The sequence below is a fragment of the Ursus maritimus genome, unplaced genomic scaffold, assembly GCF_017311325.1.
Source record: "Ursus maritimus isolate PB19 unplaced genomic scaffold, ASM1731132v1 scaffold_5, whole genome shotgun sequence".
NCBI classification, from domain to species: Eukaryota; Metazoa; Chordata; class Mammalia; order Carnivora; family Ursidae; genus Ursus; species Ursus maritimus.
In genome coordinates, this window is record NW_024426663.1 from 79,178,446 (window position 1) to 79,250,534 (window position 72,089).

General features: G+C 36.2%; 2 protein-coding genes across 2 annotated transcripts; both read left to right on the forward strand.

Annotated features, from left to right (window-relative positions):
- Window positions 1–28,046: 28,046 nt before the first annotated feature.
- Window positions 28,047–28,817, forward strand: LOC103680641 (vomeronasal type-1 receptor 4-like). The gene has a single exon (XM_008710141.2). The coding sequence runs from the start codon at window positions 28,047–28,049 to the stop codon at window positions 28,815–28,817; it is 771 nt and encodes a 256-aa protein (XP_008708363.2).
- Window positions 28,818–54,594: 25,777 nt separating this feature from the next.
- On the forward strand, window positions 54,595–55,374 carry LOC103680644 (vomeronasal type-1 receptor 4-like). The gene has a single exon (XM_008710142.2). It carries the CDS (start codon window positions 54,595–54,597, stop codon window positions 55,372–55,374), a length of 780 nt encoding a protein of 259 aa, XP_008708364.2.
- The last annotated feature ends 16,715 nt before the right edge of the window (window positions 55,375–72,089 follow it).

The window sequence follows — 72,089 nt, forward strand, 5'->3', positions numbered from 1 at the left end:
CAGGATGATTCAAGAGATCAGTGATACCATGAAGCAAAATAATATCCGAATTATTGGGGTCAGAGGAAGAAGAGAGAGGAGCATTTAGTGTATTTGAACAAATTATAGCAGAAAAATTCCCTAATATGGGGAAGGAAACAGACATTCAGGTCTTTAGGCACAGATTAGCCCCCTCAAAATCCATAATCATAGTTCAACACCCTGACATACAACACTGAAGCTTGCAAATTTCAGAGATAAAGAGAAAATCCTGAAAGCGGCTCAGAAGAATAGGTCTTTAAACAAAAGTGTAGAAACATAAGGCCATCAGCAAACCTGGCCAAACAGACCTGGCAAATCAAAGGACTGGCCCAATATATTCAAAGTGATAAATGAGAAAAAACATGCAGCCAAGAATACTTTATCTAGCAAGGCTGTTATTGAGAATAGAAGGAGAGATAAAGAGCTTCCAGGGAACCGGAAACTAATGGAATCTGTGATCATTAAAGGAGCCCTGTGAAAATATTAAAGGGGCTCTTTTGAGCAAAGAGAGAGCCCCAAAGGTAACAATGACCAGAAGGAAACAGACAATCTACAGAAACAGCGACCTTAAAGATAATATAAGGGCATGAAATTCATATCTTTCAATAATTATTCTGACTGTAAATGGGCTAAGTGCTCCAATCAAGAGACACAGGGTATCAGATTGGATAAAAAAACAAGACCCACTCATATGCTGTCTACAAGACATATTTTATTTATTTTTTTACTTTTTAAAAAAAAATAATATTTATTTTGTTATAGTAGTCACCATACAGTATATCCCCAGTTACAAGAGACATATTTCAGACCTGAAGATGCCTGTACATTGAAAGTCAGGTTTTTGAAAACAATTTATCATGTGAATGAACATTAACAGAAACCTGGGGTAGAAATCCTTTTATCAGACAAATTAGATTTGAAGCAAAGACTGCATAAAGAGATGAAGAAGGACACTATATTATAATTAAACGGTCTATCAGAAAACAAACAAACAACATGCCCTTAACTTGGATGCAGGCAATTACATAAATCAATTAATAAGAAAAGTGAAGAAACACATTGATAGTAGTACAAAAATAGTCAGGGACTTGAACACCCAACTCACAACAAAAGACAGATTATTTAAGCAGAATGCAGCAAGACAACAAGGGCTCAAATGACATACTGGATCAGCTGGACTTCACAGATATATTCAGAGCATTTCATCCTAAAGCAACAGAGTACACATTCTTCTCAAGTGTACATGGAACCTTCTCAGAATACATCACCTACTGGGTCACAAATCAGGTCTCACCTGGTACCAAAAGATTGAGATTGTGTCTGCATATTTTCTGATCACAGTGCTTTAGAACTTGAACTCAATTGCAACAGAAAATTTGAAAGGAACACAAATACATGCAGATTAAAGGGATCCTACTAAAGAACAAATGCATCAACCAGCAAATTACAGAAGAAAAAAATCATGGAAGCAAATGAAAATGGAAAAACAACTGTTCAATAACCTTTGGGATGCAGCAAAGGTAGTCATAAGAGAGAAGTATATTGCCAAATAGACCTTTCTCAAGACACAAGAAATGTGTCTAATCTACAACCTAAAATACACCTAAAGGAGCTGCAAAAAGAACAGCAAATAAAGGTTAAATCCAGCAGAAGATGATAAATAAAGATTAGAGCAGATCAATGAAACAAAAACCAAAAGAACAGTAGGCCAATCAATGAAACTAGGAGCTGGTTCCTTGAAGAATTAATATCAATAAACCCCTAGCCAGACTTATCCAAAAAAAAGAGAAAGGACCAAAATAAATAAATTCATAAGTGAAAGGGGAGAGATCACAACTGAAGAAATACAAAGAATTAGAAGAATATATTATGAGCAACTATATCCCAGCGAATCAGGCAATCTGAAATAAACGGATGTATTCTTAGAAACATATAATCTACCAAAATTGAAATAGGAAGAAATAGAAAACCTGCACTGACCCAAAACCAGCAACAAATTGGAGTAGTAATCAAAAATCTCCCAATAAACAAGAGTTCAGGAACAGATGGACTCTCAGCAGGATTCTACCAAACATTTAAGAATTAATATCTATTCTTCTGAAACTGTATCAAAAAATAGACATGGAAGGCAAAACTTGAAAGTCATTCTATGAAGCCAACATTATCTTAATTGCAAGACCAGACAAAGACCCCACCAAAAAGGATAATTACAGACCAATATCTCTGATAAACATGGGTGCAAAGATTCTCACCAAGACACCAGGCAATAGGATCCAACAACACCAGCCAATAGGATGCAACAGTATATTAAAAGGGATATTCACCACAACCAAGTGGGATTTATTCCTGTCCTGGAAGGTGGTTCAACATTCAAAAATCTATAAATGTGATACACCACATTAATAAAAGAAAGGAAAGAACCATATGATCCTCTTAATAGACACAGTAAAAGCATTTGAGAAAGTACAGCATCCTTTCTGGATTAAAACCCTTCACAGTGTAGTGATTGAGGGAATATACCTCAATATCATAAAAGCCATATCTTAGAACAAAAGTCATTCTCAATGGGGGATAAACTGAGATCTTTCCCTCTAAGGTCAGAAACATGACTGGGATGTTCACCTCAGCACTCTTGCCCAACATAGTACTAGAAGTCCTAGCCTCAACAATCAGGCAACAAAGGAAATAAAAAGCATCCAAATCAGCAAAGAAGAAATCAAAATTTTCCTCTTCACAGATTACATGATATTTTATGTGGAAACCCAAGAGATCCACCCCAAATTTTCTACAACTCTTAGGAATGTAACAAAGTGACAGGATATAAAATCAATGCACTGAAATCAGTTGTAGTTCTATACACTAGCAATGAGACAGAAGAACATGAAATCAGGGTATGGATCCCATTTACAAATGTACCAAAATCCATAGATAGCTCGGAATAAACCTAAGCAAAGAGGTAAAGGATCTGTAGTTTGAAAACTACAGAACACCTTTGAAAGACATTGAGGAAAACACAGAGAAATGGAAAAACATTCATGCCATGGATTGGAAGAATAAATATTGTGAAAATGTGTATGCTACCCAAAACAATGTACACATTCAATACAATTCCTATGAATGTACCATCAACATTATATACAAATCTTTAACAAATAATCCTAAAATATGTATGGAACCAGAAAGACTCTGAATAGCCAGAGGAATGTTGAAAAAGAAAACGAAAGGTGATGGCATCACAGTGCCTGACTCTGAGCTGTATTCCAAAGCTGCAATCATCAAGGTAGTATGGTTTTGGCACAAAAAGAGACACACAGAAAAATGGAATAAAGAAGCAAAAATAGACCCTCATCTCTATGGTCATAGAATCTTTGGCAAAGCAGGAAAGAACATCCAATGGAAAAAAGACAGTCTTTTCAATAAATGATGCTAGGAAAATTGGACAGGTACATGCAGAAGAATGAAATTGAATCATTTTCTTACACCATATACAAAGATAAACTGAATATAGATGAAGTAACTGAATGTGAGACAGGAATCCATCAAAATCCTAGAGGAGAACCCAGATAGCAATGTCTTTTATCTTCACAGCATCAAGTTCCTGCCTGACATGTCTTCAAAGGAAGTTAAACAAAAGCCAAAATGAACTACTGGGATTTCATTGAGATAAAATGCTTTTGCCAGCAAGGGAAATAGTCAACAAAACCAAAAGAAACCTATAGAATGGGAAAAGATATTTGCAAATGTATCATGATATAAAGGGTTAGTATCGAAAATCTATAAAGTACTAGTCAGAATGGCTAGAATGAACAATTAGGAAACAACTGATAAGTGTGAGGATGGGGAGAAGGGGGGACCCTCTTACACTGTTGGTGGGAATGCAAGCCGGTCCAACGTCTCTGGAAAACAGTATGGAGGTTCCTCCAAAAGTTAAAAATAAAGCTACCCTCCAACCCCTCAATTGCCATACTAGGTATTGACCCAAAGGATACAAACACAGTGATCCAAAGGGCCACCTGCACCCCAATGTTTATAGCAGCAATGTCCACAATAGCCAAAATATGGAAAGAGCCCAGAAGTGTATTCACAGATGAATAAAGACGATGTGGTATATACATACAATGAAATATTACTCAGCCCTCAAAACACTGAAATCTTACCATTTGCAATGATGTGGTTGGAACTAGAGGTATGTTGTGAAATGAAATAAGTCAATCGGAGAAAGACAATTATCTTATGATTTCAGTCTTATGTAGAATTTAAGAAACAAATCAGATCATCATAAGGGAAGGGAGGGGTAAATTAAAGAAGTCGAAAACAGGATGACAAACATAACAGACTCTTAACTGTAAGAAAGAATCCGACTTGTTGGAGAAGTGGCTGCAGGAATGGGGATGTTGGGTGATGGGCATTAAGGGGCATACATAATGTAAGCACTAGGTGGTATATGGAATTGATGAATCAGTAAACTCTACCTCTGAAACAAACAAATGAACAAACAAAAAACAAAAAAATAGAATGGAAATGATAAGAAAGATTCCAATTAAAGTTTTATTACTAAAAATATGTCCAAGAAATTTTAATACTCAATTAATGTATTTTTCTGCAGATAATAAAATATTGACAAGGAGGATTGACTTCTAGCATCACTGAATAAGGAGCTCAGTTTCCCCAGTTCCCACTGAAAGTAGTGTAAATTATTTCCTCCAAGAAACGCAAAGAGATTTGTCTCTGGAAATGGCCCTAAGGCAGAGCATCTGGAGAAATATCTATTCAAGACAATGTATGAACATTCGGGAAAAAATTGAGAGTCTGTGGTATTTTAAGCAAGATCATATCCTTCTGCCCCTTCCAACTTTGTGAGGTGGAGACTTTGTCCAGACTGCACAGCCAAGAATGCAGGGCTTACTTTCTCTCTAGATCCCAGCTGGGGAGAGGAGTGGTAGCCTTTTTCTGTTGTTTTTTTTTAATAGACTTTTTAAAAAAAAGATTTTACTTATTTACTTGACAGAGGGAGACTGTATACAGAAGCAGGGGAAGCAGCAGAGGGAGAGGGAGAAGCAGGCTCTCCCCTGAGCTCTCAGTCCAATGTGGGACTCGATCCCAAGATCCTGGGATCATGATCTGAGCCAAAGGTAGGTGCCACTCGGGTGCCCTGAGGAGGGTATACTTTCTATGTGGAGGAGAACATGATGTGGTGGGTCCAAACTAGGCTGGTTCAACATACGAAAATTAGTTGATGTAATACATCAACCCAAAGGAACGAAGGACAAAAACCACGTTGTCATTGCAACTGGTTTAGAAAAAGCATTTGACAAGATGCATCCCCTTTCCATGATAAATAAAACAAAACTCAATAAAGTACCTTTAGTAGGAAACCATCTGAATATGATAAAGGCCAGAGGTAATAGAGTTGTTAGCTAATGCTGTGGCAGTATTGCAACGTATAAATATATCAAGACAACATGTGGCATATCTTCAACTTACATAATATTATGTATCAATTATAACTCAATCAAGATACATTATAAGTAAATAAGTAAAATAAAGAAAATCCCACTTTTATCATCATACAGAAGGGGAAAAAAACAGAAAAACTTTTCTGTAAGATCAGCAAGAAGACAAGAATACCTGCTCCTGAGGTGCCTGGTTGGCTCAGTTGGAAGAAATGTGACTCTTGTTCTCAGGATCATGGGTTCCAGCCCCGTTTTGGGTGTAGAGATTACTTTAATAAATAAACAACAACAAAAAAGAATACTAGGGCACCTCAGTGGCACAGTTGGTTAAGCTCCTCACATCAACTCTGGTCATAATCTCATGGTCCTGGGATTGAGTCCTGTTTTGGGAGCCTCAGTCAGTGGGGAGTCTGTTTCTCACTCCACCTCTGCCCTTCTCCCAACTCATGCTCTCTCTCTTTCTTTGAAATAAATAAATAAAATCTTTTTGAAAAGACAAGAATTCTTACTCTTGTTCATTTTATTACATACAGAATTGGAAGTTCAAGCCAGAGCAATTACCCAAGAAAAAGAAATAAAAGGCCTCCAAATTGGAAGGGAAGATGTAACATTATCTGTGTTTGTAGATGACATGTTTTTGTAGGTAGAAAATCCTATATATTCCATGAAAAAAAAATGTCTAAGAACTAACAAGTGACTTCAAGCAAATCACAGTGCAGAAAATCAACACATAAAAATCAGTTAGCATTTCTACACATGAACAATTTAACATTTGAAAGAGAAATGAAGAAAACTCTCTCATTTTCCAGAACATCAGAAAGAATAAAATAGTTTGGAATAAACCAAGAAGGTGGAGGAATCACACACTGAAAACTACTAAACATTGCTGATAGACGTCAAAGGAGACACAAATCAATATAAACACATCTCATATTTATAGATTAGAAGACTTAATATTGTTAAAATGTCCGTATTACCCAAAGTCATTTACAGAATCAATGGAATCCCTATCCCAATCCCAATGGCATTTTTTGGAAACAGAGATTCATCCTAAAAATTCATAGGGAATATGAGGCACCCTGAGTGGTCAAAATAATCCTGAAAAAGAAGAATAAAATTGTAGACGTCATACTTCATGATGTCAAGGCATACTACGGGAATCAAAACAATGGGGTACTAGAATAATGACACATGTCGACCAATGGAAAAGAATAATGAGCCTTGAAGTAAACCCTCATGTATTTGGTCGAAAGATCTTGGTAAGGGTGCCAGGACCACACAGTAAGGAAAGGAGTCTTTTCAAAAAATGTTGCTTGGAAAACTGGGTATCTATATGCCAGAGTATGCATTGGACCTTTACCTTACCCTTACAACACGTATAAATATTAACTAAAAATGGACAAAGACCTAAAGCTAAGACCTAAAGGTGTAAAATACTAGAATAAAATATAGGAGAAAACCATTACATTGGATTTGGTAATCATTTCTTTGATATGGATTCAAAAGCACAGGCAATAAAAGCAAAAGAGACAATATATTGGAAATATTTCAAACTTATAAACTTCTGTATATCAAAGAAAACAGAGTAAAAAGGCATGCTATGGTATGTGATTAAAAAATTAGAAATCATATATGTGATGAGAGATTAATATCCGGAATGTATAAAGAAATTCTATAATTCAGCAACAACAATAAAAAACCAAATAACCTAACACAAATGACCAATAGCATGTGAAAATTGCTCAGCATCACTATTCACTAAGGGAATGGAAATCAAAATAACAGTGATTATTCCAACTAGGATAATCACTATTTATTCATTCACTTTTCGTTTGTGTTTGTTCAGCCTGGATTTATTAGCCTTCTATGTTTTCAGAGATTACATTTTTTACAGAGATTGGACGTTATTTTGGATTCATGGTGATAAAAACTACTAGCATTGAAAAATCTATTGATTACTTGCTAATTAATAATGAGAATTTACAGTTTCACTAAATGTCTTCTTTTTTTTTCTTTTTCCTTTCAAGTTTTTATTTAAATTCAATGTAGTTAACATATACTGTTGTCTTAGTCTCAGGGATAGAATCTAGTGATTCATAACTTACATATAACACCTTGTGCTCATTACAACAAGTGCCCTCCTTAATGCACATCACCCATTTAATGCACCCCCCTGCCCGCCTCCCCTCCACTCCACAACCCTTAGTTTGTTCCCTATGGTTAAGAGTCTCTTATGGTTTGCCTCTCTCCCTGCTTTTCTTTCTTTCTTTCTTTCTTTCTTTCTTTCTTTCTTTCTTTCTTTCTTTCTTTCTTTCTTTCTTTCTTTTCTTTTCTTTCTTTTTTTTCTTTCTTTCTTTCTTTCTTTCTTTCTTTCTTTTCTTTCTTTTTTTTCTTTCTTTCTTTCTTTCTTTCTTTCTTTCTTTCTTTTCTTTCTTTTTTTTCTTTCTTTCTTTCTTTCTGATTTTATTTATTTATTTGATGGAGAGAGAGACTGCCAGCAAGAGAGGGAACAGAGGCAGGGGTAGTGGGAGAGGAAGAAGCAGGCTCCCAGCAGAGGAACCTGAGCTGGGGCTCGATCCCAGGACTCTGGGATCATGCCCTTAGCCGAACACAGACGCTGAACGACTGAGCAACTCAGGTGCCCCAAGTCACCCAGGCACCTCGGTCTCTCTGTTTTTATCTGATTTTATTTTTTCTTCCCTTACCCCAAGTCCATCTGTTTTGTTTCTTAAATTCCACATATGAGTTTCTTAAATTCCACAAATCATATGCTACCTGTCTTTCTCTGACTTATTTTGCATAGCATACTACATTTTAGTTCTATCTATCTTGTTGCAAATGGCAAGATTTCATTCTTTTGGAACACTGAGTAATATTTCATTGTGTATCTATACCACATCTTTATCCATTCATCAGTCGATGGCCAATTGAAGGCTGCATAATACTCCATTGATTGTATATACCAAATTTTGTTTAGCCATTCATCCATTCATGGACATTTGGGTTGCTTCCACCTTTTGGCTATTGTAAATATTGCTGTTCTGAACATGGATGTGCAAATATCTCTTTGAGACCCTGCTTTTAATTATTTGAGATATAAACCCAGACTGAGATTGCTGGATCCTATGGTAATTCTATTTTAAAATCTTTTAGGAGCCCACATGCTGTTATAACCTTATACATTCCCAGTAACATTGCATGAAGGATCCACTGTCTATTATTTAAGGATAATCACTATTTACGCATAATAACATGTGTTGGAGACAATGTGGAGATATTGGATCTCTTTTTCTAGATATGTCTCTTGAGGCAAGGAAAACAAAAGCAAAAATAAAATACTGGAACCTCATCAAAATGCAATGCTTCTACACAGCAAAGGAAACAATCAGCAAAGCTAAAAGTGAACCTATGGAATGGGAGAAGATATTCCTCAATGACATATCTGATAAAGCGTCAGTATTCAAAATATATAAAGAACTTATACAATTCAACAACAAAAACCAAATAATCCAATTAAAAATGCGTTCAAGGCATGACTATGACTTCTTTCCAAAATAGAGATGGCCTAAAGACACTTGAAATGATGCTCAACATCACTCATCATCAGGGAAATACACATCAAAACTACAATAAGATATCACCTCACACCTGTCAGAATGGCTAAAATCAACAGCATAAGAAACCACAGGTGTTGGCAAGGATGTGGAGAAATGGGAACACTCTTTCACCGTTTTTGGGAATGGAAAGTGGTGCAGCTACTCTGGAAAACAGTATGGAAGTTTTTTAAAAAGTTAAAAATAGAACTACCCTCATACCCAAAGACTACAACAATACTCATTCAAAAGGATACATACACTCTAATCTTTAAACCAGCATTGTCTACAGTAACCAAGGTATGGAAACAGCCCAAGTGTCCATCGAATGGTGAATGGATAAAGAAGGTTAAAAATTTATACAATGGAATATTACTCAGGCTTAAAAAAGAATGAAATCTTGCCATTTGCTATGACATGTGTGGACCTACCAGTTTTATGCTAAGCAAAACAAGTCAGTTGGAAAAAGACAAATACCATATGATTTTGCTCATAGATAGATTTTAAGAAACAAAACAAATGAGCAAGGGGAAGAAAAGAGACAGGCAAACCGAGAAACTGATAAGACTCTGTATAGTGTATAGTGAGCAAACATATGGTTACCAGGGGGAATGTGGGGGGTGGGAGTATGGGTAAAATATGTGATGGGTATTAAGGACTGCAGGTGTGATGAGTACTGGGTGTTGTATGGAAGTTCTGAATCACTATATTGTACACCTGAAACTAATGTCACACTGTGTGTTAACTATCTGGAATTTGAATAAGAACTTCAAAAAAGATGATGCTTGACTCAGTGTAGTAATATTTTGTGGAGAACTGTTCATCTATATTCATAAGAAATACTGGTGTACGTTTTTCTTGGGATGTTTTAGTCTGCTTTTGATAGTTTTGCAGGAATTTGAAAAAAGATCAGTGTTAATCTTATTAAGTGTTTGGTAGAATTTCTCCATTACATCAACAATTAAGCCATCTGGATCTAGGCTTTACTTTGTTTTGTTTAGAGGTGTTTCTTGTGTTTTGATTAATGTTTCAGTCTCTTTACTTACTCTGAGTCTACTTAGGGTCCCTATTTCTTTTTGAGTAAGCTTTGGTAGTTTGTGTGTTTCTAGGAATTGATCTATTTCATGTAGATTTTCTACTTTATTGGTATGCAATTTTTATAGTATCCTTTTATCATTTTGATGTCAGTATGTTTGTCATTAATGTCCCCACTTTCAGTTATTATTTTAATACTTTGAGTCTTCTATCTTTGTGGCATAGTTGGTGTAGTTAAAAATTTCTCTCTTTTGGTGATATTTTGGAAGGATCAACTTTTGCATTTATGATTATTATTATTATATCCATTGAAGTATAGTTGATATAAGGTTACATTAACCGGTGTATGAATCATGATTCAACAAGTCTATGTTATGCTGTGCACACCATACTGTAGTTACCATCTGTCACTGTAATTGACTGTATTCCTTAGTCTGTATCCTTTAACCCTGGACTTATTCCTTCTGTAACTGGAAGTCTCTACATCCCCACTCCCTTTCACCCATGTTGCCCATCCTTGCACTCCCTTGTTCTCTAGCAACCACCATTTCATTTTCTGTATTTGTAGATCAGTTTCTGCTTTTGTTTGTTTGTTCATTTGTTTTTGTATTTTAGGTTTCACATATAAATGAAATCATATGGTATTTGTTTTTCTCTTCTGATTTCTTTCACTTGGCATAATATCTTCTAGGTCCATCGTCATTGTTGCAAATAGCAAAAATCTCATTGTTTTTTATGATTGAGTAATAGTTCATTGTGTGTGTGTGCGTGTGTGTGTGCATAACACTTTTACCCATTTATCTATCAATGGATGCTTGAGTTGCTTCCATATCTTCGCTACTATAAATAATGTAGCAATAAACATCAAATAAATCAGTGTTTTTGTGCTAACACAACTACATAACCATTAGACAAAGACGTTCCTTGACTCCATCTTTTTAATATAAACAAAAATTGATTCAATGTAGACCATAGATCTAATACCTAGCTTGGAATCACAGACCACGAGCAAGTCATTTAACCTTTCTGAGGCTTTTATAAAAATACCAGCCTTATGGAACTATTCTGTCAATGGGCTCACAGGAGCACCCAGCACCTAGCACGGTGTATCTTATATATGTGAGTTCAAACTGAAGTCCAAAGCAGCTGGTACTCTTAAAGCCCAAATCACTGTGGGTGGATGACTCTTGTTATTTTATCAGCTTGGGATATTAACTCAAAAAGGATATTTGGGTCAAGGATAATATCAATAAATCAACACAAGAAAGGTAGCAATACCAAGACGAAAGCGTATTTTTTGACAAGTCTATGTTACTAGATATTGTAGACTATTTGACAACTACTGAGTTTTAACTGGTCACCCTACAGATTTTTTAGTATCTCTATCACCTTCAAAAGAGAATTATTCATAGGGCTTTTTGATGAGGATTTCCATCAGTGAAAACTTCCCAGGGTTTGGACCAATCAGGGACATGTGTATAAATAAATGCATTAAGAAGGGAGATGCCAGCTTGTACCATAAATCCCACCCCAGCATAGACTTCTAAGAACTTCTAAGGCCCTTCCCTTACCAAAGTCCTTCCTTAGATATTTAAATCGTTGTCAGATCTGGCCCACACAGAGCAGTGGTATTCCAAGTGTGGTCCATGAACTAATGCTCTTCTGCATATTGTTACTAGTTCATGATAACATACAATCAGAAATTGAAAGTGCTTAGTCACTTCTTTAACACTTTGATAGATTTTTTAAATCTATTGAGTATAAGAATAAACATTGGGGTTTTATTTTTTGGAAGGTTGTTTATCACTGACTCAATCTCTTCATAATTAATTGGCCTGTTTAAAAAATCAATTTCTTCCTGTTTCAGTCTTTTTAGTTTATGGGTTTCCAGGAAGGCCTCCATCTCTTCCAGATTGCTTAATTTATTGGCATAAAGCTGTTGATAAAAGTTTCTAATAATCCTTCCAATTTCATTGTGGTTGGTTGTGACCTCTCCTTTTTCATTCATAATTTTATAAATTTGGGTCCTTTCTCTATTCTTTTGGATAAGTCTTGCCAGAGGTCTGTCAATGTTATTAATTCTCTCAAAGAACCAGCTTCTAGCTCTGTTGATCTGCTCTACTGTACTCCTAGTTTCTAATTCGTTGATTTCTGCTCTAATTTTGTTCAACTGCTTCCTCGTGCGTGGATTAGGCCTGTCCCTGTGTTGCTGTTCCAGCTTCTTGAGGTGAGAATATAAAAACTGAATTTTAGATTTTTCTATTCTTTTGAGTGAAGCTTGGATGGCTATGTATTTTCCCCTTAGGACTGCCTTTGCAGCGTCCCATAGGTTTTGGACCATTGTGTTTTCAATCTCGTTGGTCTCCATAAATTGTTTAATTTGATTTTTGATTTCCTGGTTTATTGAATCATTCCTGAGCAGGATGGTTCTTAGTCTCCAAGTGTTTGAGTTTCTTCCAAATTTTTCCTTGTGGTTGAGTTCCACTTTCAAAGCATTGTGGTCTGAGAATATGCAGGGAATAATTTCAGTCTTTTGGTATCGGTTGAGACCTGTTTTGTGTCCCAGAACATGGTCTATTCAACAAGATCCTGGCAAATAGAATCCAACTGTACATTAAAAGGATTATCCATCATGACCAAGTGGGATTCATCCCTGGGATGCAGGGGTGGTACAACACTCACAAATCTGTCAGTGTCTTAGATTTTATTCAGAAACAAAAATTCAGAAATCATATGATTCTCTCAATAGATGCAGAAAAAGCATTTGACAAAATACAGCATCCTTTTCTGATTAAAACCCTTCAGAGTGTAGGAATAGAGGGTTCATTTCTCAAGCTCATAAAAGCCATCTATGAAAAGCCTACAGCAAATATTATTCTCAACGGGGAAAACTTGGAAGCCTTTCCCTTAAGATCAGGGACGCGACAGGGATGCCCACTCTCGCCACTATTATTCAACATAGTACTAGAAGTCCTTGCAACAGCAATCAGACAACAAAAAGGGATAAAAGGTATCCAAATCGGCAAAGAAGAAATCAAACTGTCTCTCTTCACAGAGGACATGATACTCTATATGGAAAACCCAAAAGAATCCACTCCCAAACTATTAGAAGTTATAGAGCAATTCAGTAATGTGGTGGGATAGAAAATCAGTGCTCAGAAATCAGTTGCATTTCTCTACATGAATAATGAGAAAGAAGAAAGAGAAATTAGGGAATCCATCCCATTTACAATAGCACCAAAAACCATACGTTACCTTGGTTAACCAGAGACGTAAAGGACCTATATTCTAGAAACTATAAATCACTCTTGAAAGACATTGAGGAAGACACAAAAAGATGGAAAAATATTCCATGCTCATGGATTGGAAGAATTAACATAGTTAAAATGTCCATGCTACCCAGAGCAATCTACACTTTAAATGCTATACCGATCAAAATACCAATGACATTTTTCAAGGAACTGGAACAAATAGTCCTTAAATTTGTGTGGAACCGGAAAAGGCCCCGAATCACCAAGGAACTGTTGAAAAGGAAAAACAAAGCTGGGGGCATCACAATGCTGGATTTCGAGCTGTACTACAAAGCTGTGATCACAAAGACAGCATGGTACTGGCACAAAAACAGACACATAGACCAATGGAAGAGAATAGAGACCCAGAAATGGACCCTCGGCTCTTTGGGCAACTAATCTTTGATAAAGAAGGAAAAAAATCCAATGGAAAAAAGACAAGTCTCTTCAATAAATGGTGCTGGAAAAATTGGATAGCTACATGCAAAAGAATGAAACTTGACCACTCTCTCACACCATACACAAAAATAAACTCCAAATGGATGAGAGTCCTCAATGTGAGACAGGAATCCATGAAAATCCTGGAGGAAAACATAGGCAACAATCTCTATGACATCGGCCAAAGCAACCTTTTTCATGACACATCTCCAAAGGCAAGAGAAACAAAAGATAAAATGAACATGTGGGACTTAATCAAAATAAAAAGCCTCTTAACAGCCAAGGAAACAATAAAAAAAAGAGGCAGCCCATGGAATGGGAGAATATATTTGCAAATGATGCTACAGATAAAAGACTGGTATCCAAGATCTACAAAGAACTTCTCAAACTCAATACGTGAGAAACAAATAAACAAATCATAAAATGGGCAGAAGATATGAACAGATACTTTTCCAATGAGGACATACAAATGGCTAACAGACACATGAAAAAATGTTCAAAATCATTAGCCATCAGGGAAATTCAAATCAAAACCACACTAAGATACCAACTTATGCCATTTAGAATTGCAAAAATCAACAAGACAGGAAACAGCAATTGCTGGAGAGGATGTGGAGAAAGGGGATCCCTCCTACATTGTTGGTGGGAATGCAAGTTGGTACAGCCACTCTGGAAAACAGTGTGGAGGTCCCTTAAAAAGTTAAAAATTGAGCTACCCTATGACCCAGCCGTAGCAATACTGGGTATTTACCCCAAAGGTTCAGACGTAGTGAAGAGAAGGGCCATATGCACCCCAATGTTCATAGCAGCATTATCCACAATAGCTAAATCATGGAAGGAACCGAGATGCCCTTCAACAGATGACTGGATTAAGAAGTTGTGGTCCTTGGGGCGCCTGGGTGGCACAGCGGTTGAGCGTCTGCCTTCGGCTCAGGGCGTGATCCTGGTGTTATGGGATCAAGCCCCACATCAGGCTCCTCCGCTATGAGCCTGCTTCTTCCTCTCCCACTCCCCCTGCTTGTGTTCCCTCTCTCACTGGCTGTCTCTATCTCTGTCGAATAAATAAATAAAAAAAAATCTTAAAAAAAATAAAAAGAAGTTGTGGTCCATATATACAATGGAATATTACTCAGCTATCAGAAAGAATGAGTTCTCAACATTTGCTGCAACATGAACGGCACTGGAGGAGATAATGCTAAGAGAAATAAGTCAAGCAGAGAAAGACAATTATCATATGATTTCTATCATCTGTGGAACATAAGAACTAGGAAGATCGGTAGGGGAAGAAAGGGATAAAGAAATGGGGGTAATCAGAAGGGGGAGTGAAGCATGGGAGACTATGGACTATGAGAAACAAACTGAGGGCTTCAGAGGGGAGGGGGTGGGGGAATGGGATACACTGGTGATGGGTAGTAAGAAGGCCATGTATTGCATGGTGCACTGGGTGTTATACGCAACTAATGAATCATCGAACCTTGCATTAGAAACCAGGGATGTACTGTATGGGACTAATGTAATGTAATAAAAAAACATTAAAAAAAAGAATAAAATTGGGGTTTATATTTCAAAAAGTATTAGCCATAGATCTAAATATTCTAGCTAAAAACAGAAAACTTCTAAGGATTTTATTCATTTGTTTGAGACATGGGGAGGAGCAGATGGTGTTGGAGAGGGACAGAATCTTCAGCAGACTCTGTCCTGAGCACAGAACCTGACATGGGCTTAATCTCATGACCCTGAGATCATGACTATAGCTGAAACCAAGAGTTGGATACCTCATGGAGTCTTCTCGGGATTCTCTTATTTTCATCAAGCTACAAATCATTTTGGTTCCCTTTTTACCTCTGCAGAAGTCTATCCATAGTATAGAAGTCAATGAATATAATAGTTTCAAGTGATACTATCTTGAAGTGTTCTTCATTCTCAAATTGGGACTCTTTTATTGGGAACACGTTGTTCCTTGTGTTACTCATCAACACCTTATTCCAGCCCCATGCAAAGAAGCCTATAGATTTCATATCCACCCATTTCACTTTAGCTAATAACAATTCATTTCAGTGGGATTCCAAAAGTATTAAAAGCCTTTGGATTAAGAAATTTTCTAGACGACATTGTTTTAAGGCAGTGGTTTACATGTACAGAGTCACCTGGGGATTTTCCATCAGCACCACGTCTTTTCTCACTATTTTTCAGGCCATAATTTTCCCTTCCAACAACAACGATAGGCATGGCTCAAACCCAAAGCTTTCACATACATTTTTTCATCTCTCTTTTATTTCTAGATCACTAAGATCAGATCTACATCCATATCATCACAAGTGCTGTGGCCCCCTTCAACACCAATGAAGTTGCAGAAGTCTTATTTTCTGACATGCTGTAGCAGGAGATAACCTGATAAATTTCAGGAGGCTGCTTTTGTAGGGGGCATGGGTTTATAGGATTTTCTGTGTGTGTTCCTCATGATCTGGACCAGTGTGTAGATGGTAATATTCCAGAAAACCAGCTTCTACCCATGACCCTTTCCTGAAAATAAGGCCACCCACAGGACTCTGGCATTTGTGAGCTGCTTTGTTTGTTTTTGTTTCTGTTTTTACTCAGCCCATAGCTGCCTTACCATTTACAGAAGTTATAGATGTAATGACAAGGGCTGGAGAATATCACTACTTTTCTCTATTCTTGTTAGCCAGCAATCTGTCCTCTTGTATTGATGAAAAATAACAAATGATCCTTCCTAAACTGTGCCTTTGCAAAGATGACAAAGTCCTCTCTATAAACTATTTCCCCCAGGAGTTTGAACACACTCACACATTTCTCTGTCACAAAGGGCATGTGATTAGAATTTCCCACACCACAATTTTAAGGAGGTAAAATTCTGAAAAAGCATTAATAAATATTACTTTGGCCATTTCATCAACCATCCAGCTTCATGAACATACAAAATAAATGACCAGATACATGGACTAAAACATGTTTGAGGGGTGCCTGGGTGGTTCAGTGGATTGAGTGTCTGTCTCTTGAGTTAGACTAGGGTCATGAGATTGAGCCACACATCGAGCTCTGAGCTAAGTGTGGAGTTTGCTTGAGATTCTCTCTCTCCCTCTGCCCCTGTCCCTACTCACATCCTCTCTTTCTCTCTCTCTCTCAACTAAATAAATAAATCTTTAGAAAAACGTGTTAGACTGTTGTATATGAATGGAGCCATCTTCAACTTTTCCTAAAATAATTGTCAAACATTTATGCTTATGATTATTTGGATGCCTTTAATTTTTTAGAGATCTACTCTAATGTGAATGATCTATCAGATAAATTACAGCAACTACACTTGTTGTTTATGCTAGGCTGTCTTCATCAGTCAAAAATATTTTATGTCTACACTGTTATATACTTTAAACCCAAACAGTACTTGAGTTTACTCTATGCTTTTGAGTATATCTGATTTAATTATGGAGAGTAATGTAAGTGTAAATATAACTACATTCCCTTCACACAGTGAATACTGATCAAAATTCCCCAAAACACAAAGATATTATACATTCCAAATACTTAATGAAACCCACTTGGTTCCACATTGGATTTATTTGCATCACTAGAAGTATTTCTTCAGTTTCCACTCTATTTTTATATACATATTTTTTGTATCAATAGCAGAAATTTTTATCTGTGTAGTTTAGGACTTCTATTAAAATATTTCACAATTCCCATGTATCACAGTAGGCATCTTAGAAAACCTAAACATTTTTCTTGAAGACAGATAATATCTCAATAAAATAATTATAAATATAAACTAATGATCTATTATACCTTGGCTAATTGAATTTAAATAAAAAATAATTTTAAATAAACTATTGCAAAGAGTAAATAAATATATTTTAAGATTTTATTTATTTATTTGAGAGAGAGAGAGAGGAACAGCATGAGTTGGGGGGGCAGTAGGAGAGGGAGAAGCAGACTCCCTGCTGAGCAGGTAGACTGATTCGGGCTTGATCCTAGGACCCTGAGATCCTGAGCTGAGCCAAATGCAGATGCTTAACCAACTGAGCCATCTGGGTGCCCCAATAATTATAAATATTTTTGAACTAAGTAGTGTGCTCAAACAAATATAATTTGAATCTGAGGAGAAAAAAATGAGAAGCTTAATGATGAAAGTGCAGCTTCTCTCAGTACATGTGAGAGTCATAAATCACAGACCTCTGTGCTTCAAAGCTCCTTGGGAAAGAGAAAACTCATAGATCGACCCAGAGAACAAAGATTTAAACTAAAAAGAGTTGGAAGTAAAACAATTCAACTACATTCTTCTTATAGTAGCAACAACTAATGCATGAGGAAACTCAAACTTTGAAAGTAAAAAAGGACAAAAATTACAATAAGCTATTTGAGACGAAGTTAAATTAACCATATGTGAAATATGAGTCAGAAACTTGCACCTGTAATGGAGAGGCTACTATAATAATGAATGAAATTGCTAGTGGTATTTTGATAGGGGTTGCATTAAATGTGTAGGGTGCCTTGGATAGCACAGACATTTTAATAATGTTTGTTCTTCCAATCTATGAATGTGGGATGTTTTCCCAGTTCTTTATTTCTTCTTCAATTTCTTTCATAAGTATTCTGCAGTTCTCAAAGTACAGATCTTTTATCACTTTGGTTAGGCTTATTCCTAGGTATCTTATGGTTTTGGTGCAATTGTAAGTGGGATCGAGTCCTTGATTTGTTTTTCTGCTGCTTCATTATTGTTTTATAGAAATGCAACAGATTTCTGTACATTGATTTTATATCCTGTGACTTTGCTGAATTCATGTATTAGTTCTAGCAATTTTTTTGGTGGACTTTTTCAGGTCTTCTACATGGAGTACCATGTTGCCTGTGAATAGTAAAAGTTTGACTTCTTCCTTGTCGATTTGGATGCATTTTAGTTGTTTTTGTTGTCTGATTGCTGTGGGTAGGACTTCCTGTACTATATCAAATTACTGTGGTGAGAGTGGACATCTCTGTCTTGTTCCTGATCAGGAGAGGAATGGCTGCCAGTTTTTTCACATTGAGGAGGATATTAGCTGTTGTATTTAGTATATGGACTTCATGATGTTGAGGTATGTTCACCTATCCATACTTTTTGGAGGGTTTTATCAAGAATGGTTATGGATAGAGTTGGAGTGTATTATGCTAAGTAAAATAAGACAGAGAAAGACATACCATATAATTTCACTCATATGTGGAATTTAAGAAACAAAAGAGGTGGGGAGTCTGGGTGGCTCAGTCGTTAAGCATCTGCCTTTAGCTCAGGGCGTGATCCTGGAGTCCTGGGATCGAGTCCCGCATCAGGTTCCTCTGCTGGGAGCCTGCTTCTTCCTCTCCCACTCCCCCTGCTTGTGCTCCCTCTCTTGCTGCCTCTCTCTCTGTCAAATAAATAAATAAAATCTAAAAAAAAAAAGAAACAAAAGAGGTGAAAATATGGGGGTGGAGAAAGAAGAGTAAAAAGAGAGAGGAAAACCCCATAAGTGACTTTTAATGATAGAGAACAACCTGAGGATTGATGGAGAGAGGTGGTTTGGGAGATGGGCTAGAAAGGTGATAGGTATTAAGGAGGGCATTAGTAGTGATGAGCACTGGGTGATGTATGTAAGTGGTGAGTTACTGAACTCTAAGCCTGAAACCAATATTGTACTGTATGGTAACTAACTAGATTTTAAATAAAAATTTGGAAAAAAAATAATGAAATAAAGTTAAATTAACTGAGAAGAAATATCTGTGCTCACGTTTTGTACAATGAAAAGAGGAACTCTATAAAAGCTCAGTGCTCTTAGAATCTGGAGAACTTAACTGATCATTAACTTTATAGAGACTGCTGTACAAATAAAGATGTTATATATGAACCTAGTGGGAAGTATAAATCAAACACCTATAAGGTATGCAGTAAACATAGAGAGAAACACACCAAGTATAACATGAAAGAACATCATCAAACCATAAAAGAAGAGACCAAGAAAAGAAGGGAACAGAGAAGAACTGCAAAACAAACAGAAAGCAATGAACAAAACGTCCATAAGTTTAGGCCTATCAATACTTAAGTGTAAATGTACTAAATCCTCCAATCAAAAGATATGGGGTGTCTAAGAGTATGAAAAAATAAGACCCAGCTATATGCTTCCTGTAAAAACTCACTTCAGACCTAATGACACAAACAGACTGAAAGTGAAAGGCTGGAAACATATTTTCATATGCCATGAAAATGGAAATGAAACAAACAAACAAACAAACAAACCCAACCAGGGTAGTAACACTTATATCATACCAAATAAACTTGAAAACAAAGATTGTAGAAAGAGACAAAGACAGGCACTCCATAACGATAAAAGCATCAATACAACACGAGGCGACAACAATTGTAACTATCCATGCACATAGGAGCAAATAAATACATAAAGCAAAAATTAAAAGACTTAAAGGGAGAAAACAGAAGTAATAAGTCATAGTAGAGGACCTTAACACCCAGTTATGTCAACGGATGGATCAATGAGGCAGCAAATCAGCAAGGAAATAGTAGCTTTGAATGACACATCAGATGAGATGGACATAAGTGCTATATCTACAGAACATTAGATCCAAAAACAACAGAATACACATTCATTTCAACTGCAAGGAACATTGTCCTGAACAGATCACGTTAGGCCACAAAATAAATCTCAATTAATTTAAAAAGATTAAATTCATATTGAGCATCTTTCCTGACCACAGCTGTATGAAACTAGAAATCAGTTACAAGAAATAATTGGAAAAAGCACAGACATGGGGAGACTAAACAACACGCTACTAAACAAGAAGTGGGTCAACCAGAAACAAAAAGAAAATTTGAAAATAAAAGAAGACAAATGTAAATAAAAACTCAGTGATTCAAATCTTTGCCATAGCAGTTCTAAAACAGATGTTTACAAAAATATTACCCTCTGGATGGATGTAGTTTGAGTAGAGCAATAAAACACATTTGTTTTCTAGCAGCTGAGAACAATGAGCACTCTAAGTGTACTTAGTCCTCTGGCTTTGTAGAACTCTCTAGAATCACTTATCACTTGAGGAAGAGATGTTTGTGACCGCAGGTGCTGACTTTAATTAAATACATTTCTATGCTCATCAAGAGAATTTGTTGTAATTTGTGATTCCTCTGGACAAATCAAGAAGTTCACTGTGCAAAACCGGTTTCCAGTCCTTGGGGATGCAACAACCTGCCTCTCCTACAGCCCTGGATCCAGGCCCCTGCACCCAGCTGCAGCCATCAGAGGTGTCCCCTGCACTGCTGAGGAGCTCAGATGAAGTCAGTCCTCTCCCTGTCTGCAGCTCTTGCATGAAGGGAGGAACCTGGCCATTTTTGCCAATTTGCTTCTTCAATTCCTTTTTTGTTTCAGATCTTCTTATGCTAAGTCCTTTGTCTTTCACAGTAAATCTCCTCTCTCCCTGTTCCTACTCCCAGGCTTACATTTTTTCCCTTATCATTTCTTTTCTATTCCATTTCTCTCATCTCTCCTTCCTGTTCCACTTTTTATTCTTCTGTCTTCTCCTCTCATTGCTCTGCATCTATAAATCTCATTGCTCTGATTGAAATTATCGAGTTTTTCTTTCACTTTGCAATCTTCAAACTCACCTCTTATATTTAAATGTGTTTTATTTTTAATGTATCTTACTTTTTATGTTTGTTTATGCCTTTACTAATCTTCCACCTTCTGTGACTGTTCTCATCCTTTCTCATTTTTCTGACTTTATTTATTGTCTTTAAAACTCTGTTTTTAATTTCCTCTTGAATTTTCCCCTACTTTTCCTTTTATCCTCCAGGTTTGTTACTCCCTTTCTTTTCCGTGTCTGTATTTTATTAAATGCATATATTTTATTCCTTTCTGTTGCTTCTTTCCATTCTTTAACATAGTTTCTGTAAAGTTTTCATTCTTCTATAATGCCCTTTCACATTACTGTTACTGTCATTCTTATGTGCTCTGCCTTACTCTTGCTCATGTTCTTATTTAGTAAACTTAAAAACTTTTCGTGAGTTTATTTTCACTCTCATTTATTCTTGTATAGTTTTCTTTTTATGTAAGTCTTCTACGTCTGTCTCTGCAAATCTAATTTGAAAATCATTTAAAATATTTTTATGGACCAATAAAGTGACACACAATTAAGAAACTTTTAAAAACATTAAGAAAGGTGCGGTAAAAATTTCAATTCATTCCAGAGTCTATGTATCTATATAGAATACTCTCTATAAAATATGTCATTCTCACATTCAGATTTATAAACTAATTTGAAATATAAAAGCTGCTTGCTCTAAAGTGTATTTCTAGATGTTTGCTTCCAGGATTTTTACTTATCCAAGGTTCTATAAATTTACATTTTGTTTATACTTTCTTCTCTTCTTACTATTTCAGTGTACTCCCTCCCAGCCTTTCTTTCTGGATTAGTGCCTTAGTCTTTATCTTTCTTTCATGCCCTCTTCTCTTTTCTCCTCCATTTTTTTTTCTATTTTCACAACTGTTTTTGTTAATTTGTAGTTTTAATTTTTAATTCACTTTTCCATTTGTTGCCATATATGGTAATAAATTTCTTTCTTGTTTGTTTGTTAATTTTGTTATTAGTTCTTTATTTTGGTTGCTTTGACACCCTGTTCCTCACACTTGTAAGTGCTTTCTGATATTTAAATTATACCAATTGATATCTTTTTTGAGCTTTATGATTCTTGTTGATTATGTTGGGAAGGACATCCTTTTCCTCCACTCTTTTATTTTGGGTCTGGGGCCTGCAATTTAAACCTCCAAAGAAAAAAGATTAACGGGAAGAAAATGTCCCAAATTTGTTCATGGGCCAATGGGAGCTTACAAAAGAAAACCTTGAAAATTACTAAAATTAGGACCTTTTATGCATAATCTCAAAAGGAAATGGAGTGAGGCTGAGGATGATTTATGACATGAACAAGTTGGTTTCCAGAGGAAATAATGGGAGATACAAAAATTTGTGATGATCATTGTCTATGCAGGTGTAAGTGGTATTTTTCATCTTTTTCATGGCAATTAAAAAAACCCCAGAGAAGTGATTTTTTTAACTGTTTTATTCCCAGAAGTACCTGCTTTCAGTGGGGTAAAAGAAGCTCCTAGAAGACTTTTTTCTGCAAGAGTTGAATCTCAAATGTCTTTACTTAAAATAATCTTTATCATAACTTTGAGAGTTTAAGTAGGTCTCCACAATCCTATCTGAATGTTTTCAATACAGTCTTTTACTCGGGTCATTAACGCTTCTGGAAAATTATTATTTTTTCTTGATTTCCTAATGTTCCCCATCTCATGTTTTCTAATTCATTCTGACAGACATGTATCTTAATAGTTTTTCTATTTCTTGTTAAACGTTACCTTTCTCATAATCCTTCTTTGCTTCTCTGCCTTTTTTATTTGCTTGATTTTCTTTAGCTGTTTGCCTCCCTCCACTTGTGTTCTGTTGTTTGGTTTTTTTCTTTCTTTCCCCTCATTCTGTTTAGCTGATTTCCCTGCTGGGATGACACTACCTCCACCACCCTGTTCTTTTTAGTGTCACTTGTTGCTTCATATTTATTGTCCCTCTCTTTCCTTTTTCAATTCGGTTAACTGTCATCTCCTGATTTTAATTCTCTTTCTTCTGTGTTTCCTTTCACCTCTTCCCCCTATTTCCTCATTTCTCTTAACCATTCCTTTCCCATAGTGCCTTGTTTTTCTTCATATTTGTTGGCTTTTCATCATTCTCTGATCAGAGAAACAAAATATAGAAATGATTTGTCAAGTTCAATGCAACAAAAGGGTTTAGATTTTATTGAAAAGTGCATTTTCATTTCATTTCATAAATTTTGAATTTCATATCATAAATTTTAAATATTCATAAGAATTGACCTTCTATGATAGTGGATATTCTGATTTTTAAAAGTCAATGTAGTGCTACTTATTTCTGTCTTTCTTAACTTCTGTCAATTGATTTACATAAAATGTCCAAGAAATTTTTGCAGAAATTGGAGAGGCTGTCATAGTATTATTTACTGTACATCCTTCATTTTCTAGAATTACATTGTCTAGTCAAGGAAATAACTTTTAAAATCATGAGTTGCTGTGCGTATTATATTATTTTTCTCTAGAGTTTTAACCTTATTTTCAGTGTAGACCATTATCATCAGTAAATGACAATAATCAGAATTTTTTTGTCTTTTGGAATGTTTATCCTTTTTAAATTCTTTACCACATATGTTAAGAGATGAAATGCAATAAAAAGGGGGACCAGATAATTGATACACTTCTGATGTTTCTGACCAAAACCTAATTATTTGGGGTTTCATAATGTATTAGTTTGTTCTGTTTATATTAGGCAGCTACCTAGCACAAAGTTAATAATTTCCTTCATATTTATAATACACCTTAGAATTTTACTTTTATCCCTAGTAGATATTAAATTTATATAAATGTACTTTTCCCATTTACTGTTATACTCATGAACCTTTTCTCATTAAGATGTTAATATGGACAATTATGTTAACAGATTCCCTGAAGTTAAGACATCTGAGCATTTCCTGGTAAATCTAAACTCTTCACAATACATTATTCTTGTTTACATCTTGGTGCATACAGTTTACAATTTTTTAGATGTATATTTATATATTTTATTGAGGTGAAAGGAATATAACACAAAATTAATCATCTTAAAGTGTGCTTTTCAGGGGCATTTAGAATATTTGCAATGTTGTACAGCCACCACTTTGTTAAGTTTCAAAACATTTCATCACCTGAACGAAAGCACAGACGCCCTATTCCCACCCGGTCGCTCTTCTATCCCTCATCCTTCCAATCTCTAGCAACCACATGTCTGTTTTCTGTCTATGGACTTATGAGTTTTGGATATTTCATATAAATACAATCATAGTCTAAGTGTCTTTTTCATTGTGAGTGGTTTTAGTTCTAGGCTAGGCTTTCTAATACAAGTGTGGTCATGTCAGTAGTTAACTAGGGGACGACTGGTGTCCCATATGGGATTTGATGTTGCTTGGAATGGAATGGCTTCACATATAGTTTTGGAATTTGGCTGAAGATTTCTTCTCTGTGGTTGCTCAGCCCATAAAAGGCTAGGATGCTTCACATGGTGTTGTGGTGGGTTTGCAGTGAGGAAGAACAGCAAGCTCCACCTAAGGGCACTTATCAAGATTTTGCTTGTGTCGTGTTTACTCTATGCTGACTGGCCAAAACAAGCCAAGTGACAACCCACATTAAAGGGACAGAGAAAAGCCACCTAATGGATGCAACCTTAATGTCAGGAGAGAATATATGGGCATTTTTGCAGTCTACCACTTTCCGGAATTAAGAGGAAATGAGATGTAAGAAATTGGAGACAGGGAGTAGAGACGATTCCTCAGAGGAGAATTGCTCAAAAGAGAAGAAGAGAGGTTATTCAGGAAGTGTTCAAGATACACAGTACATTTGTATGTTGATGGGGGAAATTTGATAGTGCCTGAGAGAGAAAAGAATAACAGAAGAGAGGGCATTGAGCAGGAAAAATATTTCCAGATTTATTGCAGAAAGCCATGGACGGACTGTGACAAAAAGCATAGACAACCCATTCTTAGAGCCAGAGGACAAAGCTAAGGTTTTGAGTAGGGATACAGAAAGTGGGATTGATGTACTGGTGGAATTTGGGGGAATATCTTTTGATTGTTTTATTAAATGAAATATGGAGATCATTGATGGATGAATGAATGAAAAAAATATGATGTATATATATACACAGACAGAATGGAAAATATATACACACATATATACAATGGAATATTATATATAATATATATGCACAATGTATATATATAATAGCATATTATTCATATATAATGGAATATGTATATATATACACACAATTAAATATTACTGAGTCATAAAAAACAAGGGAATCTTGCCATTTGTAAGAACATGGATGGCAGTTGTTTGTATTATTCTACGTTGAATAAATCAGACAGAGTAAAACAAATCTGTATGAGCTCACTTACAGGTGGAATTTTTAAAAAATCCCCAAAACGTGCACTGAATTGATAGATACAGAAATCGGACTGGTATTTGACAGAAGTGGAGATCGAAGGGTGGGTGAAATGGGTGAAGGGAGTACAAATGTGTAACCTTCCAGTTATAAAAATATAAGTCATAGGGATGTTATGGGCAACATGGACACCATAGTGATTGGTGCTGTATTGTATCTTTTAAAGTTGCTTGGAGTTTTGAATTAAAAAGTTGTCATTACAAGAAAAAACATCGTAATTATGTATGGTGATAGATGTTAAATTGACAAATGATGTTGATCATTTTGCAATATATACAAATATCAAATTACTATGCTGTATACTTGAAACTAACAGAATGGTTCATTTCATTATATCTCAATAGAAAATTTGCTCTGCGCCATCATTTGAATGAGGGTTGGGGAAGATTTGTTGGTAGTTTGAGAATGTACAAGTTATGAAATAGACATCGAGAGGAGTGAGAAAGTGAATACTCAAAGAATACTCTAGAAAATTTAGTGTGATTGCTGGCTGTAACGAAAGCTCACTGGAGCTAAGTGTGAAGAATGTAACATAAGTTCACTTAACATTATTATGTGTTTTTCTGTAGCCTTTTTTATCTGAGTAGAATGATGTGAACTAGGCAGACTGTGTGTGTGTGTGTGTGTGTGTGTGTGTGTGTGTGTACTATAGAAGCAGGAATAAAGTGAAGGCATCACATGATTTGCAGGAAATGATTACAATCCTGGATCAAGGAAGTTTAGGTGAAGAAGAGAGATTAGTAGTTCTTGTGGAGAGTAAAGAGATCAATGTTTTGCAGACCCAGGAGTTTTCAAAGTAATTTTGGAGTCAGGATTACATAAGGTAAGCTGGAAATACAGGGGGATTAGATGCTTGGAAGTGACACATAATGAATTTACAATTTTGGCAATGACAAACTCTAGTATGTGAGTGGGAGAGTGTGGATGAGGTGGGGGAAGGCAGAGGCAGGAGTGTTGGAAGAGAGGAAATCACAAATGTGATAGAGGCTGAGGATACTGGACAGGTCATTTGTGTGGATACTACAATCACCAAAAATATGACAGGAGGTGAATTGGGGAGTGTTACAGTGAGTCAAGTGCTACGAAAGGGAGTGATTTGGGGTGAGTAGCTTACCTCCAATTGGACAGTGGTGGATGTAAACTGATGACAAGTTGCTTCAAAGCTGGGGAGATGAAGAATTATCTGAACGCATTGGGGATCAAAGAAGACATTCCAACCTTCAGGCCTGGTGATATAGGGGACAGGGGAGAGATAGATCCCATTACTTGAGAGAGATTCAAGAGAATCAGTGACTATAGTATAGAATAAAAAGCTGAAGTGAATTTTTAAAACAGAACTGGTGGATGAGGTACACTGACCCAGGAGCTGATGTGATATCATGTACATTGGAAGGGTCTTGGAGTTGAGGAAGGAGTATAGAAGTGTCAGGAAATGCTTTAAACAGGCAGATCATCAGGTGCAACCCTGTGTTTGGAGTCTTCTCCTGGTGAATGAGTATAACAATAATGTGTGTCATGTACCGTAGAAACAGAATAATATGACTTAAAATACATAATAATTTTCTGTTATTCATGTCAGAACTGGAAATTCATTCAAATATTTGAGGTGAAGTTCAGAACATACACATGAACATGAATGCTATCTGTATCAATCTGTAGTATTGTTTTTAATGATAAAAAAAGAACTTCTTCAGATGGTTATATCTTAGAATTACAATTATGTTCTCATAAAAAGGATGCTTTAACTTAACCCATATATTCCTGTGCAGTGACTTCAATAATCCTTGATATTTACCTCTAGAACTAATTCTTACTTTCCTGAATGTTGTTACAGAGCATCTGCACCACCTCCTGCTGAGGATGATCATACCTCATGGACTCTCTGTATGATCCCATTGTTTCCATCAGGTTTACAAATCATTTTGGGTTCCTTTTGAATCTGAGCAAAGTGTATCAAAGTAAAGAGGCCAATGAATGTGATGGCTTTAAGTGATACTATTTTGGGAGTTTTCATTCTCTCTCAAATTGGGATTGCTTTTATTGGAAACTCATTGCTACTGGTGTTACTCATCAACACCATCTCAGTCCCACTACATACAAAGAAGCCTATAGATTTGATATTTATCCATTTGATTTTCGCAAATGTCATGACAATTGTTTTCAGTGGGATTCCAGAAGTAATGAATGCCTTTGGAGTAAGAAATTTTCTAGATGACATTGGTTGTAAGGCAGTGCTCTACATTCACAGAGTAACTCGGGGTCTTTCTCTCTGCACCACATCGTTCCTGAGTATTGTTCAGGCCATCATTATCACTCCCAGCAACTCTAGGTGGGCATGGCTCAAACCCAAAATCTCCACATACATGTTTCCTGCCTTCTGTTCTTTCTGGATCATCAACATGCTGATCTATATCCATGTCATCATAAGTGCATTTGCCCCCTACAACAGCACAAGACTCAATAAATTATATTCTCTGACATACTGTGTTGGGAAGGATCCTGATTACATTCAGTCAACTGTCTTTCTAGGATCCATGTTCTTACGAGATTTTCTGTGTGTGTTCCTCATGGTCTGGACCAGTGTGTACATTGTAAAGTTCATTTTCATGCATCGCAAGACAGTCCAGTATGTCCACAGGACCAGCCTCAGCCCAAGACCCTCTCCTGAAACCAAGGCCATCCACACAATCCTGGCACTGGTGAGCTGCTTTGTTTTCTTTTACTGGGGTAATTGCTTCCTCACCATTTATGTAAGTTATAAACATAATGTAAAAAGGCTGGAGAACATCAGTATAATTCTCTCCCATGGTTATCCAGCAATCTGTCCTTTGGTCCTGATCAAAAATCATAACACTATTCTTTCTGACCTGTGTCTTTGCAAAGATGAGAAAATCCTCTCAACACACAATTTCCCTTAACGCATGATGCCCTCACACACTTTTCTGATACAAAGGTCTCAATTAGAATTTCCCACCCTTAATTTAAGGATAGTCAAATTGTGAAAGAGTGCTAAGAATTTTCCCTTTGGACATCTCTCAAACCTTCTAGCTTTGTGAACATAGGAGATAAGTGGCTAGACTAGTGGAATAAAACATGTTTGAGATAGTTTCACGTGGATGGAGAATCATCTTATAATGATTCTCAAAAAGCATTTTGATTTTTATGCATTACACTATTTTTAAGAGATGTTTCCTAATGTGACAGATCTATGGGTTTAGTTATAGTAACTACACTTGCTGGATTATGCTAGACAGATATTCTCTTAGACCAAAAGTCTTGGCATCTGCACTACTTTATACGTTACACCTTGGAGTCAATACATGTGTTCATATGTTGTCAATTATATCTTGTTTAACCATAAACAGTGATATTTGTAAATATAACTATGTTTCCCTCATCTTATGAATAACGCCCCAAACCCCAGAGAACCATCCTCATACACTTTATGAAGTCCCACTTTACTTCCTATATGCACACCTTTCAACCTATTTGCATCACTGGAGGTATTTCTTGAATAGGTCTGTTTTTTGAAGGCACGTTTTTTGTGTCGATAGCAAAATATGTTTTCTTCGTAGATTTCTACTTTTAGAAAGAAATATGGAGCCATTCCTTTCTGTCACATTATGCTATATCAGAAAACCTCAAAAATTCTGTTAGAAAAGAGCTAAAAGTTTCAACAAAATATTTTAAAATGTTTTTTCCCTAAGAACTATGCTCAAACAATATCAGGGAAAAAACATCACTCTGAAAGTGAAGCTGTCCACAGCACATGAATGACTCTTACAACACAGACCTCTGTGCTTCACAGCTTCTCAGGAAAGAGAAAACTGGGAATTGGAGCCAGAGAACAGACTGATGAGGTAAAAAAGAAAAAGAAATTCAAGTAGATAAAAACAAGGAAGGCATGAACACACTCAAACTGAAAACAATTACAATAGGTAAATATTTATTTTTAAAAGGTAATATGAGTATTTTTAAACTCTCAGACAAAAACTGGGACTTGTGATGGAGAGGGTACTACAATAATGATAAAGGTTAAGACAACTAGGAAGAAGTTGCCCTAAAATTTTGGACCCTCAGAAGGTTAACTTCAATATAAGAAGACAAATTATGAACAGAAGACAACATGTCCATGATGTTAGTGGGAGATTCGCACCCAATTATTTCAGTAATTGGTACCCTTATAGGGAAAAATTGTGTACTTAAAAAACATACCATTGATCAATGCAAATCAAAACCATAATGAGATACTTTACACCCACTAGATTGGCTAAAATAAATAAGACTGATGATTACAGGGGTGGAGAGGATGTGGGGAAATTGGAACCCTCTTTCACTCTTGGTGAGCATGTAAAACGGTGCATCCACTTTGGAAAACAGCTCAGAAGTTTCTCAAAAAGTTAAACATAGAATTAACATACAGCCTAGCAATTCCACTCCCAAAGAATTGAGAAGAGTTCTCCAAACAAAAGCACGTGTATGTGAATATTCACAGCAGCAATATTCATAATATAAAAATATGGAAACAACTGAAATGTCCACCTACTAGTGACTGAATGAAAAGCTGTGGTATATTCACAGCATGGAATCATATTCAGGAGTAAAAAGAAAAGAAGGACTGATTCAAGGATGAACCATGAAAACATGCTAAATGGAAGAAGCGAGTCCTTGAATGGGGCAGGGACAGAGGGAGAGAGAAACTCAAGCAGACTCTGTGCTGAGTGCAGACCCAACATGGGGCTTAATCTCATGACCCTGAAATCATGAACTGAGCCAAAATCAAGAGTCAGATGCTTAACTGACTGAGCCACCCAGGCTCCCCTTGAAGAAGCTAAACTTAAAAGACCGTATAATGTATCATTGCACTTATATGAAGTGCCCAGAATAGGCAAATCTGTAGAGACAGAAAATAGATTAGCAGCTGCTTAGGCTATGGGCAGGAGTGGGTGGTGGAGGGAGGGATGAAACAGGGTATGCTTTGACTGGGTGCAGAGTTTCCATTAGGGGTGATGAAAACATTCTAACACAGATTGTGGGGATGGCTGCACAGATCTGTGAATATACTAAAAACCATTGAATTGTACACTGTACACTGATGAAGTATATGGTATGTAAATGATAGTTCAATAAACCCATTATTTAAAAAAAGAACAAGTATCATTGGACAATATGCCTAAAATTTTAATTTAAATTTCATATTAGAAATTATTTTCAATCCTGAGTTAGAGAATATACCTTTGTTCACACGTACATTTAGAGCATTTAGAAACTTAGACCACTGAGAAAGATGACCTGAGTGAGGAGGCCATAACATTGAAATTCCATATGGTGCCTGGAAACTAGGTAGGATTTCCATGTTAAAGACTTAAGGTAGAATTTCTTCTCTTACAAAGTACCAATTTTTGCATGTAAAGCCTTGAACTGATTGGATGTCATTCACCCTTAAAACTGAAAAAAAAAAATCCTCCTCATTTAAAACCAACTTATTGAAGTTCTTAAGTAGATGTATAAAGTACCATTACAGCAACATCCAGACTAGTGTTCAACCAAGCAAGTGGGTCAAGTGACACATAATGTTTAACCATCTCAGCATGGACAATACAACCCTTTGTTATCTGCAAAAAAACAAATGTAAAGGCTCTCTTAGCAGATATAACCCAAAGCCTCAGATACTTGTATGGTGTTTTATTTACCATGCTCAGCCTTCCAGGGAACATAACCTGAAAGAAAAAGCAGGATCATTGATGGGAAAAAAAACAAAATCAAACAGAGTCTTGGGGTACCAAGTGATACAGAAGTCATTCATAGAGTTCAAAATAACTGTATTGCCTCTGGGGAAGAGAATTTAAAAGGTCAAAGTATGAACATGGCAAGACAAAATGGAAATAGGAGGAGGAGTTAAAATGGCAGAGGATTGTGGACCCTAATTTCATCTTATCCCTGGAATTCAGCTAGATAGTTATCAAATCATTCTGAAGATATCACCTCACACCTGTCAGAATGGCTAAAATCTACAAAATAAGAAACCACAGGTGTTGGCAAGGATGTGGAGAAATGAGAAAACTCTTGCTCTGTTGGTGGGAATAGAAAGTGGTGCAGCCACTCCGGAAAACAATATGGAGGTTTCTCAAAAAGTTAAACAGAGAACTACCCTCAGATCCAGCAATTGCACTATTAGGTATTTACCCAAAGACTACCAAAATACTTGTTCAAAGGGAGACATTCACTCTAATGTTTATAGCAGCATTGTCTACGGTAACCAAATATTGAAACCACCCAAGTGTCCATCGACTGATGAATGGATAAGGAAGAAGTGGTATATTTATACAATGGAATATTACTCAACCATAAAAAGAATGAAATCTTGCCATTTGCTATGACACGGATGGAACTAGAGGGTTTTATGCTAATAAAATAAGTCAGTTGGAGAAAGTCAAATACCATATGATTTCACTCATACATAGACTTTAAGAAACAAAACAAATGAGCAAGGGGAGAAAAAGAGAGCCAAACCAAGAAACAGAAAAGAATCTGTATAGAGTATAGAGAATAAACTGATGGTTACCAGGAGAAATGTGGGGGGGAGTACAGGTAAAATACGTGATGGGTATTAAGGGGTGCAGGTGTGATAAGCACTGGGTGTCATATGGAAGTTCTGAATCACTATTTTGTACACCCAAAATTAATGTCACACTGTGTGTTAACTAAATGGAATTCAAATAAGAACTTCAAAAAAGTGATGCTTGACTCAGTGTACTAATAGTGTGTGGAGTACTTTTCATCTATGCTCATAAGAAATACTGGTCTACATTTTTCTTGGGATGTTTCAGTCCGCTTTTGATACTTTTGCAGGACTTTGAAAAAAGATCAGTGTTAATCTTATGAAGTGTTTGATAGAATTTCTCCATTACATCACCAATTGAGCCATCTGGGCCTGGGCTTTACTTTGTTTTGTTTAGAGGTGTTTCCTGTGTTTAGATTACTGTTTCAGTCTCTTTACTTTAAGTCTATTTAGGGTTCCTATTTCTTTTGGAGTTAGCTTTGGTAGTTTGTGTGTTTCTAAGAATGGATCTATTTCATGTAGATTTTCCTCTTTATTGGTATGCAATTTTTATACTATCCATTTATCATTTTGATGTCAGTAATTTTGGCATTAATGTCCCCACTTTCATATCTTTTTTTAAGTAATTGAATCTTCTTTCTTTGTGACATAGTTGGTGTAGTTAAAAATTTCTCTCTTTTGGTGATAATTTTGAAGGATCAACTTTTGTATTTATTATTATTATTATTATTATTATTATTATTATATCCATTGAAGTATACTTGAGATATAAGGTTACCTTAATCAGGTGTACAAATCGTGATTCAAGAAGTGTATGTTATGCTGTGCTCACCATAATGCAGTTACTATCTGTCACCCTTCACTGACTGTATTCCTTATGGTTTACCTTTTATCCCTTGACTTATTCCTTCTGTAACAGGAAGTCTCTACATCCCCACTCCCTTTCACCCACATTACCTATCCTTGCACTCCCTTGTTCTCTAGCAACCACCAACTTATTTTCCATATTTGTAGATCAGTTTCTGCTTTTGTTTGTTTGTTCATTGTTTTTGGATTTTAGGTTTCACATATAAATGAAATCATACAGTGTTTTTTTTTCTCTTCTGATTTGTTTCACTTGGGATAATATCTTCTAGGTCCATCCACATGTTGCAAATAGCAAAAATCTCATTTCTTTTTATGATTGAGTAATAGTGCATTGTGTGTGTGTGTGTCTGTGTGTGTGTGTGTGTGTATAGCAGTTATACCCATTTATCTACCAATGGATGCTTGAGTTTTTTCCATATCTTGGCTATTATAAATAATGTAGTAATAAAAATAAAAAAAATCAGTGTATTCTTGCTAACACAACTACATACGCATGAGACAAAGATGTTCCGTGACTCCAACTTTTCAATATAAACAAAAATTGATTCAATGTTGACCACAGATCTAATATGTAGCTTGGAATCACAGACCACGATCAAGTCATTTAACCTTTCTGAGACACTGATAAAAATAAAAGTCTATGGACCTATTGTATCAATGGGCTCATAGGAGCACCTAGCACCTAGCATGGTCTATCTTTCATATGCGAGTTGAATCTGAAGTCCAAAGCAGCTGGTACTCTTACCACTTTGCCCTCACAACCACTGTGAGTGGATGACTCTTGTTATTTTATCACCTTGGGATATTAACTAAAAAAGAATGTTTGAGTCAAGGAAAATATAAATAAATCAACACAAGAAAGGAAGGAATACCAAGAGGAAAGTATATATTTGACAAGTCTATGTTACTGGATACTTGTAGACTATCTGATAACTACTCAGATTTACCAGTCATCCTACAGATTTTTTAGTATCTCTATCACCTTCAAAAGAGATAATTTTTTCATAGGGCTTTTTGATGAGGATTTCCATCAGAAAAACACTTCCCAGGGTTTGGACCAATCAGGGACATGTGTATAAATGAATGCATTAGGGAGGGAGATGCCAGCTTTGATGAGGGAACAGAAGGCAAGCTGAGGACAAAGCAGAAACTGACACCCCGCAACCCCCCCCCCCACCATGGGATGTATGTGACATTCCTCAGGCACTCCTGGCTGCCCTAAAGGACAAAGAAATAGTTAACCTATAGATACCACAGTCCTGCAAGACTTAAGTCTCCCTCAGTTTACAAATGTCTTAGCAGTTTACAAGAACAAAGCATTTCTACCAATAACCTAGCTTCCAGAAGGGAATGTAGATACAATTAAATGTCCTTACAATCTGCAGCCTCCAGGAAGTTCCCAACCATCTTAATGTTAAAGCCTTGCTAGAGGGAAAAACAACCTTAACTTGACAATCGCAAGGCCTCAGGTATCCTGTAAATCTTTAACATATCAAAGTATTTCCTCAACCTCCCTTTTTCCTTACCTCCCCCAACCCCATGGTATATAAAGGCCACCTCTCACAACCCTGGTGCAGCAGCTCTTTCTGCCTGTGGGTCCTGTCCCTGTGCTTTAATGAACCACCAATTTTGCACCAAAGACACCTCAAGAATTCTTTCTTGGTTATGGGCTCCGGACTCCACCCCACTGAACCTCACGTATATTCCACAACCTCATCAGCTTGGACTATAACTCCGACCCCAGCATAGACTTCTAAGAATTTCCAAGGATCTTCCCTTCCCAAAGTCCATCGTTACATATTTAAAAGTCATTGGCAGATGTGCCCCGCACAGAGCAGTGGTATTCCAAGTGTGGTCTATGAACTAATGCTCATCTGCATATTGTTAATAATTCGTGATAACATACATTCAGAAATTGAAAGTGCTTAGCAACTTCTTTAACAATTCCATAGATTTTTAAAATTTCTTGAATATAAGAATAAAAATTGGGCCATAGATCTAAATATACTAGCTAAAAATATAAAACTTTTAAGGATTTTACTCATTTATTTGTTCGAGGCATAGGGAGGAGGAGAGGGTAGGGGAGAGGGAGAGAATCTTCAGCAGACTCTGTACTGAGCAGAGCCTGACATGGGGCTTGATTGCAGGACCCTGAGATCATGGCTAGAGCTGAAACCAAGAGTTGGACACTTAACTGAGCCACCCAGGCATCCCCAAATATAAAACTTCTAAAATAAAACATAGGGAAATATCTTGTGACCGTAAGGTGTGCAAGACTTCTTATGCAGAACACAAAAACATTACTTATAAAGAAAATATTGAAAAATGAACTTCATGAAAATTGAAGGGGTGCCTGGGTGGCTCAGTTGGTGAAGAATCTGACTTTGGCTCAGATCATGATCTCAGGGTCCTGGGCTCGATCCCTGAGTTGGGCTTCCTGCTCAGTGGAGAGACTGCTTGTCTTTCTTCCTCTTCCCTTCCCCCTGCTCATGCTCTCTCTCTTTTGAACAGATAAATAAAATTAAAAAAAAGAAGAAAACTGAAGAATTGTTTTCATCAAAAGGCTTTATTAAGAAAATAAAAAGAGAATACACTGAATGTGAAAAAATATTCATAGGACATATATCCTTCAAAGGAGATGTATCTGTGCTATACAAAGAACTCATATAAATCAAAAATGCAAAAACCTCAATAAATAAATTGGAAGAATATTTGTATAGGAACTGAATAATAATGCAAAGAACGAAAATATCCACATGGCCAATATACCAAAACTATATAGAAATATTGTCAACAGGGAAGTGAAAATTAAAATCGGAAAAAGATATTACTGATAAGGGAACAGAAAGCAAGCTGAGGACAAAGTAGAATCTGACACTTCACAACCCTCCCCCCATGGGATATATGTGACATTCCTCAGGCACTCCTAGCTGGCCTAAAGCTAAGGAAAGGAAAAATAAATAGTTAAGAGGTCATAGTCCTGCAAGAAGACAAGAGTCTCCCTCAGTTTACAAATGTCTTAGCAATCTACAAGAACAAAGCATTTCTATCAGTAACCTAGTTTTAGAAGGAAATGTAGATACAATTAAATGTCCTTATGACTTGCACCCCTTTGACAGATACTCAAAGCAGATAGAGTATAATGTTCCTCCAGGAAGTTCCCAACTATCTTCTTCTTAATGCCTTGCTGGAGGGAAAAACAACTTTAACTTGACAATGGCAAGGCCCCTGGTATCCTGTGAGTCTTCTTTAACAAATATGAAAGGCCTTTCTCAACTTCCCTTTTTCTTACCTCCCCCAATGCCATAGTATATAATCAGCCACTCCTCCCAACCCAGGGCAGCACCTCTTTCTACCCAGGGGTCCTGTCCACTTGCTTTAATAAACCACCATTTTGCACCAAAGACTTCTCAAGAATTCTTTCTTGGTCATCTGCTCCGGACTCCACCCCACTGAACCTCAGCTATATTCAAAACCATGTCATACTGATGTGGGAAACAAAGGCAAAAGAAAAAATTAAATTTCCTTACTGCCTATACTCAATTGGCAAGTCCTTGAAACAGGCTGAGTGACATTCCTGTAGGAACTCTGCTGCTTCCATGTTAATACTTTGCTACAGGAAAAAGGCAATCTTAGCCCAATCCCCAGGATCCTGTTAGTCTACTTTAATGCATAAAAATTCTTTTAGAAACATCCTTTATCTCTACCCCCCAAGGTACATGTTGTCAATCATCCCCAAAGCATATGGCCCAGAGATATACACCTGAAATGACTCCTGACTTTTACTAAGCAGTAATAAATTATCTTTTCTTAACAATGGCTAGCCCCCTCAAGGTCTGGGAAACTTATTGCAAAATACCTTGGAGCCTTATGCTGTCCTTAACCCCTTCCCAACTTCAAAGTATATAATCGGCCACTCCTCAAGACACCAGGGCAGCTCTTTCTGCCCACGGATCCTGTCCCTGTGCTTTAATAAAACCACCTTTTTGCATCAAAGACATCTCGAGAATTCTTACAAATAAGGCATGCTTGTCTTGACCTTAACGTTCCTCTAAGTGACTTTAACAATTCTTGACATTTACGTCTAGATCTAATTCTTCCTTTCCTGAATATTGGTAGAGTATCTGCACAACTTACTGCTGAGGGTGATCATACCTCATGGAGTCTTCTTAGGGTTCTCTTATTTCCATCAAGCTTACAAATCATTTTGGTTCCCTTTTTACCCCTGCAGAAGTGTCACTATAGTATAAGAAGTCAATGAATATGATCGTTTTAAATGATATTATCTTAGACTGTTCTTCATTCTGCAATTGCCACTGTTTTATTGGAAACACGTTGCTCCTTGTGTTACTCCTTAACACCTTCTTATTCCAGCCCCATGCAGAGAGGCCTATAGATTTGATATCCACCCATTTCACTTAGGTGATAGCAGTACTTTTCAGTGGGATTCCAGAAATATTAAATGCCTTTGAGTAAGAAAGTTTCTAGACGATATTGGTTGTAAGGCAGTGGTTTACATGTACAGAGTCACCAAGGGACTTTCCCTCTGCACCACATCTCTTCTTAGTATTTTTCAAGCCATAATTATCACTTCCAACAACATTGATAGGCATGGCTCACACCCAAAGTCTTCACATACATTTTCCATCTCTCTTTTCTTTCTAGATCACTAACATTAGATCTACATCCATGTCATCACAAGGGCTGTGTGTGGCCCCGTTCAACACCAATGAAGTTGCACAAGTTTATTATCTGACATGCTGTAGCAGGAGATAACCTGATAAATTTCAGGAGGCTGCTTTTGTAGGGGGCATGGGTTTATGAGATTTCCTTTGTGTACCACATGATCTGGACCAGTGTGTCCATGGTAACATTCTACAAGACCAGCCTCTGCCCAAGACTCTTTCCTAAAACTAATGCCACCCACAGAATTCTGGCATTTGTGAGCCGCTTTGTTTTTTTTTCTTTTTGTTTTTTTCTCAGCCAATAACTACCTTACCATTTACAGAAGTTATACACATAATGTACAAGGGCTGGAGAACATCACTACATTTCCATCTTCTTGTTATCCAGCAATCTGTCCTCTTGTACTGATGAAAAATAACAAATGATCCTTCCTAAACTGTGCATTTGCAAACATGAGATCATCCTCTCTAAAAAATATTTCCCCCAGGAGTTTGATCAACCTCACACATTTTTCTGACACATACGACATGTGATTTAATTTCCCACAGCACAATTTTAACGAGGTAAAATTCTGAAAAGGCATTAATAAATTTTACTTTGGAAATTCCATCAAACCATCCCTCTTGGTGAACACAGAAAATGACCGGATACAAGGACTAAAACATGTTTGAGGGGTGCCTGGGTGGCTCAGTAGATTGAGTGTCTGACTCCTGATTTTTTGCTAGGATTGTTGGATGGAACCCCACATTGATCTTTGAGCTAAGTGTAGAGTTTGCTTGAGATTCTCTCTCTCTCTCTCTGCCCCATCCCTGCTCACACCCTCTCTCTCTCTAAAGTAATTAAATAAATTTCTACAAAAATGTTTTAGACTGTTGTACATGGATGCAGCCATCTTTGACCTTTCCTAAAATAATTGTCAAAATATTAGGCTTATGATTATTTGGAAGCCCTTATTTTTAAAGAGATCTTCTGTAATGTAAAGTATCTATCAGATAAATTACAGCAACTACACTTGCTGATTATGTTAGACTGTCTTCATCAGTCAAAAATATTTTATGTCTACACTGTTATATACTTTAAACCCAAACAATTCTTGAGTTTACTAAATGCTTTTGATTATATCTGATGTAATTATGGAGGGTGATGTAAGTGTAAATATAACTGTGTTCCCTTCACACAGTGAATACTGATCAATATTCCCCAAACACGAATGTATAATACGTTCTCAAATACTTTATGAAACCCACATGTTATTTTTTATTTATTTGGATTTATTTGGATTTATTTGCATCACTAGAAGTATTTTTTCAATTTCCACTCCATTTATATACACAAATTTTTTGTATCAATACGAGAAATTCTTATCTGTGTAGTTTTGGACTTCTATTAAAATATTTAACAATTCCCATGTATTGCAGTATGACATATTAGAAAACCTAAAAAGTTTTTCTTGAAGACAGATAACATCTCAAAGAATAATTATAAATGTAAACTAATAATCTATTATACCTTGTCTAATTGAATTTAAATTAAAAAATTTTTAAATAAAGTATTACAAAGAGTAAAAAAAGATATGTATTTTAAAGATTTTATTTATTTATTTGAGAGAGAGAAAGAGCATGAGCTGGGGGGGCAGTGGGAGAGGGAGCAGCAGATTCTCTGCTGAGCAGGGAGAGTGATTGGGGTCATGATCCTAGGACCCTGAGTTTGTGAGCTGAGCCAAAGGCAGATGCTTAACCAACTGAGCCACATGGGTACCCCAATAATTATAAATATTTTTGAACTAAGTAGTGTGCTCAAACAAATAAAATTAGAATCTGATGAGAAAAAAATGAGAAGCTTAATGGTGAAAATGCAGCTACTCTCAGTATATTTGTGAGTCATAAATCACAGACCTCTGTGCTTCAAAGCTCCTTGGGAAAGAGAAAACTCATAGCTGGAGCCAGAGAACAGAGATTTAAAGTAAAGAGAGATGGAAGTAAAACTATTCAACTACATTCTTCTTATAATAGCAACAACTAATGCATGAGGACACTCAAACATTGAAAGTAAAAAAGGAAAAAAATTGCAATAGGCTATTTGAGACGAAGTTAAATTAACCATATGTGAAATATGAATCAAAAACTTGCACCTGAAATGGAGAGGCTACTATAATAATGAAAGAAAAATGCTGGTGGTATTTTGATAGGGGTTGCATTAAATATGTAGGGTGCCTTGGATAGCACAGACATTTTAACAATGTTTGTTCTTCCAATCCATGAACGTGGGATGTTTTCCTATTTCTTTATTTCTTCTTCAATTTCTTCCATAAGTATTCTACAGTTCTCAAAGTACAGATGTTTTATCAGTTTGGTTAGGTTTATCCTAGGCGTCTTATGGTTTTGGTGCAATTGTCAGTGGGATCGATTCATTGATTTCTTTTTCTCTTGCTTCATTATTGCTGTATAGAAATGCAACAGATTTCTGCACATTGATTGTATATCCTGTGACTTTGTTGAATTCATGTATTAGTTCTAGCAATTTTTTGGTGGACTTTTTCAGGTGTTCTACATGGAGTATCATGTTGTGTGTGAATAGTGAAAGTTTGACTTCTTCCTTGTTGATTTGGATGCATTTTAGTTGTTTTTGTTGTCTGATTGCTGTGGGTAGGACTTCCTGTACTATGACAAGTAACTGTGGTGAGAGTGGACATCTGTGTCTTGTTCCTGACCAGGAGAGCAACAACTCCCAGTTTTTTCACATTGGGGATCATTTTAGCTGTTGGTCCTTAGTATATGGACTTTATGATGTTGAGGTATGTTCCACCTATCTGTAATTTGTTGAGCATTTTTTTTTTCAAGAATGGACGTGGACAGAGTAAGAGTGTATTATGCTAAGTGAAATAAGTCAGAGAAAGAATAATACCATATAATTTCACCCATATGTGGAATTTTAGAAACAAAAGAGATGAACATATGGGGGGAGGGGGAGAAAGAAAAGGAAAAAAAAGAGGAAAATCGCATAAGTGACTTTAATGATAGAAAACAAACTGAGGATTGATTGAGGAAGTTGTTTGGGGGATGGGCTAGAAGGGTGATAGGTATAAAGGAGGGAATTGCTGGGATGAGCACTGGGTGATGTATGTAAGTGGTGAGTTACTGAATCCTGTGTCTGAAACCAATATTGCAGTATATGGTAATGAACTAGAATTTAAATAAAAATTTGGGAAAAAATAATGAAAGAAAGTTAAATTAACTGAGAAGAAATATCTGTCCTCACATTTTGTACAATGAAAAGAGTAACTCCATAAAATCTTAGTGCTTTTAGAATCTGGTGAACTTAACAGACCATTAATTTTATAGAGACTGCTATACAAATAAAGATGTTATATATGAACCCAGTGGTAACTATGAATGAAACACCTGTAATATATGCAGAAAATATAAAGAGAAAGACTCTAAGTATAACAAGAAAGAAAATCATCAAACCACAGAAGAAAAGACCAAGAAAAGAAGGCAACAGAGAAGAACTGCAAAAACAACCAGAAAACAGTGAACAAAATGGCCATAAGTACATGCCTATCAATACTTACCTTAAGTGTAAATGTACTAAATCCTCCAAAGTATATGGGGTGACTGATGGATATGAAAAAACAAGACCCATCTATATGCTGCCTATAAAAGACTCACTTCAGACATAATGACACAAACAGACTGAAAGTGAAAGACGGGAAAAATATATTTTCATATGCCATGTAAATGGAAATGAAAAAAAAAACAGGGTAGCAATACTTACATCATACAAAATGGATTTCAAAACAAAGTGTATAGAACGAGACAAAGTCGGGCACTCCATAGTGATAAAAGCATCAATACAATATTAGGATACATCAATTGTAACTATGTATGCACAAAGGAGCACATAAATACATAAAAGAATAATTAAAAGACTTAAAGGGAGAAAACAGCAGTAATAAGTCATAGTAGCGGACCTTAACACCCAGGTACATCAACGGATGGATCATTTAGGCAGCCAATCAGCAACAAAACTAGCTTTGAATGACACGTCAGACCAGATGGCCATAACTGATATATACAGAACATTAGATCCCAAAACAACAGAATACACATTCATTTTAACTGTAAGGAACATTCTCCAGAACAAATCACATTAGGCCACAAAATAAGTCTCAATTAATTTGAAAAGATTAAATTCATATTCAGCATCTTTCATGACCACAGCAGTATGAACTAGAAATGAGTTACAAGAAATAATTGGAAAAAACACAGTCAGGGGGAGACTAAACATGGTACTAAACAAGAATTGGGTCAATCAACGAATCAAAAAGAAAATTTGAAAATAAAAGGAGACAAATGTAAATAAAACCTCAGTGATTCAAATCTTTGCAAAAGCAGTTCGAAAACAGAAGTTTACAACAATACAGTCCAATCTCTAGAAACAAACCAAAAAATCTTGCACAATCTATCTTACCCTTAAAGGAAATAGAAAAAAGAATGAACAATGCTCAAATCTAGTCGAAGGAGGAAATAATAATGATTAAAGCATAAATATATGACATAAAGACTAAAAATAATAGAAAATTTCAATTAAACCAAGAGCTGATTCTTTGAAAATATAAACAAATTTGATAAACCTCAAGCCAGACTCCTAAAGGAAAAAGGTAAAGGACTCAACGAAAGAAAATCAGATACAAAAGAGAAAAATAACAATCAACACACAGAAACAAAAGATTTTAAGAGCATATTATGAGAAATTACATATCAACAAACTGGACAATGTAGTAAGAAAAGGATAAATTTCTAAGAACATAAAATTATCCAAAACTGAACCAAGAAGAAATAAGTAATTGGAACAGACTGATTCCTACTCATAAAATTGAATTAGTAATAAGCAAACTTTTAATAAGCAAAAGTCTAGAACGAGATGGCTTTACAGGTACATTCCAGCAAATACTTGAAGAGGAGTTAATACCTGTTCTTCTGAAGCTATTACAAAAATGCAGGAAAATGGAAAACTTCCAAATTCATTCTATGAGACCAGCATCAATCACCCTGATACCAAAACCATACAAAGACACCACAAACAAAACAAAGCAAAACAAAAAAAAATGTTCAGGCCAATATCCCTGATGAACACAGATGGAAATTACCTTAAGACATATTTGCAAACCTAGTTCAACTATATATTAAAATATCATTTACCATGGTCCAGTGGGGCTCATTCCAGGGATGCAATATTCACAAATCATTCAAGATAGAATGATAGAGCACCTTACCAAAATGAAGGATAAAAGTGATATGATCATCTCAGTAAATGCAGAGGAAGCATTTGACAAATTTCGATATCCATTTATCATAAAACTCTCAATAAAGTGGGATTAGAGGGAACATAACTTATAATAAAAGTCATATATGAAAAATCAATACCTAACATCATATTTAATGGTGAAAAACTGGAAGTGTTTCATTAAGATCAGGTCCACTCTCATCGCTTTTATTCAACATAATACTGAAAGTCTTAGACACAGCAATCAGAAAAGAAAAATAAAAAAATCATCAAAATTGGTAAGGAATGACTAAAACTGTAATACTTTCTGGATGACATGATATTATAGATAGAAAATCCGAAAGACCGTAGCAAAAAAATTTTAAACTGATAAATGAACTCTGTAAAGTAGGAAGGTTCAATGTTAATAAAGACAAATCTATTGCATTGGGGCACCTGGCTGTCTCAGTAGGGCATGTAACACTTGATCTCAGGGTTGTAAGTTCAACTCCTATGTTGGGTGTAGAATTCCTTAATAATAAAATGTTTAGGGATGCCTGGGTGGCCCAGTCAGTTAAGCATCCCACTCTTGATTTCAGCTCAGGTTTTGATTCCAAGGTTCTGAGTTTGAGCCCTATGTTGGCCTTTATGTTCAGCATGGAGCCTACTTAAAAAAATAAAATAAAATCTTTGAAAAAAATGTGTTGCATTTCTATATACTGCTAATGAAATAAGAGAAAGAGATTAAGAAAATGATTCCACTTATAACTGTATCAAAAATAATAAAATATCTAGGAAGAAATTTAATGAAGAAAGAAATAGACCTACACTCTGAACACTATAAAACACTGATGAAAGAAATTGAACATGACACAAACAAATGGAAAGATATACCATGCTAGTAGATTAGAAAAATTAATATGGGTAAATGTCCAAAAAAAAAGTCTGTACTAGCCAAAGCAATCTATAGATTCAGTGAAATCCCCATCAAATAACGAATAGCATTTTTCATAGTACTAGAACTAATAATATAAAGATTTGTTTGAACCACAAAAGATAGCCATAGAAAAAAAATTTTTTAACGTTTTCACTTCCAGTATACCTACTGGAATTCTTTTCTTCCACAGGTTTTTGTGGCTAACTTCTTGTCATTCAGGTTTCACCTTATATAACACTTTTTTGGAGAAGATTTGCCCTTGGTGATCAATCTAGATTAAGGTTCCTACAATCCTTTCACATACTTGTTTGGTTTTTAATTTAATTCTAGTCAGTTAACATACAGTGGTATAGTAGTTTCATGTGTACAATATAGTGATTCAACAATTCCATACATCACCAGCTGCTTATTAAAGCTTGAGGAAGAAGAATTAAATTGGAGGATTCACAATCCCAGATTTTTTTTTTAGATGGGAAGGAGGGACAGAGGGAGAAGGAGAGAGAGAGAATCTCAAGCAAGCTCTATGCTCAGTGTAGAGCCTGATGTGGGGCTTGATCTCATGACCCTGAGATCATGACCTGAGCCAAAGTTAATAGTAGGATGTATAACCAATGAAGCAATCCAGACGCCCCTCACAATCCCAGATTTTAGGATATGCTACAAAGCTTTAGTCATTAAAACAGTATGCACTTGGCAGAAAAATACACACATATACCAATGGAACAGAATAGAGTGCCCACAACTGTAACTTTGAGGCAAGAATATAAAATGGGGAAAATACAGTCTTTTCCATAAATTGGGTTGGGAAGCTGGTCAGCTACATGGAGAAAGAAGGAAACTAGAACACGTTCTTACACCATGCACAAAAACAAACTTTAAAATAAATCAAAGTTCTAGATATGAGACCTGAAAACAAAAAACAATTGGAAGAATACAGAAGCTGTAATCTGTTTGTCATCAGCCATAGAAACATTTTTCTACGTATGTCTCCTTGTCAAGGGAAACAAAGGCAAAATTAAACTACAGTAAAATAAAAAGCTTTCATCCTGCTGAGAAAAGAATCAACAAAACATGAAGACAACCTACTGAATGGGGCAAGATTTTGCAAATGACATATCCAATAAGGGTTGATATCCAAAATATATAAAGAACTTACCTCAACACCAAAAAACCAAACCAAACCAAACCAAAACAACAGTCCAATTAAAAAATGGTAACATGACCTGAATAGATATTTTCCAAGGAAGACATTCAGATGGCTAGCAAACACATGAAAGATTCTCAACATCATTCATCATCAGGGAAATGCAAATTTTTTAAAATTTTAATTCTTTTAGCCAACATAGAGTACATCATTAGTCTCAGATGTAGCGTTCGACAAGTTATCAGTTGCAATTAACACCCCGTGCTCATCACATCATGTGCTCTCCTTAATTCCCATCTCCCAGTTACCCCAATACCCCACACCCTCCCCTCCAGTAACCCTCAGTTTGTTTCCTATACTCCATAGCCTTTATGGTTTTTCTCTCTCACTGATGACTTCCCATTCAGTTTTCCCTCCTTTCCCCTGTAGGAAAATGCAAAGGAAAGCAAAAATGAGATATCACCTCACACTTGTCATAATGGCTAACATAAAAAACACAAGAAACAACAAGTGATGGCAAGGATGTGGAGAAAAAGAAACCTTTTGTGCACTTTGATTGGAATGCAAACTGGTGCAGCCACTGTGGAAAATAGTATGGAAATTTCTCTAGAAGTTAAAAATAGAACTAACTTATGATCCTGTAATTACACTACTGGGAAGGAGAAAGAAAACAAAAACAGTAATTTGAAAAGAGATAGGCAACCCTGTGGTTATAGCAACATTATTTACAATAGCCAAGGTATAGAGGCAACCTAAGTGTCCATTATTAGACAAATGGATAAGAAAGATGTAGTGTGACATCCCTCTTCCTCTGACTGCAGTGCTCCCCTACCAAGTTCCCAGATGCCCTTTTCCTCTTAAACTTCAGTCTTTCCTGAAACCTCACCTTAGAAGCAGTGCCCTTCCTGACCCCTCCTTTCTTTTTTTTTTTTTTTAAAGATTTTATTTATTTATTTGACAGAGAGAGACAGCCAGCGAGAGAGGGAACAGAAGCAGGGGAGTGGGAGAGGAAGAAGCAGGCTCCCAGCGGAAGAGCCCGATGTGGGGCTCGATCCCATAACGCCGGGATCACGCCCTGAACCGAAGGCAGACGCCTAACCGCTGTGCCACCCAGGCGCCCCGTGACCCCTCCTTTCAAAATGCAAATTCTCCTGGCTACACCAGGAAATCTTTGACATATACTTTTTTTCTAATTTACTAAGTATTATGCTTTTTTCTCTGAAAAAATAGGAGCACAATCAAACATTACTTGTGTCTCATTTTTCACTAATCTATGGCTTCCATCTGAATATACCACCTTAAGAATGATGGTTGCCATGTGCGTTGTTGTTGACTTTTGAAATCTTGAACACTTGGGACATAGCTGTCCAGTGATCAGTTGAGATAAGAGATGGTGCCTTTGGTCTGATGCTTTGTAGTCTGCTGCCTGTGTTATTAAAGAAGGGGGTACGCTGTAGGGATATGAGCAGGAAAGAACCTCTACCTTCCCACAAGTCGCACATTAGCATGGGACCAAACTCTGTAGGGTTCACTTTGGAGAAACAGGAACTAATTGACCATGTTGATAATGTACAAAGAAATCTGAAGTCAGCACTTATCTCATTGGCCTGGGCCCTACACCAATATCGGCTTCATTTTGTGTTTCAACCAGACTGGTTTATGACAAAATATAATTTTTTAACAACTGTATTAATTACAAAATGAAAAATAAAAGCACAGAATGAATTTCTTAAATTATATAGTTATATTAGTTATAGATTTATTCTGTATTAAGTATTGAATTGAATATTCAGCATTGTTTATTAACCTTGAGCACGAGTATTTATATATATTTTAATTAAATCAGTGTAGACTTCCATACTCCAAATTGAGCAATGGATTCATAGAAGTGTCAGAAGAGAAAAATTACTCTCCAGATGGCTCTACTTTGACTAGAGCCATTAAACACCTTTGTTTTCTAGCAGCTGAAAACAATGAGCACTCTAAGTGTACTTCCTCCTCTGGTCTTGTAGAACTCTCTGGAATCACTTATCACTTGAGGAAGAGATGTTTGTGACCACAGGTGCTGACTTTAATTAAATACATTTCTAAGCTTATCAAGAGAATTTGTTGTAATTTGTGATTCCTCTGGACAAATCAAGAAGTTCACTCTGCACAAATCAGTTTCCAGTCCTTGGGGATGCAGCAGCCCTCCTATAGCCCTGGATCCAGGCCCCTGCACCCAGCTGCAGCCCATCAAAGGTGTCCCCTGCACTGCTGAGGAGCTCACATGAAGTAAGTCCTCTCCCTGTCTGCAGCTCTTGCTTGAAGGGAGAGACCTGGCCTTTTTTCCAGGAGTTTGCTTCTTCAATTCTTTTTTTGTTTGAGATTCTTCTTATGCTAAGTCCTTTGTCTTTCACAGTAAGTCTCCTCTCTCTGTGGTCCAACTCCCACACTTACCATTTTTTTCCCTTATCATTTCTTTTCTATTCCATTTCTCTCATCTCTCTTTCCTGTTACACTTTTTATTCTTCTGTCTTCTCCTTTCATTGCTCTTCATCTATAAATCTCATTGCTGTGATTAAAATTATTGACTTTTTCTTTCACTTTGCAATCTTCAAACTCACCTCTTATATTGAAATGTGTTTTATTTTTAATATACCTTATTTTTTATGTTTGTTTATGCCTTTACTAATCTTCTACCTTTTCAGACTGTTCTCATCCCTTCTCATTTCTCTGACTTTATTTATTGACTTTTAAACTATATCTTTAATATCCTCTCGAATTTTTCCCTGCTTTTCCTTTTATAATCAAGTTTTGTTACTTCCTTTCTTGTCTGTGCCCCTATTTTCTTAAATGCATATATTTTATTCCTATCATTTCTTTACTTTCTTTAACATAGTTCATGTAATATTTTTCGTTCTTCTGTAAAGCCCTTTCACGTAAGACCACACACCTGTTCCTGTCATTCTTATGTGCTCTGCCTTACTCTTGCACATATTCTAGTTTTATAATAAACTTAAAAACTTTTAGTGAGTTTCTTTTTACTCTCATTTATTCCTGTATAGTTTTCTTTTCATTCATAAGCATTTAGTCTCTCTTTGCAAGTCTAAAATGAAAATCATAAAATATTTTTATGGACCAATATAGTGGCACACAATTAAGAAACTTTTAAAAACATTAAGAAAAATGATGGAAAAATTTCAGTTCATTCCAAAGTTTATATATCTATATATAATACTCTATAAAATGTATCATTCCCACCTTCAGATTTATAAACTAATTTGAAAAATAAAAGCTGCTTTCTCTAAGGTGCATTTCTAGGTGCTTGCTTCCATGGTTTTTACTTATCCAAGTTCGTATAAATTTACATTGGGTTTATACATTCTTCTCTTTCTTTTTCTTTTCTTAGTAATTCAGTCTACTCCCTCCCATCCATTGTTTCTGTCATTAGTGTCTTTCTCTTTCTTTCATGCCCACTCCTCTTTTTTCCTCTTCTTTTTTCTATTCTCACAACTCTTTTTGTTGATTTGGAGTTTTAATTTTTAATTCATTTTTCCTTTTGTTGCCATACATGGTAATAAATGTGTATTTTTTGTTAATTTTGTTATTTTTTCTTTATTTTTTGATTGTTTTGACACCCTGTTCCTCACACTTATAAGTGATTTCTGATATTTAAATTATATCAATTTATATCTTTTTTGAGCTTTATGATTCTTGTTGAATATGTTGGGGAGAACATCCTTTTCCTTTCCTCTTTTATGTTGGGTCTGGGGCCTGCAAATTAAACCCCCAAAAGACAGATAAGCAGGAGGAAAAACCCCAAATTTGTTCATGGGCTTATGGGAACTCGCAAAAGAATACCTCATAAATTACTAAAATTAGGACCTTTTACTCATAATCTCAATAAGGAAATGGAGTAAGGGTGAAGAGTATTTATGGGATGAACAAGTAGGATTCCAGAGGAACAAAAGGGAGATACAAAAAGTTTGTGATGATCATTGTCTATGCAGGTGTAAGTGGTATTTTTCATCCTTTTCATGATGATAAACCCAGAGAGAAGGGATTTTTTTTAACAGTTTCATTTCCAGAAGTTCCTCCTTTAAGTGAGGAAAAGAACCTCCTAGAAAGGCTTTTTTTTTTTCTGCAACCATTGAATCTCAAATGTCCTTACTTTAAAATAATCTTTATCATAACTTTGAGAGTTTAAGTGGGTCTCCACAATTCTATCAAATATTTTCAAAGCAGTTTCTTTCTCAGATAACTAATGCTTCTGGAATATTATTCTTTTTTCTTGATTTCCTAAAGTTCCCCACCTCATGTTTTCTAATTTATTCTGACAGACGTATATCCCAATATTTTCCTTATTTATTGTTAAACTTTACCTTTCCCATAATCCTTTCTTTGCTGCTGTGCCTTTTTTATTTACACGATTTTCTTTAGCTTTTTGACTGCCTCCACTTGTATTCTGTTGTTTTTGTTTTTCTCAGAACTTGTGTTCTGGTTTTTTTTTTTTTTCTCTTTGCCCTCATTCTGTTTAGCTGATTTCCCTGCTGGGATGACACTACCTCCATCCTGTTCTTTCTAGGTTCACTTGTTCCTTCATATTTATTGTCCCTCTCTTTCCTTTTTCAATTCAGTTAACTGTCGTCTCCTGATTTTAATTCTCTTTCTCCTATATTTCCTTTCACTCTTCCACCTATTTCCTCATTTCTTTTAACCATTCTCTCCACATAGTGCCTTGTGTTTCTTCTTCATATTTCTTGCTTCCTCACCATCCTTTGTTCTGACAAACAACATATGGAAAGGATTTTTCAAGTTCAATGCAACCAGAGATTTTAGATTCTATTGAAAATTGCATTTTCATTTCATTTTGTAAATTTTGAATTTTGTTTTATAAATTTTAAAAATACGTAACAAATTACCTTTCATGATACTGGATATTCTGATTTATGAATGTCAATGTGGTGCTATTATTTCTGTCTTTCTTATCTTCTGTCAATTGATTTATATAATTTTATCCAAGAAATTTTTGCAGAAATTTGAGATTATGTCATAGCATTACTGTTATTTTAAATCTTTTATTTTCTAAAATTATATTGTCTAATCAAGGATATAACTTTTAAAATCATGGGTTGCAGAACCTATTATACTATATTTCTCTGGAGTTTTAGCCTTATTTTCAGTGTAGACTATATTATCATCACTAAATGATAATAATCACATTTTTTGTCTTTTGGAGTGTTTAGCCTTTTAAATTCTTTACCACGTATGTTAAGAGATGAAATGGAATAAAAATCGGGACTGGATAGTCAGTACATCTGACATTTCTGACTAATAATAATTATATTGGGTTTCATAATGTATTAGTTTGTTCTGTTTATATTAGGTAGATACACTGCACAAAGTTAATAATTTCCTTTCTATTTATAATATACTATATAATTTTATTTTTATCATAAATGGATATCAAATGTATATGAATGTACTTTTCCTAATTACTGTGATAGTCATGCACCTTTCTTCTTTAGGATGTTAATATGGACAATTATGTAAAGAGATTCCTTAAAGATAAGACATCTTATCATTTCATGGTAAATCTAAACTCCTCACAATACATTATTCTTGTTTATATCTTGGTGTATACAGTTTACAATTTTTAGATGTATATTTATATATTATATTGAGGTGAAATGAATATAACATAAAATTAACCATCTTAAAGTGTGCCGTTCAGTGGCATTTATAATATTTAGAATGTTGTTCATCCACCACTTTGTGAAGTTTCAAAACGTTTTACCACCTCAAAAAAAGCACAGACGTCCCCCTTCCCACCGAGTCACTCTACCCTTCATCCTTCCAATCTCTAGCAACCACATGTCTGCTTTCTGTCTACAGATTTATGCATTTTGGATATTTTGTATAAATACAATCATAGTCTAAGTGACTTTTAGATTGTGAGTGCTTTTACTTCTAGACTTGGCTTTCTCATGGAAGTGTGGTCATGTCAGTAGTTAATTAGGGGATGACTGGTGTCCCATATGGGTTTTGATGTTGCTTGGAATGGAATGGCTTTGCATATAGTTTTGAAATTTGGCTGAAGATTTCTTCTCTGTGATTGCTCAGCCCATAAAAGGCCAGGATGCTTCACATGGTGTTGTGGTGGGTTTGCTGTGAGGCAGAACAGCAAGCTCCACCTAAGGGCACTTATCAAGATTTTGCTTATGTCATGTTTACTCTATGCTGACTGGCCAAAACAAGCCAGGTAACAACCCCCAGTAAAGGGATGGAGAACAGCCACCTCATGGGTGCAACCTCAATGCCAGGGTAGAATTTATAGGCATTTTTGTAGTCTACCACTTCCCGGGACCAAGAGCAAATGAGATGTAAGAAATTAGAGACAGGGAGTAGAAACAATTCCTCAGAGGAGAATTGCTCAAAAGAAAAGAAGAGGTTGTTCAAGAAATATGCAAGACACACAGTACATTTGCATGCTGAGGGGGGAAATTTGATAATGCCTGAGAGAGAAAAGAATAACAGAAGAGAGGGTCCTGAGCAGGAAAGATATTTCCAGATTTATTGCACAAATGCATGGATGGGCTGTGACAAAAGCATAGACAACCCATTTGCAGAGCCAGAGGACAGTTGAAGTTCTGAACAAGGATAGAGAAAGTTGGATTGATGTACTGGTGGAATTTGGGGGAATATCTTTTCCTTGCTTTATTTTTCTAAATTAATATGGAGATCATTGATGGATGAATGAATGAAGAAAATATGGTGTATATATACACACACACACAATGGAATATATATACACACATGTATATAATGGAATATTATATTAGATATATATATATACACACACACACAAGGTATATATATATAATGGCTTATTATTCATACATATGATGGATTATGTATATATACACACACACAATGGAATATTATTCAGCCATAAAGAACAAGGGAATCTTGCCATTTTAAGATCATGGGGGGAACGTGCTGGTATTATGCTAACTTGTGTAAGTCAGGCAGAGAAAAACAAATACTGTATGACCTCATTTACATGTGGAATTATGAAAAATTCCCAAAATGTCCACTGAATTCATAGATACAGAAATCAGACTGGGAATTGACAGAAGTGGAGATTGGAGGGTGGGTGACATGGGTGAAGGAAGTCACAAGGTGTAAACTTCAAGTTATAAAAAAATCAGTCATGGGGATATTATGGGCAGCATGGACACCGTAGTTAATGGTGCTGTACTATATATTTGAATGTTGCTTGGAGTGTAGAATTTAAAAGTTGTCATTACAAGAGAGAACATTGTAACTCTGTGTGGTGATGGATATTAAATTGACTTATGATGTCCATCATATTGCAATATATACAAATATCAAATTACTGTGATGTATATCTGAAACTAACAGAGCGTTTCATTTCAATTATATCTCAATAGAAAATATGCAATGCACCATCAATTGAATATGAATTTGGAGAGGATTTGTTGGTAGTTTGAGAATGGAGAATTTATGAAATAATCATCAAGAGGCGTGAGAAAGTGAACACTCAAAGAATACTCTAGAAAATTTAGTGTGATTGCTGGCTGAAATGAAAGCTCACTGGAGTTAAGTGGTGAAGAAGTTAATATAAGTTCACTTAATATGGTTATGTCTTTTTCTCTAGCTTTGTTTATCTGAGTAGAATGATGTGAACTAAGCAGAGTATGAGTGTGTGTGAGGAGTATAGAAGCAGGAAAAAAAGTGATGGCATCACTTTTGCAGGAAATGATTATAATCCTGGATCAAGGAAGTTTAAATGAAGAGGAGAGATTGGGAGATCTTGTGGAGAGTAAAAAGATCAATGTTTTGCAGACCCAGGTGATGTCAAAGTAATTTAGTCGTCAGAGATTACATAAACTAAGCTGGAAATAGCTGGTATGGGGGGATATGATGCTTGGAATTGACACATAATGTATTCACAATATTGGCACAATGACAAGACTCTAGTATGTGGGTGGGAAAGTGTGGATGAGGTGAAGGAGGCAGAGGCAGGAGTGTTGGAAGAGAGGAAATCACAAATGTAAGAGAGGCTGAGGATACGGGACAGGTCATTTGTGTGGATCCTACAATCACCAAAAATATGACAGGAGGTGAATTGGGGAGTGTTACAGTGAGTCAAGTTCTAGAAAGGGAGTGATTTGGTGTGAATAGATTACCTCCACATGGACAGAGGTGGCTGTAGAGTGACGACAAGTTGCTTCAAAGCCTGGGTGATGAAGAATTATCTGAAAATGCTGGGAATCAAAGAAGACATCCCCACCCTCAGGGCTGGTGTTATAGGGAACAGGGGAGAGAGAGCTCCCACTACCTGAGAGAGATTCAAGAGAATCAGTGACTTTAGAGTAGAATAAAAAGATGTAGTGAATTTTCAAAGCAGAACTGGAGGATGCAGTGTACTGATCCAGGAGCTGATGTGATATCATGTACATTGGAAGGGTCTTGGAGTTAGGAAACGTGTGTAGCAGGGTCAGGAATGGTATTTTAAGAGCCAGATGGTCATGTGCCCCTCTGGAGTTGGAGTTGTCTCCTGGTGAATGACTATAACAATAATGTGTGTGCTATGTATACACACTATGCATTAATGTTATGCATTAAAATACATAGTAATTTTTTATTATTCATGCCAGAGGATGGAAATTCATTCAAATATTTGATGTGAAGTTCAGAACATACATATAGAATATGAATTGAATCTGTATAAATCTGAAATATTGTTTATAAAGTGCAAAAAACTTCTTCAGATACTTATTTCTAAGAATTACAGTTATGTTTTCATAAAAAGTTTGCTTTATCTCAGCCCACATATTCCTGTGCAGTGACATCAATAATCCTTGATATTTACCTCTGGAACTAATTCTTACTTTCCTGAATGTTGTTACAGAGCATCTGCACAACCTCCTGCTCAGGGTGATCTTACCTCATGGAGTCTCCATATGATCCCATTATTTCCATCAGGCTTACAAACCATTTTGGGTTCCTTTTGAATCTGAGAAAAAGTGTATCAAAGTAAAGAGGCCAATGAATGTGATGGTTTCAGGTGATACTATTTTGGGAGTGTTCATTCTCTCTCAAATTGGGATTGGTTTTATTGGAAACACATTGCTACTGGTGTTACTCATCAACACCCTCTTAGTCCAGCTACCTACAAAGAAGCCTATAGATTTGATATTTATCCATTTGATTTTAGGGAATGTCATGACAATTGTTTTCAGTGGGATTCCAGAAGTAATGAATGCCTTTGGAGTAAGAAATTTTCTAGACGACATTGGTTGTAAGGCAGTGCTCTACATCCACCGAGTCACCCGGGGTCTTTCCCTCTGCACCACGTCTTTCCTGAGTATTGTTCAGGCCATCATTATTACTCCCAGCAACTCTAGGTGGGCATGGCTCAAACCCAAAATCTCCACATACATTTTTCCCGCTTTCTGTTCTTTCTGGATCATCAACATGCTTATCTACATCCGTGTCATCCTAACCACTGCGGCCCCCTACAACAGCACAGAACTTGACAAATTCTATTCTCTGACATACTGTATTGGGAAGGATGCTGATGACATTCAGTCAGGTGTGTTTAGAGGGTGCATGTTCTTACGAGATTTCCTGTGTATGTTCCTCATGATCTGGACCAGTGTGTACATGGTAAAGTTCCTTTTCACACATCGCAAGACAGTCCAGCACGTCCACAGGACCAGCCTCAGCCCAAGACCCTCTCCTGAAACCAAGGCCACCCACACAATCCTGGCACTGTTGAGCTGCTTTGTTTTCTTTTACTGGAGCAATAGTTTCCTTACCATTTATGTAAGTTATCAACATAACGTAAAAGGGCTAGAGAACATCACTATAATTCTCTTCCATTGTTATTTGGCAATCTGTCCTTTGGTACTAATCAAAAATCATAACAAACGATTCGTTCTGAAGTGTGTCACTGCAAAGACGAAAAAATCCTCTCAACACACAATTTCCCTCAAAACATGATGCCCTCACACACTTTTCTGATACAATGGGCTTCAACTAGAATTTCCCACCCTTAATTTAGGGAAAGTCAAATTGTGAAAGAGTGCTAAGAATTGTCCCTTTGGGGGCTCCTGGGTGGCACAGCGGTTAATCGTCTGCCTTCGGCTCAGGGCATGATCCCGGCGTTACGGGATCGAGTCCCACATCAGGCTCTTCTGCTATGAGCCTGCTTCTTCCTCTCCCACTCCCCGCTTGTGTTCCCTCTCTCGCTGGCTGTCTCTCTCTGTCGAATAAATAAATAGAATCTTTAAAAAAAAAAAAAGAATTGTCCCTTTGGACATCTCTCAAACCATTCAGTTTCAGGAAGATAGGGAATAAAGGACTAGACTTGTGGAATACAACATGTTTGAGAGAATTACACTTGAATGGGGCAAACTTTATCTTATAATGATTCTAAAAAACACATTTTGATTTTTTTGCATTACCCTATTTTTAAGAGATCTTTCCTAATGTGACAGATCTATTGGTGCACTTACAGTAACTACACTTGCTAGAACATGCTAGACAGATCTTACCTTTGACCAAAGGATTTGGTATCTGCACTATTCCATAACTTACACCTTGGAGTCAATACATGAGTTCATCTTATATTGTCAGTTATATCTGGCTTGACCGTAAACAGTGATATGTACAAATATAATGGTTTCCCTCATCTTAGGAATAACACCCCAATCCCCCAAAAAACTATCCTCATATCCTTTATGAAGTCCCACTTTACTTCCTATATGCACACCTTTCAACATATTTGCATCACTGGAGGTATTTCTTGAATAGGTCTGTTTTTCAAAGGCATGTTTTTTGTGTCAATAGCAAAATATGTTTTCTTCGTAGGTTTCTACTTTTAGAAAGAAATGGAGCCATTCCCATCTGTCACATTACGCTCTATCAGAATACCTCAAGAATTCTGCTAGAAAAGAGCTAAAATTTTCAATATATATTTAAAAATATTTTTCCCTAAGAACTATGCTCAAACAAATGTAAGGGAGTGAAAATGACACTGAAGTGAAGCTGTCAGCACATGAGTGACTCTTACAGCACAGATCTTTGTGCTTCATAGCTTCTCAGGAAAGAGAAAACTGGGAATTGGAGCCAGAGAACACAGAGTGACTGATGAGGTAAATAACAAACAAACAAACAAAATTCAGCTAGATAAAAACAAGGAAGGCATGAGAACACTCAAACTGAAAACAATTACAATAAGCAAATACTAATTTTTAGAAGCTAATGTGAATATTTCTAAACAGATAAATACTGGGACTTGTGATGGGGAGGGTACTACAATAATGATAAAGGTTAAGACAACTGAGAAGAACAAGTTGCCCTAAAATTTTGTACCCTCAAAAGATTAACGTCAATATAATTATAAACAGAGGACAGCATATCCATGATTTTAGGGGAGGACTCACACAAAATTATTTCAGTAATTGATATCCCTATAAGGAAAAATTGTGCATTTAAAATACATACCGTGAATCAATGCAAATCAAAACCATAATGAGATACTTAACACCCACTAGATTAGCTAAAATAAAGAAGATTGATGATGACAAGGGTGGAGAGGTTGTGGAGAAATTGGAACCCTCATACACTGTTGGTGGGCATGTATAATGGTGTAGCCATTTTGGAAAACAATGCAGAAGTTTCTCAAAAACTTAAACATAGAATTAACATACAGCCCAGCAATTCCACTCCCAAATAATTGAAAAGAGTTTTCCAAACAAAAGAAGGTGTATGTGAATATTCACAGCAGCATTATTCATAATATAAAAACATGGAAACAACTGATATGTCCACCTACCAGTGAGTGAATGAAAAGCTGTGGTATAGTCATAATATGGAATCATATTCAGGAATAAAAAGAAAAGGACTGATACACAGATGAACCATGGAAACATGCTAAATGGAAGACTTGAAACTTTTTTTTTTTTTGAGAGAGGATGAATGGCACAGGGACAGAGGGAGAGAGAGAATCTGAAGCAGACTCTTCACTGAGTGCAGAACCCAACGAGTGGCTTGATCTCATGACCCTGAAATCATAAACTAAGCCAAGATCAAGAGTCATACACTTATCTGCCTGAGCCACCCATGCACCCCTGGAAGAAACTAATCATAGAAGACTATATAATGTATCAATCCACTTATATGATGTTTCCAGAATAACCAAATCCACAGAGACAGAAATTAGATTATCACCTGCCTCAGGCTATGGGCAAGAGTGGGTGGGAAAGGGAGGGGTGAAACATGGAATGCTTTGACTGGGCGCAGAGTTTCCTGTAGGGGTGATGAAAGCATTCTAACATAGATTGTGGTGATGGTTGGTTGCACAGATCTGTAAATATGCTAAAAACCACTGAATTGTATACTTTAAATTGGTGAATTATATGGCATGTAAATGATAGTTCATTAAAGCCATTATTAAAAAGAGGATATACATCATTGGACAATATACCTAAAATTTTAATTTAAAGTACATATTAGAAATTATTTTCAACCCTGAGTTAGAGAATATACATTTGTTCACATATACAATTAGACCATTTAGAAACTTGGAACATTGAGAAAGATGACCTGAGTGAGGAGGGCATAACATTTCTAAAGAAATAAGCAGAAGTGTTTCTACACAGATCACATTCTGTGGCTTCTATGAAAATAAGATAGCAAGTTAAACAAGACAAGAAAGCCTGCAACATTTTTGAAATTGGAAATACTTTTAAGCATAACTTATTGATGAGATAATGTTAGAGAAATGATATATTATTCATTCTTAAATATTGAAATGCTACATAACAAAATTGAACAATGCAGCTCAGGAGGTAAGTGGAGGACAACTGATGACCCTAAAAGGAAAAAAATCTAATAATATGATAAATTGAGGGTTCAAATTAAAGCAATATAAAAACTAAAATGCAAAAAAGAGCAAATGTCAATAAATAAGTTACACAAAAAACAGACACAAATGAAACAAAAAATTAAGAGAAGGAGAAAGAAGAAAGCCAAGGAATGTACCTTGACAAATATTATAGAGTAAGTGATTTCAAGACAGAGCTAATAAAAATACATGTAACTCAATAAAGCTGAGTTGAGGAAGAGAATTCGTGTGTAGATCACCAAAGCAATCAAAACAGTAGTTTAAAAAGCTACATACATGGGATTTCTGCTTCTGGCAATGTTGGAATATGTAATTTAGACAGCCCTCCGACTGAAAATAGCTACAAAAAAATGGATAATTATAAGAAAGCCGGCTCTAATTCAAGGAAGAATAAAGAGACCATGTAGAAAGAGTAGACTCAGATTGAGGGCCCATATTTTGTGCTGTGTTCATCATGGAGATGTTTACTAGTTACTGCAAAAATTTCTGGGGGAGAGAGAGAGAGAGAGAGAGAGAGAGAGAGAGAGAGAGACTTTGCAGATCTTTTAACTGTCTCACAAAACCGAGGAACCAAAAGCAGAGCTCAGGGCTCACACAGAGTGAGCATGCCTGTTACCAAACCCACGTATGGCTAGCTGCCCATTACTGGAAAAATCTACTCAAGGGATGTGTTTTGATTGGAAAGGAATTTGTGCTTCATTCTGGAAGCCAGTAAACTGGAGAGAAGGCAGATTCTTGTCCAAAGGCCAGCTCTGAGGTTTCTGCCTATCCCAGGGCTTTTTAAAGTGGTTTAGGGTAAGCAGTAAGGTAGTGCAGTGATCTGCAACATTTCTCCTTATCTCAGTGCTGGTGTTGGGGTGGGGGTAGAGTTGGACTCCAGGTTCTGGTTCCTGTTTCCTGGTATGTAGGAATATGCTGTTCCTTCTGCACAGGAGGGCGTGTCTATAGATGTGCAAAAGGAGGTTAGTAAAATAATTTGTGTGACCTAAAAAAGAAAAACATTTTGCTAAAAAAATTGCTAGGCTAATCAAAGAGCCTATGTGGGTTCAAACAGACTTGCTGACCTCCGTGGCCTGGGAAAGTTCTGGTCCTTCAGTCCTCAAGGCCATTTGTCTGTCTGCTACAGACCAAGGGATTTAGGTCAACCAGTAAAGAGTGTGCTAACTTGAAGCAAGTAAACCCTTAGGACTGGCCAGAACTGGTAGGATACACACACACACACACACACACACACACACACACACACACACTCTCTCTCTCTCTTCTATACCTACCCCTATAGATTTATTTTAAGGAATGACCTCATTTGACTGTGAAATGTGGCATTTCTGAAATATGTATGGCAGGATGGCTGTCCTCAAATACAGGTAAAGTCTGATGTTGCAATCATGAGTCCAAATTCCATATGGTGCCTGGAATCTAGGTAGGATTTCCATGTTAAAGACTTGAGGTAGAATTTCTTCTTCTCCAAGGAACCAATTTTTGCATTTAAGGCCTTGAAGTGATTGGATGAGGCCCACCATCAATATCGAAAAAAATCTTCCTAATTTAAAACCATCCAGACTAGTGTTCAACCAACCAACTAGGTCAAGTGAAACATAAAGTTTAACCATCACAGCATGATTACTACAAGCCTTTGCTGTCTGCAAAGAGCAAATGTAAAGCCCCTCTGAGCAGATATCACCCAAAGTCTCAGATGACTTATATAGTGTTTTACTTACCACGTTCAGCCTTCCAGGGAACATAACCTGAAAGAAAAGGCGAGATCATTGATGGAAGAAAAAAAAAATCATAGACAAGGGGTACAAAGCGATATACAAGTCATTCATAGAGTTCAAAATAACTGTCTTGCCTCTGGAGAAGTAATTTAAAAGTCCAAAGTATAAACATGGCAGAAACAATGGAAATGGGAGGAGGAGTTAAGGTGGCAGAGGAGTAGGGGACCCTAATTTCTAGTCCCTGGCATTCAGCTAGTAGTTATCAAATCATTCTGAATACTTGTGAATTGAAAGCAACTGGACATCTGAGAAAGAATTGCTGCGGTTCTACAAATAGAAAAGTGACCACTTTTTGCAAGGTGGGAGTGAGGAGATGTGAATCTGAAGTGTTATAATGGAAGATAAACCATGGGGGGGGTGAGCCTCTATAAGTTTGGTATCAGAAACTGTTATAAGCAGTGGAGACCAAAATCAGAACATTTAGAAGTATGCTTACAAGGGGTAAAAGCCAGACAGGGGGTAAAGCCAGGCAGAATCCCAGGTGGTACAAGATGGTGTCTGAATCCCTAAGGTCTCAAAAAGAATGGGGGTGCCCAAGCATGGCAGAGTCCCAAGCATCAGAGAGGGGAAGCCAGCCGCAAAGAGTGAGTCCAGGTGATGGCTTTCTGCTCAGTGTTGCCATAAGCTTCAAACTGCTACATGGTACAGTGAAGGCTCTCTAAGCAGGAACCCATCAAGAGGCAAACCCAAGGGGAGACCCTACTCCTTTCCCCAGGAGGAGTGGCAAAGGGGCGGGCTGCAGGAGTCCATAAATTTTTGAAACTTGAAATGGGGTCGTGCACCTTAGATAAAAATGGTCAGTCACATGCTGGAGGAACATGGAGTTTCAGTGGAAATCAGGGAGACAAAAGTGATTGACTGCTTTTTGTGAGGGCTCACTGAAGAGTGGAGTATCTGATCTCTCTGGGACTAGAGATCAGGGAGCTGCCATTTTCATCTCCACTGTCCAATTGGTACTGAAAGCCTTCAGGGAACAAAATAACCACATAAAGCATACTGGAGCCCTTTATACTGAGCCTGGACACCTGACTGTGCTGGTATAATTCTTCCCAGGGTAAGACAGCTGAGAATCAGTGCAACAGGCCCTTCCCCCAGAACATAAGGAGGGATTTCTGGATAATACCGAATTTACTGATCTTAGAGAACTGTAAAACCTCAGATCTTGGGTAAATTAGTATATAACATCCATGGTTTTTTCTCATTATTCTTCAGGCTTTTAGTGTTACATTTTTTTTTTCTTTTCAGGTACTTTTTTTATTGTATCAACTTTTATATATGTTTTTCTTTCTTTCCTATTTTGAGATCTAGAGCCTTCTAACAGACCAAAATGCACCCACTGTCTAATTTATTCTTCTGTTCTATTCAACTACTTGTTAGATATTATTTTCTCTCTTTTTGGTTTCAGTTCTCTTCTGATTTGTTTAGTGCATCTTTCTCTGGTGTCATTGTGTTATTTTTGTATTTTCTCTCTCATTCATCTATTCTTTTTTGGACATAATGATAAGACAGAAGGACTCATTCCAAAAGAGAGAATAAGAGCAATACTCACTTGCCAGGGACTTAATCAATATGGATATAAGTAAGATAGGAACTAGAATTGAAAACAACTATTATAAAGATACTAGCTGGCTTGAGGAAAGCATAGAAGACACTAGAGAATCCCTTTCTGGAGAAATAAAGCAACTAAAACCTAGTCAGGTAGAAGTCAAAAAGGATACTACTGAGATGCAATCAAGGATGGAGGCTCTAACTGCAAGGATAAACAAAGCAAAGAGAGAGTCAGTGATATAGAAGACAAAATAATGGAGAATAAGGAGGCTGAGAAGAAGAGAGATAAATAACTATTGGATGATGAAAGGAGGATTCAAGAGATCAGTGATACCATGAAGCAAATTAATATCCAAATAATTGGGGTCAAAGCAGAAGAAAGACAGAGAGGGGCAGATGGTTTATTTGAACAAATTATAGCAGACATATTCCTAATCTGGGGAAGGAAACAGACATTCAAGTACAGGAGGCACAGAGAAACCCCCTCAAATTCAATACAAATAGGTCAACACCTGACATATAACAGTGAAGCTTGCAAATTTCAGAGATAAAGAGAAAATCCTGAAAGCAGTTCAGAAGAAGAGGTCCTTAAGTAACACGTGTAGAAATATAAGGCTACCAGCAGGTCTGTCCAAAGGGACTTGGTAGATAAAAGGACTGGCATAATATATTCAAAGTGCTATATGAGAAAAAACATGAAGCCAAGAATACTTTATTCTGCAAGGGTGTTATTCAGAATAGAAGGAAAGATAAAGAGCTTCCAGGACAACCAGAAACCAAAGGAATCTGTGATCACTAAAGCAGCCCTGCAAAAATATTAAAGGGGATCTTTTGAACAAAGAGAGAGCCCAAAGGTAACCAAGACCAGAAAGAAACAAAGACAATCTACAGAAACAGGGAACTTACAGATAATATAATGGCATGAAATTCATATCCTTCAATAATTATTCTGAGTGTAAATGGGCTAAATGCTCTAATCAAGAGACACAGGGTATCAGATTGGATAAAAAACAAGACTCATCCCTATCCCATCTACAAAAGACTCATTTTAGATCTAAATATGCCTCCACATTGAATGTGAGGGTGTGGAAAACCATTTATCATGCTAATGGACATGAAAAGAAGGCTGGGATAGAAATCCTTTTATCAGACATATTAGATTTTAAACCAAAGACTGCAGTAAGAGATGAGGAAGGGTATATATCGCAATATCACAATATTGAAGGGTCTATCAAAAAAATTCTAACAATATGCCCTTAACTTAGCCACAGCCAATTATATAAACCAATTAATAAGAAAACTGAAGAAACACATTGATAATAATACAAAAATAGTAGGGGACTTTAACACCCCACACACAGCAACGGACAGATTATCTAAGTAGAAGAGCAAAAAGAAACAAGGGCTTTGAATGACATACAGGACCAGCTGGACTTCACAGATATATTCAGAGCATTTCATCCTAAGGCAACAGAATACACATTCTTCTCAAGTGCACATGGAACCTTCTCCAGAACACATCACTTACTGGGTCACAAATCAGGTCTCACCTGGAACCAAAAGATCGAGATTATATCTGCAATTTTCAGATCACAATGCTTTAAAACTTGAACTCAATTACAAGAGAATATTTGGAAGGAACACAAATACATGCAGATTAAAGAGATCTAAAGAACAAATGCATCAACCAGCAAATTACAGATTAAAAAAATCATGGAAGCAAATGGAAATGGAAAAACAACTGTTCAAAACCTTTGGGAAGCAGCAAAACCTGTCCTAATAGATAAGTATATAGCCAAATAGGCTTTTCACAAAAACTACCAAAATAGAAATAGGAAGAAATAGAAAACCTGAACTGACACACAACGAGCAACAAGTTGGAGTAGTAATAAAAAATCTCCCAATAAACAAGAGTCCAGGAACAGATGGACTCTCAGCAGAATTCTACCAAACATTTAAAGAATTCATATCTATTCTTCTGAAGCTGGATTAAAAAATAGACATGGAAGGGAAAACTTGAAACTCATTCTATGAGGCCAACATTATCTTAATACCAATACAGACAAAGACCCCACCAAAAAGGATAATTATGGACCAATATCTCTGATGAACATGGATGCAAAGATTCTCACCAGGACACCAGGCAATAGGATCCAACAACACCAGCCAGCAGGATCCAAAAAGCAAGTGGGATTTCTTCATGGGCTGGAACGTGGTTCAACATTCAAAAATCAATCAATGTTATACACCACATTAATAAAAGAAAGGAAAGAACCATATGATCCTCTCAATAGACATAGTAAAAGCCTTCTATAACGTATAGCATCTTTTCTTGATTAAAACCCTACATAGTGTAGGGATTGAGGGAAAATACCTCAATATCATAAAAACCATATCTTACAGCAAAAGTCATTCTCAATGAGGGAAAAACTGACATCTTTCCCTCTAAGGTCAGAAACATGACCAGGATGTTCACCTCAGCACTGCTGCTCAACATAGTACTAGAAGTCCTAGCCTCAGCAATCAGACAAGAAATAAAAGGCATCCAAATCAGCAAGGAAAAAATAAAACTTTTGCTCTTCCCAGATCATGTGATATTCTATGTGGAAACCCAAAAGACTCCAACCCCAAATTTCTACAACTCATATATCAATTCAACAAAGTGGCAGGATATAAAATCAATGCACTGAAATCAGTTGTATTTCTATACACTAGCAAAGAGACAGAAGAACATGAAATGAGGATATCGATCACATTTACAAATGTACCAAAATCCATAGATACCTAGAAATAAACCTAACCTAAGAGGTAGAGATCTGTAGTCTGAAAACTACAGAACATTTATGAAAGATATTGAGGAAGACACAGAGAAATGGAAAAACATTCATGCCCATGGATTGGAAGAATAAATATTGTGAAAATGTGTATGCTACCCAAAGCAATCTACACATTTAATAATAATCCCTGTCAATATACCATCAACAGTATTCACAAAACTGTAATAAATAAACCTAAAATTTGTATGGAACCAGAAAAGACCATGAATAGCCAGAGGAATGTTGAAGAAGAAAATCAAAGCTGATGGCCTCACAATGCCTGACTCTACGGTCAACGAATATTTGACAACGCAGGAAAGAATATGCAATGGAAAAAAGACAGTCTTTCAATAAATGGTGTTGGGAAGATTGGACATGCACATGGAAAAGAATAAAATTGGACCATTGTATTATACCATGCACAAAAATAAACACAAAATATTTGAAAAAACTGAATGTGAACATTCTAGGGGACAACCCAGTAGCAACGTCTTTTACCCTGACAGCAGTAACTTCCTGCCAAACATGTCTTCAAAGGTAAGTTAAACAAAAGCCAAAATGAACTATTGGAATTTCATTAAGATAATAGGCTTTTGCACAGCAAGGGAAATAGTCAACAAAACCAAAAGACAACCTATAGAATGGGAAAAGATATTTGCAAATGTATCCTCATATAAAGGGCTAGTATCCAAAATCTATAAAGTACTAGTCAGATTAGCTAAAATGAACAACTCAGGAATCAACAGATGTTTGTGAGGATGGGGAGAAGGGGACAACCTCTTATGCTCTTGGTGGGAATGCAAGCCGGTCCAACGTCTCTGGAATACAGTATGGAGGTTCCTACAAAAGTTAAAAATAAAGCTACCCTACATCCCCTCAATTGCTGTACTAGGTATTTACCCAAACCCATACAAACACAGTGTTCCAAAGGCCACCTGCACCCCGATGTTTATAGCAGCAATGTCCACAATAGCCAAAATATGGAAAGAGCCCAGATGCCTATTCACAGATGAATAAATAAAGAAGATGTGGTATATACATACAATGAAATATTACTCAGCCATCAAAATACTGAAATCTTAACATTTGCAATGATGTGGATGGAACTAGAGAGTATGATGTTAAGAGAAATAAGTCAATTAGAGAAAGACAATTATGATTTCAGTCATATGTGGAATTTAAGAAACAAATCAGATCATCATAAGGGAAAGGAGGGAAAAATTAAATAAGTCAAAAACAGAGAGGATAACAAACCATAACAGACTCTTAAGTGTAAGAAACAATCAGGGTTGTTGGAGGAGAAGTGGGTGGGGGGATGGGGTAGCTGAGTGATGGGCATTAAAAGGGCACATGGTGTAAGCCCTGGGTGTTAGATGGAACTGATGAATCACTAAACTCTACCTCTGCAACAAACAAACAAACAAACAAACAAACAAAAAATAGAATGGGAATGATAAGGAGGATTCCAATTAAAATTTTATTACTAAAAACATGTCCATGAAATTTAAAGACTCAATTAATGTGTACTGCAGATGATAAAATATTGATAAGGAGGATTGACTTCTAGCATGACCAAATAAGGAGCTCCATTTCCACAATCCCCACTTAAAGTGGTGTAAATTATTTCCTCAAAGAAACACACGGGGATTTAAAGTCCTTGGCAATGGACCTAAGGCAGACCATTTGGAGAAATATCTATTCAAGAAAATGTATGAACACTCAGGAAAAAATTGAGAGTCTGTGGTATTTGAACCAAGATCATGTCCTTCTGCCTCTCCCACCTTTGAGAGGTGGAGACTTCATCCAGACTGCACAGCTAAGAATGTGGGGCATACTTTCTCTCTAGATCCCAGTTGGGGGAGAGGAGGGGTATGCTTTCTCTCTTTCTTTTTCTTCTTATTAGCCTTTTTTTTAAAAGACTTTATTTATTTTTTTATTTGACAGAGAGAGAGAGAGAGTGCATATACAAGCAGGGGAAGCAACAGAGGGAGATGGAGAAGCAGCCTGTCCATGGAGCTGGGAGTACAATGTGGGACTCAATTCCAGGACACCAGGATCATGACCTTAGCCAAAGGTTGATGCCACTCAGGTGCCCTGAAGAAGTGTATACTTTCTATGTGGAGGAGAACATGTTGTGGTGTGTGCAAACCAGGATGCTTCAACGTACGGAATTTAGTTGATGTAATACATCAGCCCAACAGAATGAAGGACATAAACCACGATGTCATAGAAACTGATTTACAAAGGCGTTTTACAAAATGCATTCCCCTTTCATGATAAATAAAACAAAACTCAATAAAGTACCTTTAGGAGGAAACTACCTGAACATAAAGGCTATACGTAAATAAAGTCTATACGTAATAGAGTTGTTAGCTAATGCTATGGCAGTATTGGAACGTATAAATATATCAAGTCAAAATTTGGCATATCTTCAACTTATGTAAGATTATGCTTCAATTATAATTCAATTAAAATAAATTATAAATAAATAAGTAAAATAAAGGAAATCCCATGTCTGTCATCATACAAAAAGGGAAAAAGCAAAAACTCTCTCTGTAAGATCAGCAAGAGGACAAGAATACCTACTCCTGGGGTGCCTGGCTGGCTCAGTTGGAAGAACATGTGTCTCTTGATATCAGGGTCATGGGTTTCAGCCCCATTTTGGGTGTAGAGATTACTTAAATAAACAACAACAACAAAAAAGAATACTAGGGCACTTGTGTGGCTCAGTTGGTTAAACTTCTCACATCAGCTCAGGTCATGAACTCAGCGTCCTGGGATTGAGCCCTGCATTGGGAGCCCCACTGAGTGGGGAGTCTGCTTCTCACTCTACCTCTGCCCATCTCCCAACTCGTGCTCTCTCTCCCTCAAATAAACAAAATCTTTTTTGAAAAACAAGAATACTTACTTTTGTTCATTCAGTTATATATAGAATTGAAGTTCAAGCCAGAGCAATTACCCAAGAAAAAGAAATAAAAGGCGTCCAAATTGGAAGGGAAGATGTAACATTATCTGTGTTTGTAGATGACATACAAAAATACGTATGTCAAAAATCCTATATATTCCATGAAAAATATTTCTTTTTTTAAAAAAAGATTTTATTTATTTATTCGACAGGATAGAGACAGCCAGTGAGAGAGGGAACACAAGCAGGGGGAGTGGGAGAGGAAGAAGCAGGCTCATAGCAGAAGAGCCTGATGTGGGGCTCGATCCCAGAACGCCGGGATCACGCCCTGAGCCAAAGGCAGACTCTTAACCACTGTGCCACCCAGGCACCCCTGAAAAAGATTTCTAAGTACTAATAAGTGAATTCAACGAAATTACAGTGCACAAAATCAAACCATAAAAATCAGTTAGCATTTCTGCACATGAACAATTTTAAAATTTGAAAGAGAAATATAGAAAACTCTCTCATTTTCCAGAATATCAGAAAGAATAAAATACTTTGGAATAAATCAAGAAGGTGCAAGAATTACACAGTAAAAACAACTAAACATTGCTGACAGAAATCAAAGGAGACACAAATCAATATAGACACATCCCATGTTTAGAGATTAGAAGACTTAATATTGTTAAAATGTCAATATTACCCAAAGTCATTTAAACAATCAATGGAATCCCTATCCCATTCCCAATGGCATTTGTTTTAAACAGATACGCATCCTAAAAATTCATATGGAATATGAGGCAACCTGAGGAGGCAAAATAATCCTGAAAAAGAAGAATAAAATTGTAGGCATCATATTTCCTGATTTCAAAGCATACTGCAAGAATCAAAACAATGGGGAACTAGAATAATGACACATGTAGAGCAATGGAAAAGAATAAGAGCCTTGAAATTAACCCTCATTTGGTCCTGTGATCTTGCTAAGGGTGCCAAGAACATACAGAAAGGAAAGGAGGGTTTTCAAAAAACCAGTTTCTGGGAAAACTGGATATCTATATGCCAGTGTAGGAGTTGGACCTTTACCTTATCCTTACAACATGTATAAAAATTAATTAAAAATGGACAAAGACCTAAAGGTAAGACCTAAAGCTTTAAAATACTAGAAAAAATATAGGAGAAAAACTTTATAACATTAGATTTGGTAAGGATTTCTTTGATATGAATTCAAAAGCACAGGCAAAAAAAGCAAAAGAGATAATTGGAAATATGTCAAACTTAGAAACTCGGTATATCAAAGAAAACAGAGTCAAAAGTCATCGTATTGTATAGGAGAAAAAAATTTGAAATCATATATCCGATGAGAGATTAATATCCAGAATATATAAAGAACTTGTATAATTCAACGAGAACAACAAAAAAACAAATAACCCAACACAAATAACCAATAGCATGTGAAAATTCCTCAACATTACTACTCATTGGAAATGCAAATCAAAACCACAATAATATAACACCTTATCCCAACTAGGATAATCACTATTTATTTATTTATTTATTTATTTATTTATTTACTTTTTTCATTTGTTTTTGTTCAGCCTGGGTTTATTAGGCTTCTATGTTTCAGAGAGATTACATATTTTACACAGAAATTGAACATTAGTTTGGATTCATGATGATAAAAACTATTTGCATTGAAAAATCTATTGATGACTTGTTAATTAATAATGAGAATTAACAGTTTCACTAAATGTAATTTTTTTCCTTTCGAGGTTTTATTTAAATTCAAGTTAGTTAACTTACAGTGTAGTATTAGTTTCAGGGATAGAATCTAATGATTCATAACTTGCATATAACACCTTATGCTCATTACAACAGTGCCCTCCTTAATGCCCATCACCAATTTAAGACATCCCCACACACACCTCCCCCCACAACCCTTAGTTTGTTCCTTATGGTTACAAGTCTCTTAATGTTTGCCTTTCTCTCTGTTTTTATCTAATTTTATTTTTCCTTCCCTTACCCGAAGTCCATCTGTTTTCTTTCTTAAAATCCACATATGATTGGAATCATGTGCTATTTGTCCTTCTCTGACTTATTTTGCATAGCATACTACACTTTAGTTCCATCTATGTTGTTGCAAAAGGCAAGATTTCATTCTTTTGGATCACTGAGTAATATTCCATTGTGTATCTATACCACATGTTTATCCATTCATCACTCAATGGTCAGTTGAAGGCTGAATAATACTCCATTGATTGCATATAGCACTTTTGTTTAGTCATTCATCCATTGATGGACATTTGGGTTGCTTCCACCTTTTGGCTATTGTAAATATAGCTTTTCTGAACATGGATGTGCAAATATCTCTTTGAAAACCTGCATTTAATTATTAGAGATATATACCCAGACTGAGATTGCTGGATCATATGGTAATTTTATTTTAAATTTCTTTTAGGAACCCACATCCAGTTTTCCATAGTGGTTATAGCCTTATACATTCCCAGTAACATGGCACGAGGGATCCACTGTCTATTATTTAAAGATAACCACTATTTAAGCATAATAGCACCTGTTGGAGAGAATGTGGAGATATTGGATCTCTTTTTTAGATATGTCTCTTGAGGCAAGGAAAAGAAAAGTGAAAATAAACTACTGGGACTTCATCAAAATAGAAAGCTTCTGCACAGCAAGGAAAGAATCAACAAAGCTAAAAGTTAACCTATGAATGGGAGAAGACATTTGCCAATGACATATCTGATAAAGGGTTATTATTCAAAATATATAAAGAACTTCTACAAATCAACACGCAAACACCAAATAATCCAATTAACAATGGGTCTAAGACAAGACTATGACTTCTTTCCAAAATAGAGATGGCCTAAAGACACATGAAATGATGTTCAACATCACTCATCATCAAGGAAATTCAAATCAAAACTACAAAATATATCACCTCACAACTCTCAGAATGGCTAAAATCAACAATAATAATAAGAAACCACAGGTGGTGGCAAGGATATGGAGAAATGGGAACACTCTTGCAATCTTGGTGGGAATAGAAAGTGGTGCAGCCACTCTGGAAAAGAGTACAGAGGTTTCTCAAAAAGTTAAAAATAGAACTATACTCAGACCCAGCAATTGCACTATTAGGCATTTTCGTAAAGACTACAACAACGCTCATTCAAAGGGATACATACTTTATAATGTTTATACCAACATTGTCTATAGTAACTAACATATGGAAACAGCCCAAGTGTCCATCCACTGATGAATGGATAAAGAAGAAGTGGTATAGTCCTACAATGGAATATTATTCAGCCATAAAAAAGAGTGAAATCTTGCCATTCGCTATGACATGGATGGAGCTAGAGAGCAATATGCTAAGCAAATTAAGTCAGTTGGAGAAAGACAAATTCCATATGATTTCACTCATAGATAGAATTTAAGAAACAAAACAAATGAGCAAGGAGAAGAAAAGATAGAAGCAAACCAAGAAACAGATAATAGTCTGTATAGAGTATAGGGAACAAACTGATGGTAACCATGGGAAATGTAGTGGGGGAGTATGGGTAATATGTGATGGGTATTAAGGAGTGCAGGTGTGATGAGTACTGGGTGTTGTATGGAATTTCTGAATCACTATTTTGTACACCTGAAACTAATGTCACACTGTGTGTTAACTAACTGGAATTTAAATGAGAACTTCAAAGAAGATGATGCTTGACTCAGTGTACTAATAGTGTGTGGAGTACTTCTCATCTATGTTCATAAGAAATACTGGTTTACATTTTTCTTTTAATGTTTTAGTCTGCTTTTGATACTTTTGCAGGAGTTTGAAAAAAGATCAGTGTTAATCTTATGAAGTGTTTGATAGAATTTCTCCATTACATCACCAATTAAGCCATCTGATCCTGGGCTTTACTTCGTTTTGTTTAGAGGTGTTTCCTGAGTTTGGATTACTGTTTCAGTCTCTTTACTTAGTCTAAGTCTATTTAGGGTTCCTATTTCTTTTGGAGTTAGCTTTGGTAGTTTGTGTGTTTCTAGGAATTGATCTATTTCATGTAGATTTTCTACTTTATTGGTATGCAATTTTTATAGTATCCTGTTATCATTTTGATGTTAGTAAGTTTGGCAATAATGTCCCCACTTTCATTTCTTATTTTAGTAATTTGAGTCTTCTTTTTGTGACATACAGTGTACTTAAAATTTTCTCAATTTTGGTTATATTTTCAAAGAAAAAATATTGGATTTATTAATATTAATTATTATTATATCCATTTTGATTATTTTTATTATTATTATATCTGTAGTTGATACATAAAGTTATATTATTCAGGTGTACAAATTATGATTCAAAAAGTCTATGTTATGCTGTGCTCACCATAATGTAGTTACCATCTGTCACCTTTCATTGACTGTATTCCTTATGCTGTACCCTTAATCGCTTGACTTATTCATTGTTACTGGAAGTTTCTACATCCCCACTCCCTTTCACCCATGTTAGCCCATCCTCTCACTCCCTTGCCCTCTAGCAACCACCCATTCATTTTCTGTATTTATAGATAAGTTTCTGCTTTTGTTTGTTTGTTCATTTGTTTTTGTATTTTAGGTTTCACATATAAATGAAACCATATGGTATTTGTTTTTCTCTTCTGATTTCTTTCATTTGGCATATTATCTTCTAGGTCCATCCACATTGTTGCAAATAGCAAAAATCTCTTTCTTTTTAATGATTGAGTAATAGTTCATTGTGTGTGAGTTCATGTGTGTGTGTATAA

Bases quoted from the DNA above. Each gene is read 5' to 3' on its own strand.
- LOC103680644 (XM_008710142.2), top strand. From the start codon at position 54,595: ATGACAATTGTTTTCAGTGGGATTCCAGAAGTAATGAATGCCTTTGGA.
- LOC103680641 (XM_008710141.2), top strand. From the start codon at position 28,047: ATGACAATTGTTTTCAGTGGGATTCCAGAAGTAATGAATGCCTTTGGA.